This window comes from Cottoperca gobio, chromosome 1, assembly GCF_900634415.1.
Source record: "Cottoperca gobio chromosome 1, fCotGob3.1, whole genome shotgun sequence".
Classification (NCBI taxonomy): Eukaryota; Metazoa; Chordata; class Actinopteri; order Perciformes; family Bovichtidae; genus Cottoperca; species Cottoperca gobio.
This window is the reverse complement of record NC_041355.1, coordinates 22,204,159-22,274,244: the sequence shown is the minus strand read 5'-3', so window position 1 is coordinate 22,274,244 and position 70,086 is coordinate 22,204,159. Positions and strand designations below refer to the sequence as shown.

Below are 70,086 nucleotides of genomic sequence, written 5' to 3'. Positions count from 1 at the left end.
TCGTCATCACCTCCTTCTTTTCCTCCCGCCCTTTCTTTTCCCCCTCTGGTCTCTCTGCTTTCCTCTTTGCCGTAACCCTGCTTGACTCCCTCTTCTTCAAGCATGGAGCATCTTTCTCTCTCTCCATCTCTCTTCTCCTTTTCACCTCCTCCGACTCCTCCGACTCTCCAACACTCTTCTTCTCTAGATGTCCCGCAACCTCCATCTCCTCCTCACCAGCTCCGTCATCCTCATCGTCCCTAGCTTCCCCGCCGTCTCCTTCGTCACCACCATCCTCAGACTCGTCCGTGTAGCGCCCCTCTTTCTCAGCCATGCGTCTCCCGCCATCACCGACCTCGCCGCCTCTCTCCGCTCCAGCTCCCGCTCCGCCACCTTTCCCACCGACCACTCCTCCTCCGGCACCTCCACCCTCCACCTTAGCACCTGTAGCACCAGGATCCTCCGCATCTCTCCCACTGCTCTCCGCACCTCTGCTTTCTTCCTCCTCCTCCTCCTCTCCACCCTGTCCCCTCAGCATCCCCCTCTTCCATGTCACTGGCCTCACTCAGTACTATCACCTCCTCCCTCTTCTCTTCATTCCTGCTCTTTTCTTTTTTGTTTCCCTCCTCACCCTCTCTCCCCCCGGCTCCGCTCTCCCCCTCTCTGCGTGCTGCGCACTCCCTGGCATAATGTCCCTGTTCCCCACAACCATAGCACCTAAACTCCGGACACTCTCTGTATATGTGCCCGGGTTTAATACACAGCCTGCACACTGGCACTTGTCCGTCGTGGAGAACCCTGTAGTACTCTGATACCCCTTCAGATGTAAACTTTGTGGAGTACGGGAGAGAGCGGACCTCCTCCGTGAACCTCACACGCAGAAAGCGTGTCCCATCCACTATGTCCGTTCCCGGCCACACTCTTCTTTTTATCGCTGTCACCGGCTGTACGCCCCAGTCATCAAGTTTCTTCTTGATTGCCTCGTCCCTCGTACACACCGGGAGATTAAGGAACGAGACAGTCAGCTCTTTTAATTTACTGTCTCTCCCCTGTACTAGTACTCCATTCACCCGTAACCCCTCCATTAATCTCCCTTTCCCATTTTTGTCCGCCATTGTGACTTCATAAGTTTTTTTCCCCTCGTATTCTGCACCCCCTCACCACACCACAGTCCTTCCGTAACCCCTTCAATAAATCCATCACAGAAACTTTTTCTCTCCCCGCATCCACTGTCACCTCTACCGTTAGCTCGTTCGAGTACTTCTCTCCTTCCTCTTTTCTCAACTCTGCCTCTGATTTTTCCTTTCCACCACCTCCTGACTTGTCACTCTGCTTATTTATTTCTTTGTTTAGTCCGTTAGCTCTCTCATATTCATTATCCTTTCCTTTGTCATTACCTATTTGTCTGTCCCTCTCCTCACTCCGCTGTATTTTCTCAATGTCCGTGATCCGTGCCGTTGTCGGTCGTTCCATTCCTGATGTCGTTGCCGTGGAATCCATCAAAAACACAAAAACTCAGGAACAGGGGGGGACCCCCAGACAGCTGAGCTGTTAGGGGGGGGTGGGCTCGAACAAAAAACGATAGGATAAGACGGAACAAAACCGAACAAACAAAACCTGCTCAGCACTCCTGCTCCTCCATCTTCCAACGGTCAGCTCGTTAGGCACAACTCACAACACCTGTGTTCAGAGTGGTATGGCCGTAAGCAAAGACTGAGCCAGAACACAGGCTATTTATACATGGTCAAACACCTCTGGTGCTTTTCCACTCACTTGAATACGGCTGACATTGGTAAAAGGCTTTTTATTCATCAATCAAGTCTCGTGAAAACAACAAAAACTCAAATTCATTCGTCCTTCTAACTAATATTCTCCACAGAAGAGTGTTAGGGCCGATCATAAGGGGAGAGAATCGGAGGAGAAACATTCATTTTTCATTTCCAAAGTCAATAAGAAAGTCCAAATGTCCAGAATGAATTCCAAATGTTTAGGAAAAAGTCCACATTTCCAGAATAAAGTCCAAATCTTAAGAATAATGCCCTAATTCATGTTTTTTTCTCAAAAATATACATTTGAAATAAATGAAATCCTTAGAAATGTAGGCAAAAAAGGCATGTTTATTTCCTAACATTTCTTTCTCACTTTATCCATGTGTGCATGTGTTGAATGCATATAGAATTTGTAATGACTATGTATTTGCTTGTTTGGAGTTGAATTGATGGACTAAAAATGCATTAATTTACTTGTGGATAATCAAAAGCTTACAGCACCGGGTATTCCCAGGCGGTCTCCCATCCAAGTACTGACCCGGCCTGTCCCTGCTTAGGTTCCGAGATCGGACGAGATCGGGCGTGTTCAGAGTGGTATGGCAAGTCCAATTTTCCACAACAAAGTCCAATTGTCCGGAATAAAGTCCAATTGTCCAGAATAATGTCCAAATGTCCAGAATAAAGTCCAAATGTTTAGGAAAAAGTCCACATTTCCAGAATAAAGTTCACATTTTCAGAATAAAGTCCAAATTTCCAGAATAATTTCCAAAAAAAAAAAAATTTAGAATGGGGAGAAAAAAAGTGCAAATTTCCACAATGAAGTCCCAATGTGGGGGAAAAAAGTCCAGTAGCAGTTGTTTTTAAGGACAGCAAACTGTGTTCTGGTTTATACCGCATTTGAATTGTTTTGAAAAGCTATAATGTTAAAAGTATGCGGACATGTGAAGAAAGACGGACAGTGAGAGATTGGCTAAGCTCCAAGTTACAGCAAGAGTTTCAGATTGTCATCCATAAAAATGTATTTAGAAATAGTATTTTTGGTGGTGTATGAAATTAAAAACAACATTTGTTTCAAGGGAGATTGTCCTTATTCTCTCAGGTTTTAAAATACATGACTGCAGTTAATATAATATTTATTCACAAATAGATACTGAAGTAAATTCATTTCACTTCAATTACATATATTAAATTCAATAAGTACATCTGTTGCATCAATACAATTCAAATAAAGTCCATACAATTCAGTTCAGCTGAGTTCAATTCAAATAACTAGATCGGTGAGCTATTCAACATTTCTATTAAATTCAATAACTTCACGTGTCATATCCATTACTACATTGTACATCTATCATTGGCAACTGCATTACTAATACATAACTAGAATATTAATATAATACTTGAATATTCATTTGCATTAGATTGAAGAATTTACTTCACATTTTCTGTAGTCTGGGTTAAAATGAAAACAAAAAACCTTAAGACTAGCTAGACGTGTACCTGGAATTTTGCCTCTGTTTCTTCCAGTTCTTTTTTTGACACTTGGTGAACAATAGCCACGCCAATGCAGTCTCCCATGACATTGATAACAGTGTTGCAACTGACAGACATAAACATCAGACTGTGACATCTGCAGAGATATGCTGCTTTATACTAATTTTGTTTGTTTCTATTAACTCTTTGCACTCGTTGCTGACTGAACAAACAGACAAAAAGTACATTAGCTAGCTAATACATAACCATTTAGCATTAAACATAAAGGAGGTAATACATATCTGACTTGACTTGGGATCAAAATGCTGTCCAATAATGATTGAATATAAAATGACATTTCCCAAAATGTACACAAAATACTTCAAATTACCAAACGTTATGTTAATGTCAGATCGAATGACAAAATCAGTTACAGTAGATTAACATATTCTATCTCATAGTTTCTGTGGTCGAAATTCAGCAGTACACTAGTCAAAGAGTTGTCCTTCTGAGTCTTATTTCATCTTTTGCAAAAGAGGCACACAGCATACAGAGTACAAGGTCTCTACAGCAGAGTGCAAATTCTCCCACTAATTAGTCTGCTTTTATACAGTTTGAGTATGCATGCTCAGTCTCACACAGGTAGACCTACCTGAGTGGTCACGTGGTAACTTGTGACTGGTTATTCTTCAACCATTGTTCTGGTATGTAAGACTCTGTATGTAATCTCTTCATTACATTTGATTAAACTTACAGGAGCCAGCATAATTAAGGCTTCCTTCACAGGTAAGCCTGTAACATGGACACTATGTAACTTTTAAAAAAAAGAAGAAATTACAGAACACAAAGTTGAATTCCTCAGCACACAGGAAGAGCGCCAGGCTTTGAAGCACATGACATGTTCGTTCGTAGTGGCCTAACCATGGAATTACAACTTCCGTGTCAGTCACGTGATGCCATGTAGCCCAATACATGTGGTCACGTCTTTAAAGGGGAGGTAGAGACAGATGCACTTCCTCCTCCACACAAATAGCAACAAAAAAGAACACACTTCCAAATATTAACCCCTGAAAAGAAAATGCGAGCTCTTCTAGGTGAAGGGACAGCAGATTCTCTGGTAACTAAATACTGTATGTATCTGCCTGCCACAGCCTGAGGGACTCACAACAACTACAAGATCCCCCAAAGTAGGGATTTAGTAACTGTATTATATTGTACAATTAAATAGTAAACATTTAACGTGTCAAAGTCAATTTTATTGTCAATTGTCTATGTGTGATACAAACAGGAAGATCGAAATACCGTTTCTCACAGTCACAGAATTGTTTTTTTATGTATATATATTCTTCTGTAAACTGCTTTGGCAACATGTGTTTGTTAATGCCAATAAAGCTAATTGAATAGAGCGAGAGAGAGAGCGAGAGCGAGAGAGAGAGAGAGAGAGCGAGAGAGACCATCCTTTTATCTTTATCTAGTGAGTGAGTGTCGTCGTTGTCGTCGAGTTGGGCTGAGTTATCCTGAATTTACTATAAACCCGAGGACTCAAGGTAATGTGTGAGATTTCATTTAAATAGGCCTGTATTAAAACGTTTTTTCTTTCCGAGTTGCCTGATTGTTTGTTTGTTAAACATGTGAAACTTGTAGGCCCTACGTCGAATTCGGCTACGTGGTGAATGTTCTAACGTCGTCTTAGAATAGGCTACGTTTTACATTTTAACATTTCACACTGATACTTTGTATATGGCACTGTCAAAATACACCAAACTTGAGGAAACACGTCGACATTAATAATAAAATTGCCTGGGAAATGAATCGAAACTATTATCAGTAGGCTCAGAAAATGACGAGTTAAGTTTCGTTTCTCCCTCGCAGCCTCAGGTGACGTTTCATCATGGCGGAAATGGACCAGAGTCAAATGTCTCTGCTCAGTCTGGAGGATGATCTGAGCTGCAGCATCTGTCTGTGTCCCTTTGACTGTCCGGTGACCATCCCCTGCGGACACAACTTCTGCCAGGACTGCCTCCTCGCCACCTGGAAGGACTCCTACAGCTGTCCTCAGTGTCGGACATACTTCGCCACCAAACCGGAGCTGAAGAAAAACACCGTCCTCAGCGCCGTCGTGGAGACCTTTAACTTGAGGACGACCAAGCGCGAGGCCAGCCTGATGATAGAAGAGGAGAGCAAAGCGGAGAAAGAGGATGTCATACGTTGTGATACTTGTATGGAAGCAGAAGCGTCGCAGACCTGCCTCACGTGCATGGCCTCTTTCTGTGAGGAGCACCTGCGGCCTCACCGGGAAAACCCAACATATAGTGTCCACCAGCTGAGTGAGCCTGTCGGTGACCTGGCTGAGCGTATCTGCCCGGACCACCACAAGCTGATGGAGCTCTTCTGCAGCCAACATGGCCGTCCTATCTGCAGCCTTTGCCTCCAACAAGTCCACAAAGGCTGCTCCTTCACGTCCCCCGAGGAGCAGAGGAACCTGAAAGAGGTGTGTGTGTGTGTGTGTGTGCCTCTGTGTGTGTGTATTTTGTTGTGAGCACTTGTAAGGATTATTGTTCCAATAGAAAATAGTCAGTTTGTTTCTTTTGCCCATATGGTTCAAAATGCAGTATTTTGTTTTTGTGGGGTGGGCTTTTTGAAGGATTTTGCGATGTTTGATAACCTGAACATAATCGCCCAGTCCTTTTTTATTTGATTTAAGTGAACATCCCCCCTCCCCTTCTGAAACTGAAAAAAACAGATTAATTCAATTATCTGTTTTAATAAAATGGTGCTCTGTGCAAAATGGATCATGATTCTCTGTGAATTGTGTGTTTCTTTGTCTGAATTAACTGAATGTGTCATGATTCTTTATTTGTAGTCCGACCTGAGAGGCAAGTTGACTTTGCTGGATGGGAAGATTACGAAGAACGAGAGCGTTCTATCTCTAATGGGGGACATGCAGGACAAGCTGAAGGTAGCCCTTGACATTTACTGTATTATTCACATGAATGGAAAAAAGTTGTGCCTTGAAAGAAGTAGCTTGAATAAAGAAATACATTAACAAGTGCTTCTTGTTCATTTGTAAACCTTAACACTGAGATTTTGTATTTTAAGGTATATCTGTTATTTTTTTCTAATCCCTGTATTTACCTGTCTTGTTGTCTACTGAGCTCCTCTTAATGATCATCTTTTAGGACTCTGCGACCAACAGGAAGAAGGCTTTGGCAGCTGAATATCAGCAGATGCGGGACATGTTGGCCCGAGAGGAGCGTGATGCTCTGAATGCTGTGGACCGCGAGCTGGAGGGTGGTCAGACTAAACTTAAGGGTCTCGGGAAGAAGTTCAGTGAGAACGTTGTTAATATGAGCAAAGCTAAAGAAGACATCCACAGTCATCTGAGTCAGTCCCAAACTCAGGCCTTCCTACAGGTGAGACAAGCACAGTACTGAGCACAGTATCTGGAAACTGATTTGAAAATAAATGTAAGGAAGGCTAAAGCTGCCAAATATAAAGCAGAGTTTAACAAGTGTATGTCATTTGATGCTCTGCATAGGTGTGAAGTTATTGTCTATTCCTGAGATCCTTTTTGTTTTTTCTTCCTTTTAACATAGGATGAACCACACGCACACAGCAGTCAGTTGGTTAAATTGTTGTCCTTTAGTATGACATTCTCTATTGCTTGCAAGGAAACTGTAGTTTCAAAAATCCAGAAAGTAACTTGCTTGCAAATTCATTGCAATTCTGAGTAGTAAACGCATTCAAAGACATGTAGTGACTCTGCAACAAGCCTGCAAATAAATGGAATGAAAACCAAGCAAAGGGGTTCCGATGTATGAAAAAACGTGAACCTATCCTTTAAGCATCCTGCAGTTAACAAAGCATACTGTCAGTTTAATATAATATTACAATGTAATATATTTAATCTGCCAATGACAACTTTATTCTTACATCATTACAATGATATCTAAATCACAGTATTTACCTCATAATTGATCCACGATGGAAAATAGAATAGCCGGGTCTTCTTAAAAAGCCGGGTTGACTTAAAAATAAAATAAAAATCTTGTTCCATCAAGAAAACATCATTTTGTTCTTCTGTCCACAGGTTTCATTTAACCTGCCCCAGGCCATAAACTTCGAACCTTTCACCCCTCGAATTAACCTGGACTCAAAGAAGGTGATTGCAACACAAGCCTTTTCTGCTGCTTTGAAGGAGCATCTGACAGAAATGCTTAAACAGCCTGTTGAGTCCAGACTACTGAAACTTAAACAAGGTGAATGTGCAGGTACATTTTTAGTGGGAGATTTTACATTTCGAGATGTATTATGAACTGCATATTCATTTCATACCCGATATGATGCACTAAAGTTAGGCACAATATGAGGTGTGTGTGTCAAATTGTAAAGCATCCATTTACCATTCACAGATGAAAAAGCAGTTCAAGGCTCAGCACCTGGAAGTACTGAATCTCAGCCGGAATCTGGTATGTTCATCTCTATTTATAACCTATAATAAAATATCTGCCCATGTGATAATCACATATCTGCACAGCTTTGACATCACACAAAAAAAAGCTAAACACTTTTTGCTAGTGTAGTGTGCATACTGCAGTTTTGAGAAAAATACCTTCATACATTTCTGTCAGGCATATACTGTATGGGCTTTGCATTTTGTAACGCACAACTCTTTACAATGTAATAAAACCCTTATGGGTGCACAAAATGTCTTCTGACTCACATTGCCTGTTTCAGAAATAACCAAGCCTCCCAAGCAGAAAAGACCGCCCAGGTCCCACAGTCCAGGTTGTCCACCCATCCAGCCATTATTCCATCCAGCTCCTGGTCATATGGGGTCACATCCACACTTCAATGCACCCCCGTATCCACCAGGCCATTTTAGGGATCCTCGATTTATGGCAGGACAAAATACAAGTAAGAAAGGCATAAATGTACAATCCTACACACAATGGTCTAACAGCAACACATAGAGTGAAGATGGGTGTACCATCTTCACTCTATGTGTGATTGTATCACTTTTCTATTCAAACGTATGCCATCAGAATCATTTGAAAGATGCTAGTGCAGGTCCATTTCTATAAGTGGGGACACTTAACAGTTGAAGATGCATGGGTAAATGTATAGTGAAGCCAATCCTGTCCAATTTTGTTACAGATATTAACACTGGCATTTTAGGTGAGTTTATTTATGCTGGAAACAAATCTAAAAAAATGAAAACAATAGTGCTACTCTTCCTTGATTTCAAGGTATTCCTCAAATTGGTGCTTCGTGGTGTGGTACTGGGGTAACTGTTTAAATTCATGTTGATAAGTCATGTTTTAATAAAACATTGTAATGACACTATCTGACATGTTCTCAGGACCTTATGGGGGATTTAAACCTTTCAGCCCTGAAACTTACAAGGAATCTGGTATGTTCATCTGCCCAACACATACTGTAGTTACAGAAGCCCTGACAGGCATGAAAGTGAAAAAAAAGAAGCTCCGGTGATCCATTTTCTATGTCTGATCTGAGTGATCAAAAAGAAGAATCCTGGCAAAGCAGTTTTCTTCACTGGAAAAACGTTTTTCCCACCAACATTTTTTTTTTTAAAGAAACTTAGAAAGATTAACCTCGCAACCTTTTTCACCTGTTAAGTCAGTAACACAGGTGAAGAAACCATTTAGATTAAAGTTGGATCTTTTTTTCTTCTCACTTGCCTCTTAGGGCTTCTGCTTTATGATATGTGTAAAAAAAAAAAACTGACAAGCATTTTAAAACGGATGACAATAGATTTGGTTCAAGAATAAATTGCCTTTTCTTTTCACTATTCCTCTCAGAGCCACAAAGGACAGGTTCAGGTTATCAACCCAAAGAAGGCCCAAAGAAGAGATCTCATAGTAAGAAAATGTCTATTTTTGATCGGACTAATGTATAATACTCCAGGTTATCTAGCTGAAACTAATGCGTTCTAATACAACATATTCTACCTTTTTTATGAAGGTTATAATGTTCAGTTTTTGATTCAACTTAATGGTCATTTTGGAGGTTGTAGTTTTGGTGCTCTTGAACTCTTAATACATTATACTGAGACATGTTTTTAATATTTTATCCACATTTTAATCAATGAGGGAATAGTCTTGTGTAATGTGTTACTTCCTCTGCTTAGTCATCGTTTAGTATAAGGACTGATTTAATTATGCATGTTGATTGCAATTGCATAACACTTAATGGGATAGTATGGATGTTTTGAAGTGGTGTGGTGTGAGGTACTTATCCACAGTCAGTGTGTTACCTACAGTAAACGCCCCCAGTTTGGAGAAACAAACAGGAGAACATGGACATAAGCTGATCAATGTACTGCTGTGGTCGGGGGCAGCAGTACATTTAAACATACATTTAGACACCTAAAAGAAGATATTGATATTATTAAGGTGGCTAATTTTTTTTTTACTGCTACCGCTTTCCACAGCAGAACATTGCATTGCTTCTGTGCTGGTGTTCTTTTATGTTTCTCCACACTGGTGCGTGCTGACTGCCATCTACTGTACCTCTCACAAACCCCTCTTCAAAACATCCAAACTATGCCTTTAACAGCTCTTCAGAGTTATCACTGCAGTTACATAACAAACACACTATCTTTTTTATCTTCAGAAAAAAAACCTGCCCAAGCCACAAAAGACAATATGGAAAAAGATAATCAAGCCCGTTCAATGGAAAACCTGTTGGATATAAGTGGGAAAGACCAAACCAGATGCGGTACTCCTCCAGCTGATTCCAAAGAGAAACCAGGTAGACACCACCCATTAAAAGAGTTCTGATTTAGTAGGGCAACATTGTCTTAGAAAAAAACAGAGATATCGTCTTATTTATTCTAAACATTCTTCTTCCTTGTCAAAACCTGCCTCCTATATTACAAAATGACAAATTCTGAAAGGTGACAAGTTTGAATGCCTGTTTCATTATTATTTGTTAAATTTTGGCAGAAATAGCAGTATTTATATAGTTTCCATTTATCAAAGCAAATTCCCCTGTCTTGTGTGTACCAACATGCTTTCATTATCAATTAATATATATTTGAATATGCTTACTTTTCCTGAGGTCAAATATCTGTAAAAAAAAAACAAGAGAACCCTAAAGGCTGATAAGAATGTGCAGAAGACATAATTAATTTCACTTTGACTACGATATGGTCTTCAGAGGAAACCTCTGCTAAACGGGAATGAAAATACAAAGAACTGTCTGGGAGAAAAAAAGCTTTTATTGGTAACGATCATATAAACATTCCACCCACTCTGTGAAGCGTCTTTGAGTTACAAGAAAAGCGCTATATAAGTCTAATGTAGTATTATTATTATTATTATTATTATTATTAAACATAGCTGTTTGCAAAAATGGTAGGATTTGGTGAAATTGTCACCACAGGTGACACAAATGCATTTTGACTGAACTGAATGTAATGAAGCGATCTTTTGAATTTAAAGACATTCCCATAAATATTTTCATATATAAGCCACATGTCTCTGTGTTTTAATTAAGTTATATTATAAATTAATGCTGCTTTCGCAAGTGTATGCACTTTGTATGTTTTTGTTTTTGTTCCTTGAGCCAGAAGACAAATTTCTCTTTTGTCTTCTGTTGTAGAATCGTTGGACATTCCACCAAACATAACATCTGCTGAAAAAAGAACCGAACTTCTGAAATGTAAGTGTATGAGTACAGGACTGTCTCAGAAAATTAGAATATTGTGATAAAGTTCTTTATTTTCTGTAATGCAATTTAAAAAAACAAAAATGTCATGCATTCTGGATTCATTAAAAATCAACTGAAATATTGCAAGCCTTTTATTATTTTAATATTGCTGATTATGTCTTACAGCTTAAGAAAACTCAAAAATCCTATCTCAAAAAATTAGAATAGTTCCTCAGACCAAGTAAAAAAAAAAGGATTTATAACGGCAAAACAAAATCAAACATTTGAAAATGTCCATTAATGCACTCAGTACTTGGTTGGGAATCCTTTTGCACGGATTACTGCATCAATGCGGCGTGGCATGGAGGCAATCAGCCTGTGGCATTGCTGAGGTGTTATGGATGCCCAGGATGCTTCAATAGCGGCCTTTAGCTCATTGGCATTGTTGGGTCTGGTGTCTTTCAGCTTCTTCTTCACAATACCCCACATATTCTCTATGGGGTTCAGGTCAGGGGAATTGGCAGGCCAATCGAGGACAGTAATGCCATGGTCAGTACACCAGTTACTGGTGGTTTTGGCACTGTGGGCAGGTGCCAGATCATGCTGGAAAATGAATTCCTCATCGCCATAGAGCTTTTCAGCAGACGGAAGCATGTAGTGCTCTAAAATCTCTTGGTACACAGCTGCATTTACTCTGGGCTTGATGAAACACAGTGGACCAACATCAGCAGCTGACATGGCTCCCCAAACCATCGCTGACTGTGGGAACTTCACACTGGATTTCAAGCAACTTGGATTTTGCTCCTCTCCAGCCTTTCTCCAGACTCTGGCGCCTTGACTTCCAAATGAAATACAAAACAAAGCTTTCGTCTGAAAAGAGGACTTTGGACCACTCTGCAACTGTCCAGTGCTTCTTTTCCATAGCCCAAGTCAGACGCTTCTTCCGTTGTCTTGAGTTCAGAAGTGGCTTGACCATGGGAATACGGCTATTGTAGCCCATTTCCCGGACACGTCTGTGAACAGTGGCTTTTGATACCTGGACTCCAGCTTCAGTCCACTGTCTTTGAAGCTCCCCCAAATTCTGGAAGCGACTCTTCTTCACAATGCTGTTAAGGCTGCGGTCATCTCTCTTGGTTGTGCAGCGTTTCCTGCCACATTTCCCCCTTCCAACAGACTTTTTGTGGATGTGCTTTGAAACTGCACTCTGTGAACAGCTTGCTCTTTGAGACATTTCTTTTTGTGTCTTACCCTCCTGATGGAGGGTGTCAATGATGGTCCTCTGGACAGCAGTCAGATCAGCAGTCTTCCCCATACTTGTGATTTAGTTTACTGAACCAAGGCTCAGGAAACCCTTGCAGGTATTTCGAGTTTGCAGGTGAGACGATTCAAGTGATTCGTTGAACACCCTACTAGTATATCACATGTGAAAAGTGATGGTGATTGTTTTGGAGTGAACCTAACCCTAAAGGTTATAGGGCTGGGCTATGGGGAAGAAATGTGATCAAGATTTTTTTTTTTTCCCCATATCATTCTGATGATATCAAAACAATATTCAACCAACCCTGTTAAAATAGTTGTACACTTCTAGAAGATTGTAGGACGGTGTATTAGGTAGTCAAGAAAATAAAAATAAGGCCAAGTGTGCTGTCAGTCACCTTACGAGAAAGAGATTAAGTTGTAAATTTACAAGAAAAAGATTCTCTGAGATTATAAAGGCATACATTAGTGAGAGGTTTTCTTTTCCTCACAAATGTATACCTTTATATACACTCAGAATATTGAATTTTCTTTCTCGTAAATGGACGAATATTACCCCTCTCTCCCACCTTCGTATTTTAACCTTCAATGGTCCTGATACGCTGTCGTAAGATTACAATGTGATTGGCTAGATCAAATCAAAGTCAGCGATTTAATATCGTTTATTTTGAAATGTCCACCGGTGGTGTCACAAGTTTATTAACCGGTGGCAAATTTTCCTCACCGTGGCATCCTTACCCTATTGACGAGGTGAGACGATTCAAGTGATTCGTTGAACACCCTACTAGTATACTTTTTCATAATATTCTAATATTTAGAGATAGGATATTTGAGTTTTCTTAAGCTGTATGCCATAATCAGCAATATTAAAATAATAAAAGGCTTGCAATATTTCAGTTGATTTGTAATGAATCCAGAATGTATGACATTTTTGTTTTTTTAATTGCATTACAGAAAATAAAGAACTTTATCACAATATTCTAATTTTCTGAGACAGTCCTGTATAGTAGGCATCTTCCCCTCATATGGTAGTATCAACAGCGTTTGTTATTTGAATGTTCTTGTTTTTTTTCTGTGACTACCAGATGGTACCGTACTCACTTTGGATCCAAAGACGGCCCACAAACGCATCGCACTGAGTGAGGGCTTCACTAAGGCCTCTGTGTCAGATGAACACATAAACTATCCCGACTGCCCTGAACGCTTCACTGTCTGCTCCCAGGTGCTTACCGCCCAGAGTTTCTCTCGAGGCCGCCACTACTGGGAAGTCCGACTCAGCAGCAACAATTTCATTGGCGTAGGCTTGGCTTACAGAAGCATTGACCGCAAAGGTCCCACCAGTCGACTGGGCCGCAACGCCCAGTCCTGGTGTGTCGAGTGGTTTAACGTCAAGCTGTCCGCTTGGTATAACAGCAGCGAGACGGTGCTGGTTAATCCCAATCCAAAGCGCGTAGGTGTGCTCTTGGATTGTGAGGAGGGCACTGCTACGTTCTATAACGTGGCAGACAGGGCATATCCCTTCCATTCTTTTGTGTTCCCCTTTGGCCAAGCTGTGTGCCCAGCTTTCTGGATTTTCTCGAGTGGCTCCTCCATTACTTTGTCCAAGCTGCAGGCATGAGGAGATATGCACATATATGGCATGCAGGCACATACATAATACACACGGGTCAGGGCCTTTTGCTAAATACGCTTAATAATAATGGGAAAAACTCTTTGCTAGTTGTACTTGGATCAAGAGGCTTACCAGTTATTGCCCCCCAGCTAACATTTTTGTCAAGTGCTGTCTTTGTTAAAAAGTAGGAAATCAATGCTTCCTCTACAGTTGAAACTGAAAGGCATTTTGTGCTTTGGAATGGGTGAAACAATGATTATCCCCACGATTAGTGCTCACTGCTAAACGCCCTTCTGTTAGCTCTGCATTAAACCAAGAAAGTGAAGGAATAGATGAAGGTGGGTCTGGGAATATCGATCCACAGACAGCTTCACAACTGAAATAGATGTCCAAACTTAATGGCACGTCATAGCTCAAGTCCTTAGCTGTTGTTTGTTGTTGTTGTTGTTGTTGTTGTTGTCGTTGTTAGCTATACTAGCTGAGACTTACAGCAGCTGAATTTGTGGTTATGTGACCAAAGAAATTAAGATGGCTTTTCAAATCACAGCAACATAAGCAACACGCCTTGTGTGTTCCAGTCTATAAACTGCATCCCGAGTGATTTGGACACATTTAAGCGTCCCACTTACTGCATAAGAGGAATTTTAAAAATAACATAAAAATGTGTTTTTAAAGCCATATTATGTCTTGTGTGCAGAAGGAATATACACATCATGCTGTGTTTGATAGCAAAAGATGAGCAGGATGATGATTTCAATAAACTTAATTGAAACGAATACAAAGAGTATAAAGCAGGTAATCAACATTATAACAAAAAAGCCAAGTGTGCTGTCAGTCACCTTCAGCCAGTGCCTCGATAGGAGGAAGCTGGGAGAAGTGGGAGCTGGGTTTTCTTGTGTTGGTTTAAATTTTTGATTGACAAGATATGATCTGCTTCTCCTCTACTAGGATTATAACAGAACACACGCTGTGCACTTACCGTACAGCAGTTGTGTGTTCCTGTATTGTGAATGTGACTGGATAAAGAAGTGAATTATTACATCACTCTCCAGCATGTCAGTACAGTGTTTTCATACGTCTGTATGTGAAAAGTGATGGTGATTGTTTTGGAGTGAACCTAACCCTAAAGGTTATAGGGCTGGGCTATGGGGAAGAAATGTGATCAAGATTTTTTTTTTTTCCCCATATCATTCTGATGATATCAAAACAATATTCAACCAACCCTGTTAAAATAGTTGTACACTTCTAGAAGATTGTAGGACGGTGTATTAGGTAGTCAAGAAAATAAAAATAAGGCCAAGTGTGCTGTCAGTCACCTTACGAGAAAGAGATTAAGTTGTAAATTTACAAGAAAAAGATTCTCTGAGATTATAAAGGCATACATTAGTGAGAGGTTTTCTTTTCCTCACAAATGTATACCTTTATATACACTCAGAATATTGAATTTTCTTTCTCGTAAATGGACGAATATTAGCCCTCTCTCCCACCTTCGTATTTTAACCTTCAATGGTCCTGATACGCTGTCGTAAGATTACAATGTGATTGGCTAGATCAAATCAAAGTCAGCGATTTAATATCGTTTATTTTGAAATGTCCACCGGTGGTGTCACAAGTTTATTAACCGGTGGCAAATTTTCCTCACCGTGGCATCCTTACCCTATTGACGATGTATTGAATCTTTGTTTATCAAGATAAGTGCATATATCGTTCATATCATCCAACCCTATATGGTCACTTCCTCAACTCTTTGACTGATTCGGCTGATGGGAAGGCAAGTCATATAGACGGTTTTCATCAAATTCTGACAGTCTCTCTTTCCTTTTGATACATTTTTGGGGAATTTTACCTTTTTTTTTTCTTGGTGAAGCTTGAGCCAGGAAATAATGGGGAAGTGAGAGAAAGATGACATGCAGCAATGATGCTGGGCAACATTTTAACCCAGGGTGTCGCACTTGCATGATGTACAACATAGAAATAAAATACTATACAATTTTACATCTATGGTAGGCACATTCAACCAACGAGCTATCGGAGTGCTCTGTTGGTAAGGTGGTAGGGTGGTAAGATATATAGATTCACAGGGGTTAATTATTTGTTGTGTGATACAAAGTTTACCCCGGCTTGTAAGATGACGATGTACCACGTTCATGCTCATCTTGCAGGTGCTGAAAACGTGAAACGACAAACTGTATGGGTGTCAACAAGCAGTAGAGATCTGTCTACGCAACATGCTATACGTACCGTTAACAGTGAAGTTAGCTGTCCAAACATGGTTCTCTTTGTTCTACTAACCGCACTGCTTTCAAGTGGTTCAGAAATCACTTTTGTCCTTGGTGACTTAGCTGATAAACTGGCAAAGGTTTGCACATGATGACTGCTGTTGTGAATTCATCACTTAACTGTTGGTTAAGTTCAAATATCTCTGAGCATTTCAGACAATGCACTTCAGGTACACACCATGTTATCTTGAGGCTACATGCCAATATCTGAAGGAACAGTACATCATTGCATGTAAAGTCTGAACCTGTATAGTGAAATCTGCTGTTTTCACTCTTAATCACCACAATGGAGAATTGTGGTTTGGGACAGACAGCACTGCAGACTCCAGTGGCTTGCAGATCATTTTGTTTGGTTGCTGATCCTTAACTGAACTTTTGCAAATTTTTCGTTGTATCTTATTTTGTCGATGGTACCAGTACATCAAACCAAACTAATCTTTGTAAAATGCTTCATGTGTAGTGGTGGTTTTCTGTATACATATTTATGCGATTTGTCTTAAAATTCCAAAGATTATTTGTTATTAGTTTAATCAAAATCATTTTGTAATGTAAATTAACCAATGCCTGCTATTAATAAAGGATGTTTTCCTCTCTGACATGATTCTTTTTTGAAGAAGAAGAAGAAGTTCAAAGGTGTGTGATTTTTATTTTTTCAATCAATTCAGAATTTGGTTTATTGCCAATTAAATTTGCACATACAAGAACTTTGCCTCGCTCTTATTTTTCAAATCTTAGATTTAACAATTTAGCAGAGCCTATAAAACAAACACCCCCCAAAAACACAAATGCCCCCCTTTCAAATATATTGCTTCCAACGCCCCCTGGGGGTGCTACCGCCCCCGTTGAGAACCCCTGGCCTAGACGTTTAATAGACGCTGTTTAAATGTCCATATCAATTTAAAAAGTATTTAACATTAACAAAACATTTACTAACTAACTAGCTTTTACCTGACATACCTTGACCAGGATCTTCGTCACAAAACACTTCTTGAATATCTTTCACAGAATGTTCTGAGAAATATATCAACACAGATGTAATAGTACTTTGCTGTCTTACTGGATCTCGTAAACAAGTTACAGTGGAACATTAATATCAAGCTTTTCCAGTGTTTACTACTGCGCAGAAAAAAACATTGTTTTACAGGCTGCCATGTTGGCAGAAAGAACTACAAACGTTCCAAGCATTGCCTTAGCCAAGAGACGGTACACTTGTAAATGAAACAGTGGAATTGAACTTTTAACTATTCCTTTATAAAGGAAGTGGACTGGTACTTGGAGAGGTGCCAGTTCGTCACTATACGTATAATAGCTGCCCACTGCTCCCAATACTACGAAGGTTTAAATTTCACTGGTGTGCTGTGTACATGTGTGACAATAAAAAGAGGATTCAAAATCCCTTATTTCCATAAACTATAATGCATTCAAACACTTAATCACTGACATGATCAGGCAGTTTGGCACCTTGTATGGCAGCCCTGCCATCAGTGTATGAATATGTGTAAATGGGTAAAAGCGCTTTGATTGGTCTAAAGACTAGAAAGGTGCTATATAAATATAAATCCATTTACTTTTACCAGCTGCAACATTGAAGTGATGAACACATGCATTTCTCCAGTGTATAATGTTAAACCATAAAGGTAGATATAGTTTTAGCCCAAACATTACATATTTAATATTACCTAATCAACTATAAATGTCCAGAGATGAACAACATTGAAATATGAAATTAATGAATTGGTCTGAAAGTGGTCTATAGTACACCAGAGAGATTCTGGGCTAGATGAAAACTAGACAAAGACATAATCTGTCCGGTTAACCACCTGTCAACCCTCCCGTTGTTTTTTAACCTTTCAAAAATAAAAATAGGCCTAATTTTAAAAAGTGTACATGGTAAAGTGGCCTCCGGTAAAGCAGGTGGCAGTATTATGTAAATACTGTATACCTCCAGTAAACACACAGAAGAAGAAAACAGGAACAATAACACAGAAGAAGACGAAAACATATGGATGAGTCACAGTGAACGGCAGATAGATGGAGACGCAGCTGTACCTGCCAAACAAGTTAAAACTTTATGCAAGTACCAAATGGGAGGAGACTTTCACTTATTTAATAAAAGCAGAGTCGGGTAATTCAGATGCATTCAGATGTTAGCGTCGCACACGGTGGAATAAGCGTTGTTCGCCAGCATGAACAATCGTCCAAGCACAAGCACGCCAACAAAACATACACTGTCAATGACTTCATGTGGGACAAGAACTGTGTCAGAGGGAAACCAAGTGACCAAAGCTGAGGGAAAGATGTGCCAAAAATAATGTAGCCTTCAGCTTCTGCGATGATTTCAGTCGCAGTGTAGCGGACATGTTTCCCGAAAACAAAAGCTCATCAGAGGAAAGAAATAACAATCAGTCGCTTCCAAATGAGTAAAACCATCTAATTGAATCTTAATTCTCTATGTTGTATCCTTAACTGGAGACATAAAATACATCAATCTTATAAACATGTCTGTACAAGTAATACATACTTTAAATAAACATGTATTTCCTGAATGTATATACCCGTCCCTTATGTGTTTACATTTACAAGACATGGGTGGCTGAATTCCAATGTTGACAGGTATGCTTTAGACCAGGGGTGTCAAACATACAGTTCTCGGGCCAAAACCGGCCCACCAGAGGGTCCAATCCAGCCCGCGGGATGACTTTGCAAAGTGTAAAAATTACAGAGAAGACATTAATTGCAATTTTTCAATAAAAGTAACTGCTATTTCAAATTGTTCCACTAGAGGTTTTGTGCCATTGTAGATACAATGTGATCTCTAACTGAGGCATAATATTGTAGAAATTGCACTTATTTTTCTTGAGAAATTTTAGCTTGTTCATACATAATGTTTTGAAAAAAGATAGTTCATTAAATGTGAACAATTTCAGAATGTACTTTTGCACTAAAACAAAAGGACCACTTGAGATCAAATTGGGCTGTATGTGGCCCCTGAACTCAGATGAGTTTGACACCTCTGCTTTAGACCAATCAATTAAATTATGCAGTTTTTCATATTTTTGTATTGTCATCTTTAAAAACAATATAAGCAGCTATATAGCCTACATGATTTTTGTCCCAAATTGCACAAGCCGTCCCCAATTAACTTGTCTTTAGTCTGAAATTAGTCCCCGAATGAAGCCTAAGTAACGAACACACACACACACACACACACCACACACACACAGAGAGAGAGAGAGAGAGAGAGAGAGAGAGAGAGAGGAGAGAGAGAGAGAGAGAGAGAGAGAGAGAGAGAGATTTACTATGTCAGAAGTCATGTTTTTTCGAGATAACAGACACTCTATTGCCTGAAGTTTTGCCAGTGAGCTTGAGTTAGCCGCACCTGCAGAAAAGGTATGTACACGGACATAGCGTTTAGATAGTATGTGTGCTGTGGCTTATACATTTATTGTTATTCAAAAGATATCGTGAGAACATCGATTGTAAATTAAACTGTGACTCAGAAAAATTATGTGGCCTTGTAATGCGGGTTATTTACAACTTTAAAGTTATTTATTTAGTGGTATTAAGTTATTCAAGTTTTTAATGTTATTTATATTTAGAAAATTCTACTAAACCATTCGTTTTTCTGTTTTCCTTGAGTTGACAAGTTAAGTTTCGTTTCTCCCTCGCAGCCTCATCATGGCGGAAATGGACCAGAGTCAAATGTCTCTGCTCAGTCTGGAGGATGATCTGAGCTGCAGCATCTGTCTGTGTCCCTTTGACTGTCCGGTGACCATCCCCTGCGGACACAACTTCTGCCAGGACTGCCTCCTCGCCACCTGGAAGGACTCCTACAGCTGTCCTCAGTGTCGGACATACTTCGCCACCAAACCGGAGCTGAAGAAAAACACCGTCCTCAGCGCCGTCGTGGAGACCTTTAACTTGAGGACGACCAAGCGCGAGGCCAGCCTGATGATAGAAGAGGAGAGCAAAGCGGAGAAAGAGGATGTCATACGTTGTGATACTTGTATGGAAGCAGAAGCGTCGCAGACCTGCCTCACGTGCATGGCCTCTTTCTGTGAGGAGCACCTGCGGCCTCACCGGGAAAACCCAACATATAGTGTCCACCAGCTGAGTGAGCCTGTCGGTGACCTGGCTGAGCGTATCTGCCCGGACCACCACAAGCTGATGGAGCTCTTCTGCAGCCAACATGGCCGTCCTATCTGCAGCTTTTGCCTCCAACAAGTCCACAAAGGCTGCTCCTTCACGTCCCCCGAGGAGCAGAGGAACCTGAAAGAGGTGTGTGTGTGTGTGTGTGTGTGTGTGTGTGTCTGTCTGTGTGTGCGTGTGTCTCTGTGTGTGTCTGGCAGTAGGCTATTCCTCTGGCAGTATTCATCTGACAGGAGCTTAATTGGTTTTATGAAAGGAATTATTTAACAGTTTGAGAGATATGCCTGTTTGCTTATTTTTTTAGTTTTAGAGTTAGACAAGTAGATACCTCTCTCCATAACTGCAAGGTTACAGTGAATATGTGGGAGCCAGCAGCCAGTTAGCTTAGCATAAAGACCAGAGGACCAGTAGGATAAGTTAAGCCTTTATTGATCTCCAGAGGGGAAATTCAGCTGTTGCAACAGCACAAAGACATAAATAAGTACAGATGCATTAGGAAGTAAAATTAATAAAATAAGAATAAATAAAATAAGAGGTACAACTAGTAAAAGAGTATAAACTTTACAACAATGAACTATACAAGAGCAAATAACGCTACGAGGTAAGTGAAGAGTTAATGAGACATGTTACAAGGTAAAGGTAAAAGGAACAAGATATATTTTATATATGGATATAACCTGTTAATAAGTGAGTGTTTTGCTGCTGATAGGCAGAGTTGGTTACCTTTGGACAGAGCCAGGCTAGCTTTTCTTCCCTTTTTCCTGGTAACACTATGCAATATAAAAAAACAATGTATGCATAATATAATTATCTGCGTACTGAAGCTACTGTATGTTCCACATCTTTCTTTGTAGTCTGACCTCAGAGAAAAGTTGGGTTTGCTGAATGAGAAGATTGAGAAGACTGAGACTTTTATGTTTCAAATGAATGACACGCAGAGCAAGCTGAAGGTAATTTTTATCTTGTACATTTGAAGTTTTTCACATGAATAGGAAGCAAATTTAAGTAGTGATTCATTTACAAAGGAAAACATCATGTCAATTACATCACATCAGTTTGTCTATCTATTTACTTGTTCCTGTATGTATCTCTGGCTCCTCTCACGGCCCTTGCCTAGGAAGCAGCAACCACAAGGAAGACAGCATTGGCAGCGGTGTATCAGCAGATGCGGGATATGTTGTTCCAAGAAGAACACGAGTCCCAACATGAGGTGGACCGCGAGCTGGAGATTGGTCAGACGAAACTTCAGGACCACATGAAGAGGTTGAATGAGAACACTAAGAAGATGACAAAAGCCAGAGAATCTATCAACAATCTGCTGAGTCAATCCCAAACCCTGGCCTTTCTACAGGTGGGATTAACGTTGTCACTGGAAGATGCAACAGTTTGTTGATTACTACATCAACAGAAAATGAATCGGCAACAATTTTGATCGTTGATTAATAATTTAAGTAATTCTTTAAAGCAAAAACACTAAACATTTGATTGTTAAAGCTTCTCAAATGTGAGGATTTTATGCTTTTCTCTGATATATATTAGTGAATAAAATGTCTTAAGGTTTTGAACTGTTTTAAACATAATAATAATAATAATAAATGTTATTTAGAGGTGCCTTTCAGGACACCCAAGGTCGCCTTACAGCGCATTTAAAAGTTAAAACAGCTAAAACAAAGACAAAACAAATGAGTCAAACCGACATAGATAAAACAGGCAAGACAGAGTGTGGAGTGACGGAGTGAAAGGAGGATCTGTGATAACAAGTTGGTTGTGTGTTAGAGTGAGTAGGCCAGTTTAAACAGGTGGGTTTTGAGGTGGGATTTGAAAGTCGTAATGGAGTCAGACTGTTTGATGTGTGGAGGCAGAGAATTCCAGAGCCTGGGCGGGGTGCAGCTAAAAGCCCTGGCTCCCATGGTGCTGAGGCGGGAGGTGGGGACAGGAGTCCGGCTGAGGATGAGCGCAGGGAGCGGGAGGGGGTGTATTCCTGGAGGAGGTTTGAGAGATAGGTGGGGGCGAGGTTGTTGAGGGCTTTGTATGTGAGCAGAAGGTTTTGTAATCAATCTGGTGCTGAACAGGTTAGAACAGGAGCCAGTGAAGTTGGATGAGGATGGGGGTGATGTGGTCAGACGATTTGGTGCGGGTGATGATCCGGGAAGCCGAGTTCTGAATGATTTGGAGTCTGTTGAGTAGTTTTGTGGGTAGGCCAGAGAACATGCAGTTTGAATACCTCAGCTTGCCGTCAGTCAATTATTGACAAAATTATATTTAACAAAAATGTAAGGAGTCTGTGTATATCTTAACGGTTCATCCGATCGACTTCACCCTTGGTGGGTGTATTGCTGAGGACGCAGATTTACAGGACTTATTTATTAGTAGTGTGTTACTGTATGTACACACTGTGTAATGTACTAAGATGGGACACCCAGTAACTGTTACCCCGTCGAACCACATGCTGGATACAGCTCGCTCTCCTTTGCTCGCTGAACGGGATGCAGGGTACCTCCCTCTCAGTCAATGTTCGGCTGCGAAAGGAGGTTCCTAGCTGAGTGAAATGACCGAAAAGTATTTAGTGCCAGTCATGATAATAGCTGGTTACATTTTCTAAATGCTAAGGAAATGTGCTTTAATGCTTTTTTTCTTATCTCATTTACCATAGGTAAGTCTGGACCGCCCTTTTTCAAAGATAAGAAGATAATCCTTGCGGCAACATTTAAAGCAACGCACTATTCGGCCGTCAATAACATCCGCCGTTTCTGTTTAATTTTACACTATGGATAAATTGAAAACATCCTTCTTTGGAAGTTTGATTGTTTTCTTTTTACACGAATCCTTAATTGAATTGTACATAATTTAGTTCGTAGCTGTACAATTCTATGTCTACGAGGAATGGAATACATTTATATAGTATTTTTCCAATCTTTGCAACCAGTCAAAGCATGTCAGCATTCACCCATATTCATACACATACAAGATGCCACATGCTCATAAGTACTAGTGATAAACATTCCCACACATTCGCTCAGTATCTTGCCCAAGGACACTTTGACATGTGTCCTTCAACATGTTGACCACAGGGGATCGAACCACAGTTATGCTTTTTCATTGATACACCTAAAGCCATGTTTTGCACATCCCATTAATTTGTATTTATTCCCCTTGTTCCTCACAGGCTTCATTTAACTTGCCTAAGGCAATAAAGTTTGATCCTGACATGCCTCAAATTAAGCTGGACTCTAAGAAGGTGACAGAAACACAGGCCTTTTCTGCTGCCCTGAAGCAGCACCTGACAGAGATCCTTAAACAGCCTGTTGAGGCCAGACTACTGAAACTTAAACCTGGTGAATGTGCAGGTACATTTTACATTTGGTAATAATAATGAAGTCAATTTTGTTGAAGAACAAATGCTGACGTGATTGTTGCTCTGTTTAGTTTTGGTGCGCCAACTGTTTAACATTCTGACAAACAAATATGTCCCTTGTGTAATCATATTATCTGGCATGTTTTATTTGCAGTCCATTTACCATTCACAGATGAAAAATCAGTTCCTGTCTCAGGATCTGCAAGTACTGGAAGTACTGGATCTCTGCCAGAAGCAGGTGTGTTCATCTCTATGAAGATATTATCTAAAAAGAATAAAACACGTACCTATAATAAAATATCTGCCCATGTGTGTCCTGAACATACACACAAACACACACATCTTCACAAGTCGTAGCTTTGAGTTTACAGAAGAAAAGCTACATTTGTGGAGTCAATATGTGTGTATTGTGCATACTGAAAAAAAACAACAAGACAAGCATTTTGTAACTCATGACTGTGGATGCATAACATGTTTTTCTCACTCACCTTCTCTGTTTCAGTAGTAACCAAGAGTCCAAAGCAGAGAAGACCGCCCAGGTCCCACAGTCCACGTCGTCCACCCGTCCAGCCAATATTCCAGACAGTTCCTAATCCTCTGCATTCTTTTATGGGCTCACAAGCAGTCTGGAATCTACCCCCGTATGTGCACGGTCAGCCATCTGGCTTTTACAGGGGGCCTCCATTTATGGCAGGACAACAGACAAGTACGTAAGATATAAACAGACATACACACAATATCAAATTGTGATCTTAACAGTATGATAAAAAAATTGAGAAAACTAAGATCAGTGGACCTCAGAGTCTCTCGGGGTGTCCAGGTCCAGGCTCCCCTCTAAATAAAAATGTATACATCTTAAGGTTAAATGCATCAATCTGGTGCACTTTGAGAGTACAATTAAGATGTTGGATCTATGAAGAATGTTATGCTCTTGTAAACAATTTTCTTCCCCCCATCCTAACCCACCTCACACAAAGTCCTGGCCACCTGTAGGTTTGTGACCTCTCTGGTTTTCAAACAAGCGTGTCATGTAAGCTGGTCAGTGGCAAATACTTATCAATGTGCTGCATACCAATCTTTGGAATCACTGAAGTTCACAAGCCACCGGCAGGACTTATACTTTCATAAACTTTGATTTGGGTGTGGCTTTCTTTACTCATGCCATTAGTCAACAGTACTGTATGAAGGTGGTGGCAGTCTATTATTCTTGGATGTTTTCCATGTAACAGGAAAAGCCTGAACACTGTAGTGCTGGTACCAAACATACATGTTCTACAATCCTGTTGGTTTGTCCCGAGAGTGTGCAAGGCTAGTTTGAGGTGCAGTTGTTTTACTGGAAAGGTTTGATGTTCCTCAGATGTACATGTCACATCGTTTAGCTTGCCCAGTAATTACCATGTGTCACAGGTGTCACAACCTGGCTCGAGAGGAGGTGACAAGGAGGGAGACCACACAATCAAATAACTTTTCTATATGGTTTAATTTAAGTAAATTATACAACAAACACAATACAAATAGCAGGCAGCAGGCCAGAGGGAAGAGACAGAGAAGATCTTGCAGGTCTCTTTATAGCCTGAGCCCAGCCTGCTCAGGTGTGCTGAATCAGTGATGAGGAGATGACGAGGTCTCAGCTCCACCAATCAACCTCCTGAAACACAGGTTAAGCACACAACATGGGAAGGACAGGACAAGGCCACCTCTGAGACCGTCACACAGGTGTGGCACCTGCACGTCTGCAGCCTTCCCCAGTTAGCAGTGGGAAGGGCTGAAGTACACAGGAAACCTTCCTATTAAAACAATTTACAGCCCTTCTCTTTGACCTGAATTACCGGTGTGCCATGATGTTGGTAATCTCTTGCATGTGTAATTGTGGCTTCAAAAGCAACTTCAGAAAACATTATTTTAGTAATAACTACAAATTCTGTTGTACTTGAGCTCGACAGAATTCAGTTCAATGTCAGCGTATATGATTTCAGAAATGTTCCATCAGTTTGACAAGTGGCACATCTCTCACACTATGGGCTAACCACTCAAGAAACCTTTTTTGTATTTTCCTAAAGACCAAGACCATAGGCTGCCCCGCAATGCTCCAGGAAGATATAAGCCAAGTGCGAAAGGAAACCACGAAGAAAGACATTTCCAGAAGCCATCTTTCTTCTGAGAAATCAACTAGAAACCACCCACAGCCTAATAGAAGTAACTTGTAGAAATTATGAAGTGATCATTTATCACTTCACGTGACAGGGAAGGGCACTATTGTGTTGCTTAAATAAACAGCATACACACATACACAGAGCCAGCCTTTGGTGCTCATATGCATTACTTTATAAATGGTCATTATGGATATGTAATGTATGATTTTTTGCATGACCAAACTTTATATGTGTAAATGATTGAGTTTGCAATTGGTTTGTAATGAACACCACATTTCCAAGCAACTTGAGCTCAGCATTAGTTAAATTGGTAAATGATTACCGCATCCTAATATAACGAAGTCAGCGTGAGCATATGGCTGCTGTGATCTCCGACGAGGGATCATAGCAGCAGTAATTTATAATATAACTTAATTAAAACACAGAGACATGTGGCTTATATATGAAAATATTTATGGGAATGTCTTTAAATTCAAAAGATCGCTTCATTACATTCAGTTCAGTCAAAATGCATTCGTGTCACCTGTGGTGACAATTTCACCAAATCCTACCATTTTTGCAAACAGCTATGTTTAATAATAATAATAATAATAATAATAATACTACATTAGACTTATATAGCGCTTTTCTTGTAACTCAAAGACGCTTCACAGAGTGGGTGGAATGTTTATATGATCATTACCAATAAAAGCTTTTTTTCTCCCAGACAGTTCTTTGTATTTTCATTCCCGTTTAGCAGAGGTTTCCTCTGAAGACCATATCGTAGTCAAAGTGAAATTAATTATGTCTTCTGCACATTCTTATCAGCCTTTAGGGTTCTCTTGTTTTTTTTTTTTACAGATATTTGACCTCAGGAAAAGTAAGCATATTCAAATATATATTAATTGATAATGAAAGCATTTTGGTACACACAAGACAGGGGAATTTGCTTTGATAAATGGAGACTATATAAATACTGCTATTTCTGCCAAAATTTAACAAATAATAATGAAACTCACTGGAATTGTGAACATACAAAACAACCATCAGTCATGTCCCTCCACCTCTAACATTAAAACAAGTAAAGGTCTTTAGCCACGCCAGCAACCTTGTGAGGTGTAATAGTCATTATATGCCAGGAAACACATTTGTTAGATGGTTTACAAATGGAAAGACCACTTTGCTGCTGTTAATCCTTACTGCTATACTGCTAGTGGGGCAGAATCTCATGGTGGCACCAGAAAAAATGCCACGCCATTATGTAACTCTAAAGGGTTATTCTCTACTCATCTTATCAGGCTTGTACATTGCCAACTTTCATCAGATGAAAGCTGCAGAATCAGATTTTTGCTTTGGCCACTTGAAGGCATAATACAACACGTTTGATATATTATGGCTTAATCAAGTTTCTATGCAAAATATAATTAGCAAACAAAAGCCTACTTACACACCTTAATCAACATCAATTTGAAGTCACGTTTTTGGCGACCTGGCAACTGTAAGTGCAATAGTCACTCTCTTTGTGGCTCTGTTTTAACCTATAGCATCTTCTGTGGAAAAAGTATTTTCGCCATTAAGCTAGCACACTAACTAGCCACTTGCCAGTCGCTGCATTGTCTGTGTGCCATTTGTGCTGTGCACGAGACATACATTTTTTACAAGGCTCATGAGAATAATGAGATTCAACCAAAACTATGAACTGAAAGATGCTAAATTGGAGGGCAGGAATTGATCTCAGTGGGTCATAATTTTCTCTGGTTTCGCCACTACCAGTGACCCATTTCACTCTGCAAAACAGCATAAAGCTTTGTTAACTATGGATACAAATGACAGAGTCAACATCTGTATTAAGGTCCACCTCTGATTTGAATGAAAAGCTAGTGCCATCATGCTTACGTTATTATGCTACTATTTAGCATGTTATCTAGCCTAGTCTCAAAAAACAGATTTTGACCTGATGATGGCTTTAATTAAATACTCAGGATCAACTAAATGATTAGGATTTATTCTTAGGGTACCATCAATATCTGTACAAAATTGCATCCAACAGTTATCGAGGTATTTCATTCTCAACAGTGTATTAAACTACAGGCCATGCTGCTAGTGTGGCTAAAAAACCTGCTAATAAACATTTAAGCTAATTCAGTGCAACACAACACACAAAACTCTGGTAAACATGGAAAATAAGGTTAAAAGGTCATACAGGTGTCCTTGAGCAAGAGGACATTCACCAAACAAACAGAGAGTGACGAAACCACGAGGCTTGGTTACCTGCCAAGGAGGTGCATATTCCAAAAGCATAGGCATCACGCGGCTAAAAACTGATCCCTGTTCAGCCTTATGTGCAGCAAGTTGGCTCCAGGTTTATAAGAAAGCATAAACTAACATTCTACAGGCTTTTCAGATGTGGTTGTAAGCAACATGCAACCATTCTGCAATAAACAGGACCACCTCAAATGGTGAAATTAATTTTAGAGCTGCAACAATTAGTAGACTAATCGATTAGTCGATGGACAGAGAAGTTTCATAATCGATTAATTGATAAGGTCATTTTTTATGCACAAATGGCAGAAAATGCAGTTTTCAGCCTCTCAAATATGGAGATTTCCTGCTTTTCTCTGTTTTGTATCATAATAAAGTGAATATCTTTTTTGGACATTTAAATACATCACCTTGGACCTATAGACCCAATGGGCAGATAATCGCTAATGAAAATAATTGTTAGTTGCAGCCCTAATTAATTTCCCTACATGTAGACTATTGGACAGACAGAAACACAAATGAACACTACACAGATAAGTACATGCTAGTAACTCTGATGGTATTAATAGTAAACTGTAGAGGTTTAAGGTTTAGAAGACCAACTCTACTGGACCTGTCTACAGAAAATACTGTCTGTAGCCTGCCATCTTGTGGTGACCATTTGGTAAACCACAAATGATGCAGTAGGATTACTTGAATAAAGTAAAATAACAACATAGGACAGCTTAATCTCATCAACAGTTATTACTATCGGCAGCCACATCAAAGGTCAGCATCATGTATATAACATACATCCTAAGCAGTGTAAGGTATTTATCAGTGTAAGTGCCAAAACAGTGCAACACAAAATGTGTAAACAGGAGGAAAACAATGTAGGCAAAAAAGCAATCCTCTGACAAGGTACTTGGCAGTACTTTCAAAATAAAAAGGCCAGGCTGTTTCCTGTAGCTCCTGTAACTTAGTACAATCTAGCAGTTTTGGGAGCTACTTGAGACAGGGCACCATGAAGTAAACGAAACAACATCAATGTCCAGTGATTGACAGCACACTGCAGTTGTAACAGAGCCCTTGCTCCATCAAGATTCTGAGACACTTCAAAACAATGTAATGAGCACTAAAAAGGGAATTTAATTTATATTCTGTGCATTTTAACGTTTGTGCTTTTTCTGGAGTAAAAAAAATGTCCTTGAAGCTTTGGATGTACCTTCAGCCAAACCTCCACTTCACAAACGTTGCGACAGTACTGATCTCTCGTAGATTAATGCGTCATCACCTGCTGTTGATTTAGACATGGCTTTGTGGTGGTTCGGTCAATTGAACCTGGGCAACTTGTTAAAGATGGCTGACTGATACCTGCTGGGCTACACTGGGCATTACATTGTAAGTACAGTATAATAAATATAGTATAGTTGACTATAGATGTCTATGGCACAAGGGATCAGTGCAAATAAACAGCAATCTTTTTTCAAAACATTCACATCCTCCCGACTGTCCCACATGTGGAGGGGGAACTGCCTGAGCTCTCGGTTACAACATATGGGGAGCTTGGAGATAATAGACGGAAAAACTAAATCATACCAGCCCATTTCTATATAACCTTTAAACCCCTGTGAGCTCTCTTAAAACATATGAAATGATTACGCAGGAAACACCTATTCTCATCAACGGATTTGAGGATAAAGTGTGTTCAAAGATCTTAGAGGAATACAATATTGCAAATAAGGGATTAATAGAAATTGGGCTGCAGAAAAAAAAAGTAAGAAACTTAAGAAAAGAGGAACTTCAGATCACATGATGGTTGGGCTGGGTCATGCACGAGCAGAGGCCGGCCCCAGGGGCCTGGGTGAGTCGTGAGGGACGGGGCTCTCCGACTCGGAGCCACTGGATTCGTCGTCGTCATCGTCCGTCTGCTCGGTGCTGTGGTACAACATGAGGGCCTGGGTCTTATGGGTGATGGTGATGATGCAGGGACCCTGGGCCCACGGCTCCCCGTCCACCTGCATGGGCATCTTGGAGCTCTTGAGAACCAGCTGGAGAGGGAAGGATAACACCCGACACTTCTATGTGAGATATACAATTCTGTATCTTGCCAATAATGAGGTAATGGCAGTTACCACCACATCTGATGCTCACTGTTGTTTCTGTTCTATATTTTAATTTGGCGACAGATCGTGTAAACTCTACGATGATGTATTAGGGCCATTTTAGGTTAAAAAAAACTACAGAGCTGGAGGAGGGGGGTTATATTCGGAGAAAATGTATGAGAAAAAAACCTGGATATGTTCTGAGATTGGAGTCACAAATTTACATGAAAACAAACTTGGACATTTTATTTTATTTCCCCCCAAGGAACCACATGGCTTCACTTTTCAAGGTTGGATCAATCTCATCGCACCACAGATGCAGGCGCTTGCTGTATATCATACCTGCAGTAGATGACCTAATTTTGTGAGTTTCTTATCTTAAATTTACAACTTTAATCCCGGAAATTCTGTGTTTATGTCTCGGAATATAATCCCCCTCCCCCGGGTTCATAGCTGCAGATACTTCTCGGTACAAACCCCCCCCCCAAACAACGCACAATCCTATTATTATTATTATTATTATTATTATTATTATTATTATTATTATTATTATTATTATTATTACTTCTACTCCACTACAATTCAGAGGGAAACATTGTACATTTTACTTCACCACATTTATTTGATAACTTATTTTTCTTAGCAAATCCAGATTAATAATACAAAATATAAAAACAAATAATTGATCATGCACTATTATAGGTTAAGATCAACTTTATTGATCCCTTGGTGAAATTCACAAGCTACCTGGCAGTATATTTAGTAAACAACTAAAAATGAATAAGAGCTCCTGATTTACCAGCCGCAACATTAAAGTGATGAAAACATAAATGCATCAATATAATTCAATAATATAATATTATTCTGAAATGGGCTGTAGTGCAGAATAAGTACTTTTACTTAAATAACATTTTAAGACTTTTACTTGTAAAAGAGTATTTCTACACTGTGGGATTACAACTTAAGTAAAAGATCTGCGTATTTCGTCCACCTCTGGTACACACTTAAACTGATTAGGATTGTTTTAGGTGGACCTAAAGAAATCCAATATAAAACATCTGAACTATCCCTTTAAGATGACCATATAAGGAGCAGAAGGAGGTGGTGTGGAAACAAGCAAAGGATAGCACATGCCGGAGCAGAATGGTGCATGCTTAATCAGATTACTTTTTCTCAAGTGCTGTGACGAGGTTAAATTAGTGAAAACTAATCTGACTCACTCATTGTGTTTGTTCATACATTGAGGTCGCACTGTGGCAAAACCTTGTATGTGTACATGTGTGTATGCGTGTGTGTATTATTGCCTCACCCTCACAGTGTGGGCCTGTCCCAGCCGTACAGGATTGGCCATCTTGACCTGGATCTGAGCACAGTGAAAGGAGCCAAACACACCCACCACCTCCAGCAGACCATCATCCAGCCTGCAGGAGAGACAGGAGACATAGGAACACTTGATACAAACACTTTAGTAAGAATACCATTGCATAAACAATAAGTATGAATCTTGCTTACTTCTGATGGGCATTTGACATTTCAGTGATGTATTCATGAGGAAAATATGCAACAACGTTGTTCAATATCACAAAAACAATATTACTTGCGATAAATAAACAGATATTAAAGTGTACTAAACTCTGCCTCTCTGCTGCTTTCCGCATACTGCTAAAATACAACAAATTGCTTGTTGAGTTAAAGTATTCTGTTATTGAACAAATTAACATTGAACTAAACACAAAAGGCACCAATAAAAGAATGATAGTTACATTTTGTAAAGTGCAGTTTTCTACTGATACTCTCTTTTAAATAACTCCCCGAGCTCAATATTGAAGTCTTCTGCGATTTCCATTGCACAAGTTGACGTCCCAATAATGACAGAAAAAGTAACAATTTATATTCTGAACCTTTTCTCATTTCTATAGCATGCGTTGAGTGAGTAGTATAAGTATATGTAGGTATGTTCATAAATTGTCACATATAATCTGTTAAATATCGACAGAAAAAGGCAAAACAGTTGCGTCTCACCTAATAAGCTGTTGAAATGTTACAAATGGTGCTATAAACTATGTGTAGGACTATACAAATAAGGTGCTACAAAACCTATATATTGTGCAGCCTTAGCTCACAGTAATAATCATCTCGACCTGTCTATCTGTATGCCAGTGCAGGTCTTACCGTGTGGGGGGGCAGGGTTCATCCCCCATACCCTCCCAGAGTCTGCAGCCTCCACCCCAGTAGCCAATGTTACAAACTATGATGCCCTCCAGACTGGGCAGCGCCACCCTTTCTCCATCCAGCTCTAACTGCAGTAGGTACACACACAAACAAACACACAGTATTGACAAAGAGTCAACTTGATAAATATGTTCCTACACTGCCATGACAATATTCTCAAAATAATTACACATATCTTACACAAAGTTTAGCATAGCATAAAGACTGGAAGAGAGGAAATAGTGCTGCAGGAATGAGTACCACAGGGGCGCATTGTTGATCTCATGCTTTCAAAATATGGCTCTGATAGTTTAAAACATTTACAAGAATGGTGTGATGAATGTGGTTTCCCGGCAGGACGGTCGTTAAGTACGGCACAGATACGGAAACTAGGCACAATGCTCCAATGTTATTTTATTTTAATTCTGCTATTTTTATACAAATTTTAATTCTGCTATATTATATTATTTTAATTCTGCAATTTTATCTGCTATTTTATACTATTTTAATTCTGCTATTTTTATAATGGTACTTCAGACTCATTTACATCAACACTGTGATTATTGTACTGTAAATGCTCTTACTCTGTCCTTGTACTAATTGTTATGTTTTTGCTGTGAAGCACTTTGGGCTGCAATTCTGGTATGAAAGGTGCTATACAAATAAAGCTTATTATTATTATTATTATTATTATTATTATTATTATTATTATTATTATTATTATTATTATTACTACTAAAACCTGGAAATGAGTCAACATTTTTGCTTTTCCGGTTCCCTCATCTCAAAGTTGATTGGTTTGGTTTTAAGTCAGCAGGAATGTTTTGTTTTACTTTTTTAATATTATTTTTATGGATCTTTTGCCTTTAATGGTCAGATGAAGGTAGAGGCAGACTGGAAACGGGGAGAGAGAGATAGAGGGAGGGGTATGAAGTGCAACAAAGATTCCACGGTTGGAATCAAACCGGGGACGTGGCATGGCAAGTGTAGTAACCGTTCGGCTACCAAAAGCACTCAAGGAGATTTTCACATTTTGTTCAACAACATAAAATAAGTCAGTAAATAACCCACTTGTGAATTTTGAAGCTTTTACGCGTTTTTAAAAAGGCGTTTGCTTACAAGAGGATACATGAGAGTACGGAGGCTGGTGATTGCATTTGCGCTTCAATAATCATAAAAGCGATGTTCATTTGTGACGATTATGTTGCTCAACAAAACATTTAAGGATAATAAACGCTTGTTTGCCACAGAGATTTTATTTTTTTATAATCCCAAATCCAATGGAGAAATCCCATTGGCTTCTTGTGGAGGGAACTAGAACAATGCCAACTCCCGGATTGTCCTACAAAAAAACGTGCGCATCTCTATAGCCGTCTCCGAACAAAATTAAAAAATACTTATACCATCACTTTCAAAGCTCAACAATTAATATGCCACTTGTGTAATCCTTACACAAACAGAAACATGTGAAAACAACTGTGGTTTAATGGAGAGTGGAAGATGTAGTTTTGATCTTTAGCGAGAGCTAGGCTTACTGCCCCCCCCCTGCTATTTTTATCACTGTCGTATATTTTAGCCATGTTAAAGCAAGCAAGTCAAAAGGTAAAGAAAGTAATTTCTAGTGACAGCTTGGTAGGAGGCAGAGAGCCTTCTGATGAAGAATTCAGGCCATAAATCAGTGATTCTCAGCCAAGAATATCACAAAAAGTGAAAACATTGTCTGATTTAGTCAGAATTAACATGAAGCTCCATCACATGTACAAGGCTACTGTACCTCAATCCTCTTATCCAGATCCTTACATTCCTGCACTAAACAATCTTTGGTGCCATACAGGAAATATACAGTCTGGGGAAGAACAAACAAACAGAAAGGTAGGCATTAATAGAAAGCAATGCGTTTCTCTGACTGCATACTCAGAGGCACATGATTGATGTATTCAAATGAAGCATTTCAAACTCTCAAACCTTGTTGATGATGCGGCTGGAGAAGAAGGAGGGTGTTTTCTCACGGTGTGTGTGGAAGTTGAGCGCCATCAGAGCATCGGGCCCCACAGAGAAGTAGTTGTTCATGGACAGAACCTGAGGAGTATATGTTTTATATGTACTGTGGCTGAGTGTGTCAGTGGGCCTGAAACACACAACATATCTACAGGTGAAGATAAGACTGCAAATTAATAATAGGAATTCAAAACAAGTGGTCAAACTCACCTTTGGTTTACGAAAATAGAGGCCTTTTGAAGCCACCTGCACTTTCCACCTGAAAAGGACCATGAGGAAATTAGCAGGAACAAAAGAAATACAAACAGGGCGTTAGCTAGGCTTTTAGAAATGCTAAAAATGCTGGAACCAGCTTTGCCAACAAAGTGTAAATTGTTGAACTTGCCACTAGTCTAAAAAACTCACAGAAGGAAATATAGAGAATATGACCTCAGTGTCCTAAATGAACACAAATAAGATGAACAAACGCAAATAAAAGTTCTTTCAACTTCAAGTCAAGACTTTTTGAGACGTGCCGGAAGTGCCTACATGTACCAGGATGCATTGTGCGCGAGCTCTTAACGCCCAGATTCCTTGCCAGCAATATCCTCCTGCACGGATACTTGTATCTCATAAGACTAATAAAACCAAACAATTTATACGCTGATTAATTGATATCATAGTGTGGAACACTTGACTGTCCCACCTGTCCATTTTGACCACCTCGGCATCAAGGATGTTACGGAGAACCTGTTCCACGGGGATCTCTCCAGCATACCCGGCACCCCAGCCTAAAGTGTTGGAAAGGTCATTTCCTGTCCCCAGGGGAAGGATGGTCACCCTGGGCATAAACTGATCTTGGCCCTGACACAGGAGAATATAAGAGCAACAGGTATGCTGTTAACAGAGAAGTGGTGGTAGGCAGGTGGATAAACAAATGCAATACTGCAGCACTTAAAATAATCCTTCTCATAGCTCAGAGACACTTCACACCTTCAGCTTCATAGTATCGATGGCATCCAGCACCCAGCCCACAGTGCCGTCGCCCCCACACACCAGCACCCGGACACTGCCGGGGGGCAGCAGGGTGCACAGCTGCAGGGCTTTGGAGGGAGTCAGCTCCGACAGGTCAAACACCTGGAGGAGAGAAGAGAGAGGAGACCGGTTTAAGTCTTGTTTTGAGCAGAAATTCTAATCTAGAATCCTCCCCAGGCTTTAAAAAAAAAAGGATGACAACTGAAGGGAGAGTTAAAGAAACACTTCACACCCAAAGTGACCATTTGTTTATCAATCACCCTGTGTTACCTTGAAGAAAACCTTTCTTGTATGCCTCCACGGTAAACGAAGAACGGAGAGAATTCTTGATAAGTAAAAGTAAATGACAATTCTCTGAATTCTTACTATTTAAAACACTTCGGACTTGCATGAATGAGTAGCGCCTGAAGTGTTTTAAATAGTAAGGTTTTAGTAAAAATGTGTTTGTGAAGTATTGAGCATACGACTGGATACATGAGACTTGGATTATACTGCACACGTTTCTAAACTATGTTTTAATAAACATTTGTTTTTTTAAATGCAGCCAGCGAGGTCCAAACTTTTTGGATTTTTCATTCATCATAGAGGCATGCAAGAAAAAGAACGTTTTCTACAGGAATTCAAGGTAACACGGGGTGAGTAATTGATATACAAATGGTCATTTTGTGTTCCTTTAAAAGGATGATTTGGTCTAACTGAGACAAGCCTGACCTGCACAGGATTCAGAACGGTGCGAAATTCTCCCAGCAAAGCCTCCCCCATGTTGTTCCCGCTACGTGTGTTAGCCAAGACCAACACTGGAGTCCAGCCACTGCCACAGGAAGATGCCAGCTACAGAAAAAACACACACACACAGAGCTTAAAACAGCTGTGGGACACCACATTAACACACAATATGAGCACAGTGTATCTGCAGCACCTTGCTGTACTCCTCAGGGTTCCTGCGGCGGAGCTTGTTGACGTGGTACAGGTAGTGAGGTGGGATAATGAGGTTATGGAACTCGCCCAGTTCACATTGGTCTGCGTCCGTCAGGCTGTCCATGCAGTCATCGTGCACTGTGTTCTGACACCACACACACCTGAAGGTAGGAGGGACACAACTCTATCAGAAAGGCAAGAAAATACCCAAAAGCAATTTCATGCTGAAGGAAGCAAGACCCTGAAAGATTAGCAGCTGCATCAGTGCTGGTCGGTCACTGACACTGACCTCTGAGGGTGTCATTAGGATTAAAGTCATTTATATGACAATATGAGATTATGACCGTTTGTGCCCTGCTATCCCAGAGAGCAGCAGAAGTCCATTAGAGGAAATTAAAGACACATTAAAATGAAATGGTGATGCACCCCCATTAGAGTATGACAGCCTTCGAAGGTCTAAGTGTAAAGCAGCCTTTCTTTACTATTTTGCGATGAGAGTTAAAAAAAACACAAGTATTTTACGCACACGCACAGCTGCAGATTTACACTAAAGCAGGCCTCGTACACATGACTTTAGCACCACCTACGCTACCTGAAGTCGCAGAGCTTCGGCTGGGTCCCACACTGCTGTTTGCACATTGCACAGTAGCTGGCGAGGGGGACGTTTCCGCGCACCCAGCGGTGCTCCATGGCTCTGCCGGGGCTACATGGAGCCATGATCTCCTTGCAAAGCAGGCTGCGGTCGGCCCGACGCAGGCACTGCTCGTCGGCGCACACGCCGCAGCAGTCACAGAAAGCCCCCTGGAGGATGTGCTGGGAGCAGACGCAGCAGTAGGTGGGCTTGTTGAACAGGTCTGTGTAGTGCCAGCCGTGCTTGCTCTTGCGAAAGAAATCCTTCATGTGCGTTTTCCGCTTGGAGCGCTGGGCGCTGCACCACAGCGTGATGATGACCGGGACGATGACGGCCAGCGAGGTCCAGAACAGCAGCGTCCACTCCTCCCGGGAGCCGCAGTCGTCCTGCAGCTCGTCCCCCTCCTTGTACATCGCTGCTGGACGGTGGCGACGGGTGATGATAATAAGCGGAAATCAGTCTATGTACACAACAGTGAGTGTAGACGGGACGAACGCGACCTTCTCCCCGCAACACGCATGCTCACGGACACAAACAGCACCCTGGCACTAATATCAGCTTCAATTTAAACATGTTGATGTAGAACTAGATATCAACAAGAAGACAGCGATGTGACGTTGAGCCAATGAGCTACCTCGCTACCTTAGCTTCAGAGAGTGTTTACATGTCAAGATTATTCAGTTCACCAACAGAGAAAACGCGCATGCGTACAACTGTGTGCCATAGTGCGGACAGTAAGCTACATTACAGCATACACCAGTTATGGAAAACGTATTCAATTCTAATCCTTTTACTCAAGGAAAAAGGATTAGCAATACTAAATCCTAAACATACTCCATTACAGGTTCAAGTCCTGCATTAAATTATTACCAACCAAATTCAGTACTCAAAGTATCAAACGTATGTTCTCCCCCTGGAGAACGGGGCTGGTCGTCACACCTTTTATTTTTATTTGAATCTCTCAAAAACTGTATACTCACATTTTAAATGGTAATAACTGTTTTATTATAAACCCATTGTGTAAAAGCCTTAAGAAGAAACACAGAAGAGCTGGATATTTACATTTTGACACTAAACACTCTTAGACCTCTCACCTAAATGTCAAGTTTCCTACTCATGAAATGATACTGTAGGTGTGAGGTGACCCCAATTCTGAAAATGTCAGAACCAAAATGTTTTAACAGTGCACTCCATGGAGAGAGATCAAGTGAATATTACAACTAACCCCGTTCTCCCCTACTCAGATCCTTTACTTAAAAGTAACATTACAGCAATGTAAATATAGTAAAGTCAAGTAAAAGTCCTGCATTCAAAATCCGACTTTAGTTAGAGTTTAAAAGTTTTATACTGGTTCTGCAGAAATCTTAATTGGAATTGGAAAAGAAGCTAAAGCTTATTAATGATCAAGCTGATAAATGTAGGGGAGTAAAATGTAAAATCTCAATGTCGCTATTTAATTTCTACTTAAATTTCAATAGGACTCAACCGGATGTGAGATATCTCCGCTATTTCCCGTTTACCTGCTGCGATTTAGACGAACACGGAAAATAACGCAGGTTACATTTCGACTTTTATATTATCTTTGATTCTGACATCCTGACGTGCATCCTGCTGCTCCACAGCACGCATGCGCTTTGCGCTGCATCGTGAGCTCATGGCGTGAGAGATAATCACACTGAGGGAACAAAAGCTTTCCATTTATGCCCCCAGGAACTAATCAAAGCAACGTTATCATTAACGTGCGCACTCTGCGCGAGACACATGCGCGATACACAGAAAGGCAGCAAGAAGCAGAAACAATGACGTCTCCCCTCAGACGTAACTGACAGTGCTCGGATCTAGCATAATAAATAAATAATTATCAAGACATTTACTGGGTTTACTTAGGCAGGTAAGTGATTAAAAACAGTTGCAAGTAAATTAATTAAAAATAAATGTTTTTAAATATTATAAAAACCTTTATGATCCTTGTTCAGAAATGTGGTCTCTATAACAGAAAACAATAACACAAAGAAATAACAACCATGATGTGTAGAGAATAAGGTAAAGAAAGCAAAGTGATGGAGTGATACATGCTAGGATGATGTGAATTGTTGCCTCCAAGTTCCCATAAACCCCAGTGCAACCAGTACTCCTATTTAAAGCCATTTATTTCATCAAACAATAAAAATACTAATTTTGCAAATAAATCATTATGTTAATGTTGGGTAGTTTCTTACATTTAGTTTAATACAGTTCGCCTTTTTAGGCATAGATGTTGTATATTAGTGGTGCAAATCCCCCCAGAAATGTAATGTAATTACCAAAACCATCTGCCATGCTCTAAAAGTAGAACACATTAACAGTTCCCTGCTGAAACAGGTAAATCACTCTGAAACATATAGTATGGTATAGTAATAACAGACCATTTCACAAAGGGCTCATCACTCATCACAAAACAGCCTCGAGCGTCTCGTGTCTCTACATGACTGTGTTTGCATCGCCATCTAGTGGACAGCCTCCCACTTGCCTCAGTAGACCTCATACTGTGCAGTAGGTGCTTTTCATTGTTCCTCCACGGTCATGTTGCAAGTCTAGGTGAGATACTACAGGCAAACACATCGTTTTTTCAAGCACTGGTCAGTTTTGAGAGTGTAGTTTATTTTGTTATTTCTTCTTTCAAACTAGTGGAAAGAAATGATCAAAAGTAAACATTTAGGTGTTAATTTTACTTTTCTATTTGTGTCTGTAGATTTCTCCTAAATGTGTCAAAATGTAGCTTTAGAATTTGAATGTTTGAACATTTCAGAAAACTTGTAGTACAAAGAATAATTGTCTTATTGTAAGTAATCAACTGGGGAAGTTTCATGGTGACATCTGTTAGTTAACAATGTTCTACCCTCTTCACCTGTAGTGTCTCCCCTTTAGAGCTGTATGAGGAGATAAGTAAACGTGACATCGCTAATGGTGATTGTTTTTTAAATATCTCCTCAGTAACATGAGCAGGTCTGTACAGTTTGTATGTGACGTGCAGTAGGAGGAGGAAGAAAATGTCCCCCTTCACCCCCTCTTGACTCTAGTCGGGACCTCAGAGCAGAGGACGCTCAGAAGAAGAAGAAGAAGAAGAAGAAGAAGATGAAGAAGCTGGTGGTGTTTTTGCTCTGCATGGTCCTGCTGACCATCTACACAGGTAGGAAACTCTCAGGGATTTACCTGAGGGGAGCAGTAGCCTGTCACGATGAATTATCGGTGAAATTTGAATCAGAAGAATACAATTTTCTCCTGCAGAGTGAATTTACAGCAGTGAAGAAGTCAGTGGATTTCGGTACCTAATTCCTGTAATATTAGCCTCAAACGATGTCAATCCAAGACATACCCAGAGTAAATAGAAATCTGTTCTTGAAGCATTTGGAGTACTTGCATGGTCTTACTTGCAGTAATCTCTGTAATTGCTACTGGCATTGAGTAATAGAAGTTTGAACAAACTGAAGTGGAATATTTTCTTGGAAATAGACGTCCGCAGATGACTTTAGCTGGGTGTTATTTGCTGGGGAGAAAACTGGAGAATGTGTGTGAGTGTTCTGCCACGTCACAGTGAGGGCCCGGGCAGCAGCAGCAGCAGCAGCAGCAGCAGCAGCAGCTCTGGCCTTGTGTTGACAGAGCTGGGTTCATTCACAGCAGCTCCCTCTGGCAGGAGAGGAAGAGAGCCAGCCTGAATGCCTGCTGGGGTCACATGGCCCAGCTCCCCGGGGAGTGAGGAGGATGAATGGGCACTTTGTTACCTTCCACCAATACAGGCCTGAGTTAGAGAGAGGGAGACAGAGAGCCCTCGGTCAGAGGCCAGTGTTTGCCTGTGTGTGTGTGTGTGTGTGTGTGTCTGTGTGTGTGTGTCAGTGTGTGTCTGTGTGTGTGTGTGTGTGTGTGTGTGTGTGTGTGTGTGTGTGTGTGTGTGTGTGTGTGTGTGTTTGAGCAGCTCCTTTGGGGCTTGCGTTGGGGAATAAACAGCCTCACATGGACTAGCTAAACAGATCAGGTCAGCCACAGCTCAGCAGCAGCAGATAGTGGAGAGAGGTTTATTCATGGCTCTGAACACAGCTTTCAGTCAGAGGAATGTTAGACTGATTAGTTAATACCCAGCAAACAGCTGTTATGTTCATGGAAAAGACAAAATAACTCAGACAGTCTTAGTTCACACACTCACATCTACAGAACTTGAACAACTTTACAATCTTATTATTTTTAGCGCTGCAACAATAAAAATAATAAATAATTATTTTCATTATCGATTAATCTGCCGTTTATTTTTAAGATTAGTCGATAAATTGTTAATTAGTTGTTTGTTTGGAAATATCCAATATATCATCACATCAAGGGGACGTCTTTAAATGTCACTCCAGAAACCAAAGATATTCACTTAATATCATATAAAACAGTAAAAAGCAGCACATCTCCATATTTGAGAGTATGAAAACAGCGTTTTCTGCTATTTTCCTTGAAAAATGACTTTAACAATTAATCGACATCAGAGTATACACTTGATCACTATCTCTCTCCCTCAGATGCTAACCCCATCATCAAGGAGAGCTTTGCTAAGCAGCTGCTCCGCAGCAAGAGGCAGGAGCGACCGATGAAGGCCGGCCACCCCGATGAGCCGATGAGGGTAAGGGTCATTCACAGCGAAGAGCACAGAGACATTAAACCAGGAAGAGATCCACATCATTATTGACATCCATACAACTTTTTTTTAACCTTCCTATTATAAGCACTATATAAACACGATATACATTCGAACACACTGTAATGTAGCTGTAAGAAATGATAAAGACATTTAAAGTGTTTATTGATGTTTTTGTCAACAATAAGAATTCCTCACACGAAGCATCCATTACTGCTGTATTAACAGTTAATGAATGCTTGATTCCAATACACACGTTAAAAATCATAAACGTGTGTTATATAGTTTTAAATTGTATTCCAAACGCATAAGACCATATCATATCATATCACATCACATCATATGGTTGCAACTGCATTGTATCAGTTATGTCCTTCAGCATTCATTACCTGTTAATTAGGGACACTTCATACAGGGAGTGATAGTTTACAACCAATGTATAAACACTTAAAAACTCCTTAGATCTGCTAACAACTACATCACAGTGTATTATAAAGCACTTATTAAGGGCTTATATTATGTGTATAAATGCTAAATGGGGGATTAAAATAAAGCGTTGCTGCATGTGAGTGTTCTGTTTGAACATGGTTTACACTCTACAGTATACAACAAATCATTGTTTGCTTTTGAACTTGCTTTTGAACTTGGTTGGTAACCTTTAAAGCAGAATCTATAACACACGTCAAGTACTATACTTGAGTACACATTTGAGATACTTGTACATTACTTCAGTCTTTTCTTTTCGTGTCACTTTGTACTTCTACCCCACTACATCTCAGATGGAAATATTTTACTTTTTACTCCACTACATTTTTACATTACACCTGACAGCTTTAGATACTATTTACTTTGCACATTAAGATTGTTGCACACAAAACATATGAAGAGTTGATGAGAATGAATCGATTGACGGAACTATTTTGATCCTTTTAGACATTTTTCACGTAAGAAATTAAATTCATGTTTCCAGCTTCTGAGGTGTGAGGATTTTTCTGCATCGAGTACTTTTACTTTCAATACTTTAAGTACATTTTCCTGGATATAATTACATAGTTTTACTTAAGTAACATTTTCAATACAGGACTTTATCTTGTAACAGTATTTTACCGTGTGTTATATAGGATCTGAATACTTTCTTCCACCATGATCTATAAAGTAATCTCTCTCTCTCTACGCGTTGCATTGTAATGTCATCCATTCATCATTGTACACGTCCAAGCATGTTTAGCTCCACTCATCTCTGTCATTTCACTCTGTCTGTCATGTGCTGTTTTGAGTAAAGCAATAATGAAAGCAGAGGAATAAAAGGTTCTGAGGCAGCACGGGTTCCCCCTTGAACATTCGGTTTCATTTGTGCAAATGTACAGATCTACAATCTTTCCTGTTTTTCATCTGCGGGTACCTCCACCCTAACCACCATGTTGCTCCCCCCCAGGAGCATCTGCTCCACATGCAGGCTCTGGATCAGAGGGCCCAGGAGACCAACCTGGAGCATTGGCTCAACCCTCACTGCTACCCTCGCTGTGACAGGAACTACGGACACCCCGTCTGATCCTGGTGATGATGGCAGAGGTCTGCACTGCACATGAATGCAACTCTGTGTTGCAGCGCAACATAGTATTTATTTTATCCAGATTTGACTAAGACACCAACATAGGGTGTAATTGTTTTTCCACACTTACACAAATATTTGTAATGACAGATGTCTTATCAATTCAGAACTAATGTGACCTTTTCACATTTCAGAAGCTTCAAGGCCGGAGTAAAGTTGTCTCATTCATCGACAACTCAATCTCTTTATTGCCTTTTTCTCTTCTGCATAAATTGAATCACTTATTTCTCACTGTGCTCATCCTGTTTTTTTCTGATTTTATCACACAGCAGGAAACCTCAGAAACATGAGTTTCCGAGTCAGTATTATGTAATCCTTCAAACACAGTCAGTTATCTTGTTTGAATCATTTAAAACTCAAACTGGTTTCAAATAAACTGTATGTCAACAGATGTTTACAGTTAATTAAAACTTTGCGATGGTTTGGAATAGACCACACAATCAACACTTATTTCACATTACTAAGCTTTCTGTTTACATAGAAAAGAAAAGAGTTTAAATGCAGCGAAGTGATAACCTGTTTCAGAATTGAATTGTTTCAACCAATTCTGAGTGATTCAGAAATGTTTGAACTGTTCTTTATCTTTTCCTTTCACAGTAAAGGTCCAGAGGCCACAACACGGACATGGCAACAATGAAAACTTTTGAAAGATAAAAGGATGGACACTCTCTCTCTCTCTCTCTCTCTCTCTCTCTCTCTCTCTCTCTCTCTCTCTCTCTCTCTCTCTCTCTCTCTCTCTCTCTCTCTCTCTCTGTCTCTCTCTCTCTCTCCCTCTCTCTCTCTCCCTCTCTCTCGCTCCCTCTCTGTCTCTCCTGAATATGAATATGTAAAAAATAAATGGTCGTGCATATAATCCTATGTAGTTTACTGTTATCTTTAGTTATTACATGTATTTTTCTCAATTGTGTCATCATCAGTGTAAAATGTTTTAATAGTGAATACAATCACAAGTAAATCAAACGCATGCGCCTATAATGGGTAACAGTGGTTGTATTATTATTATTATTATTATTATTATTATTATTATTATAATGATTATTATTATTATTATTATTATTATTATTATTATTATTATTATTATTATTGATACTGTAGTGGTGAGGCTGAAGGTTACAGACTTTACCTTTCAGTCCACTCTTGTAATATATTTCCCTCGCGGACATGTAGCTCCAGGTATTAGTCAGTGACAGAATGGATTTACAGCGTCACATCCACATGAGGAGCGGATGACGGTATTACTTGGCAGCGAGACTTGTTTGTGCCTCTAACTTTGGTTCGGTGTTCCTTCTTGCTAAAGTGGACCCCTATGCTGTACCAGAGTTTATTATAGGCAGATCTAATGTTTCGTGGATAAACAGGGCAGTGTGCGCGTGAGGTATTCCAAAGTATACAGAAATAGGCCTTTTAGAAGAAAACAGCCTTTTGAAAAGTACTCTGAAATATGTATTTTAAAACCCATCTGCCAAATAGTTTAGGCTACAGATGCTGTGGTGTGTGGTATACTGTCCCTATAGAAATAAACATCAAACAAATAATTACATTTTTTATTATATTCTTATTCTGAAATGATAGAAATATAACAGAATATAGCAGTGGGGCCTATGAATAGCTGCATTTTTGTCAAATTATTTAAAAGTCTGAATTTAAAGTGACCCAAAGACAGACTTGAGATGCACGACATTTATTAAAATGAAATATTCACAGCAAGTCTATGGGTTTACAGCATGCTGTGTATAGATTTATTTGTCTGTTATCCTAACTGAGCAGAAATGAATTCAGTCTCGTATTAGCTTAATAGGGTCACGTGTTTTCGTCCAAGGCTGAGAGCTTTAACTTTTGCTGTAATCACAGCACAAGTGGGCCTTTATTAGGCTGGTAGGAATTAAAAATAACGCATTGTTTTCACAGATTTCACAATGACCTATAACATAAATTGAGGCTATTAAAATATAAGAAATAACCCCAACAATTTAGATGGTGCCCTAAGGTTAAAGTGCGGAACAGGTTTAGATCAAATTCATTATTAATATTATTTCATTTATGCGTTGCCTTCAAAGACGATTTAAAACAGGTCGAGGCCGCCGGCGCTGTAATAAAAACTTGACAGTAAAACACAACGAAATGAGAAAATTCAAAGGGTTTATTGTAAAGCGTCTAAAAAGCAAACTGACACCGAATCTGTTATTATCTTCTTACATTAAAGCTTTATGGACGTTTTCTATGAAAATGTAAAATATACCATGGTAGTGGAAAAATGTAGGTATACACCTTGGGAAAACTCGTAGAGTGTCCGTATTGAATTTCTTAATTAATCTTACAATTAGAAATGTTAGAGACAATACAAATTCCGACACAGACTCGGTCTTTGAATACAACACAAACGGAACAATTTCTTAATACTTTTGAATTCAAAGTGCTTGAGTACATTTTTAAATATAAACCCCATTGAATTGAACGGGCACTTTTCAGTCTAATCAATTCAAATTATAGATAAATCATCAATCCACAGAATGAATTTAATATCGTAGCCTCTCCTTACTTCTCATAATTTGGCAGCAGTAGCTCAGGTTGGAAGATATGAGAATGAAAAAAATACATTCTAGTTAGTTACAATTGTAAAATAGTGAGTCACAAGCTCTGTACAGAAAGTAGCCAGCTGCAAAGGAAACATGTTCATGTTAACCAGTGCAAGATGTGATGGACTACATTTAATTTTGTCAATACATAAAACAGATGTCCAACTTTATAATATATACACATATACCACATTATGTAATTAGCTTTTATACATTACATACAATAACTGCTTTGCTTAATAATCACACTCCTATGAGCTTCAGAATGATTGGGATGCTAAACAAAGCATGGCAGAAAGAAATCCATCATCTTTTGTCTTTGAAGAAGCCTTTTGAAGTGCTGCTCTCCTTGATGGTGACGGTCAGGAAGTTGGTGGTCACGTCTGTCACCAAGACCTTTTCCACGTTTCCCACGGAGGGCCTCCACGTCACTTCATCCAAGTCTACGTCGAGCCTGGTCGGGGACGGCCTGTCCAAGAAGTAAGGCTTTTCCATCTGTGGAAGCTCAGAGCTCAGGCTCTGGCTCATTCTGGACTGGTGCCTGAAGTGTACAGGAGCCAGGTAGCTGGAGCTGTCCTTAGTCCTGTGTGAGTCCATGTCTGTTCTGTGTGGATGCAGGCTTCGCTCTAAGTAAAGCTGATTGAAGGAGCTTCCCCCGGAGCTTCCCCGGTCGTGTGTGTGGTGATGATGGTGGTGGTGATGATGGCGTTTATGACCGTGGATTTCTGGATGTCTGTGGTTGATCAGCCTCATCTCTTCACCCCCCTGGAGCTTAGCCAGTGTGTGAGGGCCGTGGCTCCCCTGCTGCTCTGCTCTCCTCTTGAGGGGTTCAAAGACCGTAGTGCTGCAGTTGCCGTCCATGAAGCGGGGCTTAGGCTTCGGGCCTCTTTTTTTGGGTATGTGGATGAGTCCATCTGGACCAGTTTGCTGAAGGGAAGGCTGCTGATATTCGCGGGCGCTCAGCTCTGGCTGTCGGACACGTACACTTTCTCCACGGTTGACCGCGCTGGGTGGGAAGATTGTAGGAACAACTGCTCTCAGGCCCTCTCTGGCCCTGGGAGTGACGACTGGCTCTGGGGTTGGGTAGGTGATGTGCATCCCTCGGACTGCATCTCCCCTAAACTCATAGGATTTGGCTTTAATTTTAGCCTGAGCCTATTAGAAGGTAAGGAAAGGAGAGGAGACTTATTATTCAAAATATTTCACAATTCCATTTCATATTTCTTTTTCTTGGTCAACTTAACAGGCATTTTCCACAGCAGGTGTTTTTACATGCAACAGTAGGACAACCATGACCAGGAGATGCCAGGACCCTGAACCCTAAGCAGCTAAATGGAATTCAGCCATCATTCATTTTATTATTCACACCTGTGCTCTCCCCACTGTAACATGTCGAAATGTCTTCTCTGAACACGCCTGTTGATTGTTTCAATTACTGCCCGTGCGTGACACTGAGCACTGCTATTACACTCAATGTATCTAACATTTTAAAGCGTGAAAACAATTAGTTGTAGCAAACATTTACTAGTAGGCTACTCTACTAACAATTACACCAGCGAACAGTTCCTGCCAGGCAAATACCGCGACCTCATTTATAAAAAAACTCGGAGATAGATTCTGGTATTTAGTTAAAGATAAACTTTCGGTCATTAAGCAATTTTCACGGATCGTTGTCTTGAAAAGCTGGAACCTCTTGCTGACTGCATCCGGCTACATCCTACTCAACGATTTAATTCACGCATAGCTCAGTAACATTTATACATCTGAATGTAAAAACGGATACAACGCTAGCAATAAAAGACCTTAAGGAGAACGCTTCGGCGGCAGCTCGTAAACACTAATGGCTGTTCAGTGTGTCAACAGCTCAAACACAAGCTGAATATGTCAAATTAGCGTCATTTCGGAGACTTGTGCAATTGGGTGAAATACAATGAGGCCGAAACGAAACAACGCCGCTAAATGTACCTTGAGCAGAAAGGTCTTGGGTTTTGGTCCTCTCTTTTTTGGCCCATATAGCTCCCTTTCACGCTCCCTGTGGAAAATAAAGTGACAGACACCCATTTTGAGTGTCACGGGAGCAAAGTGCACCGAGGACACCATATATTTATTAGACAACATTCACTGGCTCTGTGCCCATAGAGGCCAGCACAGACATCTTAACGTTACCTCTCCTCAAAAGCGGCAAACAGGCGGAAGTCCAGAATATTCTCCTCTGGTTCCCAAGTACTGTATCTGTGAATTGAAACATGAGCGTTAAGATTAATTGAGGAAGCGAGCGCTGACACACACACACACACATACACACACACTGTGGAGATGGCCATAGCGTTAGCCTATGAGCTAAAAATCTCCATCGTGCTATAACGCTACACCTCAGTTTTAATCCGGGGCTGTCTCGCTAGCTTTGTCGAGCTAACGACAGCCACAGCTGAGACAGTAGATACAGTAGAGACAGCAGAGCCGCGGGTTGAAAACAAGGGACGCAATATAGTAGGACTTACTTTGGAGACCAGCCCTTCCATTTCACAAGGTATTCAATCCGACCCTGCATGCCATCAGAAACAAACAGAAATGAGTTCATTAGCTTGCAGGGCAACAGTAGAATTATAGTGCGGTGTAGGTGCATTATAGTCCACGCTGTGGGAGAAAAGGGCACGTTACATCTCACGCCTACCTTCCTTATCCTCCGTTTGATGATAGACTCGGCGGCGAACACCCTCTCCCCGACGGCAGACAGCTCCATGTTTACTCCAATGCTACCTACCGTTAGCTTGGTGGACGCTAACGTTAGCAGAGCCGATATTTTTCTCCAGTCCCAGCCACTCTGAATTCCCGACAGACCATAATACTCCCCAACAGAATGGACGTCAGCGCAATTTTTACTGCGTTGCTAAGGAACCACAGTCGGTGGAACCTCAAGAAGAACGCCCATTGGTCCAGCCGTTGCTACTTGCTCGAGTTGCTAAGTGAGGGGGAGGAGCGTGCGCCTGTGTGAATTCTTTCGGGGGGAAATGGAGGCTTTTTTCCCCGCGCGGCGACTGAATCATTTAGCGCAAGTTATGTGAGATATTCAAAAATTCACGTGGTTTCAAACATAGTGTAATTATATGCACACAACAGAGCCGTCAAGGATATAGAGAAACCAGGAAATAAACATGCCGTTTAATTTATACGCGAGAAACAGAGACATCGACATCCCTCATTTTCGTTAAATCTATCCAGCAATGCATTTATCAGCTTGGCATACGTTATTATAGGCCTATGATTCCATAAACACTGTGAAAGTCTGTGTTCACGCGTTACAAGTGTGTCGCCTGCCCGCATTCATTTCGTTTGTCCTCGCTGTCTCAGAGGCCAATGCACAGTTCCTGTCAGGCAACATTATAGGCTGTTTGTACTCATATTATTTAATCTAAATACCCCTTGTAGGTTAAATTTGAAGGCATATGCATCACACGTGTTGCATATACTTATGGCGCTTTGTAGTTTAAAATATCTCCGTGCTGGCCATTCAGCTACATTGATATCAAAGACCCGTCATCAACGTTAAACAGAGAGGTGGCTTAATTTAGTGGTCGATTGAAAAATAAATCTTAAATCGGATGAAATGTCAGTCAGTGGGATTTTTATCACTGAATATTATGTAAGACGTTAAGTGACTTTGATCTATAACATGTTAGGAAAACGAAGCTGATGTCATGACCCCAAATTAAGCAAGAAAAGATCAGCTGTTGCATGTGAATACCCGGCCAGCCTTTCATATTTCTCTGCATTATGGCAAAGATCCGACCACTGTTACCTGCCAACGCCCTCTCTGTCGTCACTTTCTGTCTTTTCAATAAAAACAGGTTGCCGTCTGCATCTGCTGTTCTTATAAACCATTAACAGCTTTTATGTCGGGTTGCTTTTTTCTCTCCTGCTGATGAGATTAGTCAACAAAAATGATTAGAAAATGCATAAATAATCTGTAAAGGCTTCCATTAGGCCTACTGTTTTTAATGCAGCAGCCAACGCAATACGAGACTCAGAAAAGAATAAGAATAGACAACAGAAAAGAGAAAATATAATATATAATGGACTGATTAAAATAACAAACAGAATCAGATCGCTTTTTTGCCCAGTGTACAATACACAGGCCGACAGGTAACCTACATTTTAAGATAAGAAATAAAAAAGGAAAAACATTTTTAAAGAGTCATTGGCTTAACACAGGTAGATATAGGCAACAATAAATAAGATACTTTATTATAATTATTACGAATAAAGCCTTATAATAAAGGTTAACAACAATAATAGTAAAGGCTACCCATAATAATAAAAATAATCATTTGAATAGCTATAGGCAACATAACTATCAGTTTTATAAAATAGGAAAGTTAGGGTCATTAGAATATGTTAAATAAAACGGCCATGAAATCAATTAGGCCTAATTAAAGAATAATTCACAATACTAGATATCACCCTAAAATTGTCTGACCTGAATGTATATCTTTGTCAACCCCTAAAATATGTGTTATTCATTCCTTAACTAAACCGGTAAACTAAACAGAGAACAACTGAGGGCGAACATGCATGAACAAATAACCACGGCTTAATGCAGCCCGAGTCGATCAGCCGATAAGTGATTTTGAACATCAGATAATTCAGTCATCTGGAATCAGATTGTTTCCAGCCTCATTACTCGGAAGGACTACTATGCTAACAAACGATTTAGATAATAAATCATATTTACATAGAATTCTACTACTTGAATTTAGCGACTCTACCATTACTATAAAGACCAAAGCGAAATTCAGAATAGGTTGAAAATTGTATGGACGCTCATGTCTAATGTCTATTAAGATAGAAAATAACAAATACACTGCAAAGCAAAGTAAACACATGTAAGGCAAAATATTCTTGCAAAGCCTAATCAGTTTATCGTTGCTTTAATGCATAGACAATGTAATAAAAAAATTAAAAGTGCAATAATTGAAACCTGTATGTATAAACATGTATTCGCCCTCTCTCTGCTGTGTGTGGAAGAATATTGAATGATTGTTAGACACTGCAGCACTATTGTTAGACAGTCACCCACTTAAGATCAAAGTAGCCAAACAGTAAAGCTTCTAAATTTAAACAGCTTAATATTTTTAGATTAATAAATATAACATGATTTTCTAGAGAACCAATGAAATTGAACGATAAAGTCTTCAGCCAGATGAAAGTAGAGATCGCATTAAACGACTGTTACGTGATTTCAATACCATAACAAAAATATGAGACGAGATTATATATAAAAATATAGATACAAATATAAAATTGCATGAATAAATTGCTCAATTGTATGTTCATACAATACATTGTATATTCATACAATTGAGGACAGAGTTCAAGACAACATGCTCTGGCCTATTTAAAGACAAATAACACTGCAGGATAAACAAGGGTCAATGATGACACTGACCACTAACATCTTGTCTCATTCACTTGTCATCGGAATATGTATCGTTATACGTTCGTTAGGTGCGAATGAGAAATTATTTGCGTTGTCTGCAAACTGCACAAATGTGCCACGGTGAATTACATCTTCTCAATAGTCTTCATTTAGACGCGAATATACACTGATGCCGAATGTATTATTGAAAGTGCTTTTCTTCTCAAGGTGGATCGCTTGAGACTGAAGTCATGCGGGCTGTTATGACACAAGACATGCACAACAACGCGACGGCCGAGCACAGATAAATCCTAAACACTCCGTGTCTCAGATCATCACATTCTTTGCTAATTTGTTTCATGCTTGCGCGCTATATGTCCATCAATCAAAGCTGAAGCCTTGATGGAAAGGTCCCAGACATGTGCAACAATTTACAAATGTATCTTCTTTGTACTGTTTGTATTGTCTGTAATGTATTACTGTGTCTTGGGTTAAGTATTGTTATAAGTTGATTGTAGCTGTGTAGCCCAAGAAAATGTTCCCATTTGAGTCAATAAAGTATCTCTTATCTTATATCAATCCATCTAAAGCCATTTTACCAAACATTTAATTTGATAAAACATCCACATTATATAAAGAGTGACCGTGAAATTGTAACCTGGTAGTAAATGCTTGATCAGAATCTTAAAAGGGAAACAGAGCCCATGAATTTGGAAGCTTACACTATTTTTTAGTGAAGGACGACGTCTGATATGATTTTAGGATTTACTTTATGATTATACTCCTTCTTCTGTCTTCCCATCGTCGTATTTTTCCACGCACAAACAAACACTCAGCAGACAGAAAGGGGAGATGGGCGCAGCTCAGACTCATGATGCGATTGGTTTCGGCGCGCCTGCAGTGCAGCAGTGCTGCCGCCGTTAAAACACCATTGGTTGGCTTGTATCCGGGCAAGACGCTGCTGCTGGTTCCTCGTGTGCGCACAAACAGGAGAGCCACAGCACACAGGCAATATGGATCATGCAGGCATATGGAAAGAGAAAGACAGAGAAAGGTTTGAGCACGTGAGAGGTGGGGTGATTACCCAACTGCTCAGGTGCGGCGATCATGATATAAGACAACCCCCCCAAAAAAAATATTCCTCTTTCTCTTGCAACCTTCCCTGCCTCTTTAAGGTTCCATTTACTATACGTATTTATAGGTTATACGCAACTAATGGACAGGTGATGCAGGGCAGTTTTACCAGCCAGCGTCTCATGTCATACATGCAGGTAATCATGCACTCAAGCTTTATTTGCAGATGTTTTTTAATCTCCCTTTGCCATAAAGAGAGATGTGTATGTAGGCTACATGGAAATCTGCTCTAAAAGCACCAGAAACATAGGCTGTAAAGGGCAAGTGTTAACAAACATGAAGGAATGAACACACAATGCACACTCCGGCGCACGCAGAGAATCTATTTCGTCCGCGTGCCACGCACAAATCTCCAATCATTGGAAAACAGGGATATCACTGGATAATAAAACACGCACAGGCCTGTAAACCACTGGTGTCTTTGCTCTAGTTGAATTGTGGACTGAAGTCAACGTCGGATGATTCGGGGTTTATTCACTTGTGTGTCACTAAACTGGATCCAGCAGATCCCAGCAGGTTAGTCATTGTAAATGAAACATTATGAGCGCATGCACGTGTGCTTATTACCGAGGTACAGGACAATACAGAGGGAAATACAGGAGTTTGCAAAGAGCTGTGAAATTGTACATAGTTCATGAAATTGAAATGAATTATTTTACAAAATGAATTAATTTACACAAGATGAAGGAGTTGCTCACGGGTTAAACAATTTAGGCTATTTCTGTCACCTGTAGGCCTACGTAAGCAGGGGAGGCCTACAGGCTGCTTTGTGTGCTGACAGTTTAAAACGACTGCATTGGAGAAATACTCATAATTAAATAAAGGATGTAGAACATATTGTGTTTGTTTCAAATGTTCTATTCAAGCGTATTCAACTTCTGTGACTGTTTTTATAAATGTCTCAAATCTGCATTGCGTGCACTTTATATATCCGTGTGTCTGGATGTGCAGGCCTACTGGAGGACTCTGTGGAATATCCTACCTGTTCTGTGCAGCATTTACATCATGTCCCTGTCAAAAGCGACAGTCCTCTATAAAAAATCCCCTGAATGTATCTGAGGAACTTGGAAATGAACAGCACATACAATAACTTTAAGAGAGCATTTCCAGGCCTCACTCAGTCATGCATGCACACATTGAAGCATGAGCAGGCAGATAAGAGGAAGAGGAAAAAGAGGGTGGATCCCCAACAGGACGTGTTATTACACCATTTTATACACTTCTTGTTTTATTTATCGGAACATATTACCAACTTGTTTGGCATTTAGCATTTTTTGTGTCTACATATAAGCAAACCCGCCGTGCGATAGGCTACTTAGAGGAAATGACATCGTGTTAAATCCTGCGAGGAATTTTACCGCTTTGGAACATTGTTGCGGTTATCAGTCCGCTGCAGCGGCTGCGAGGCGTTTCAGAGAGACACGATAGAGAAGAAAGTGGATGCAGCAGAGAGAGAGGACAGCCATTTTCTCTGTCGTTGCTCACATCCACGCGCACAGAAAGCCGTTTTATTGGCGGGCTGCAGCGCAGGAAATGGTCGAGAGCCGCCGTCTGTAGCATTTCGCTCGACAGGCCATGTGTTTACAGCGTTTACAGTATCAGTCAGTACCCCTGTAACAGACAACAAGCAGATGTTGCGTTCAAATGCTAGTCTTTCGGGAGGTTTGTGAACTAGCAGAGGCAGCTCCTCACATCTTTCCTTTAAAGCGCTCTCCAGTTATTGAGAGAGACAGCAACTGTCTGACTCGTTAAATGAATGGCTGACATGTGAAACCGTGCAGGGAACATGGAAATAATATCCTACGTTATGTCATTTAAGCTGAACCTGTAGGTCAAGCAAAGAAATCAGCCGCCCCCTGTTGTGTTTCTCAGCACGTCAGGAGGAATTATTTAAATTACATCAGACATGAACAGCTGTTCAGGTCACAATTATGAGCTTTAAACGACCAAAGTCCTCTTCAAGTGCAATGAAGTGTTGGTTAAAACCAAGAAGCAATTCCCAGCTCACTGGATAAATCTTTGTCGGTGTCTGGTTTAATGAACCACAATTAATTAACGATTGTTATCCAATCATCTTGAGATCTTTCAGTTTTTCTCGGTCAGAGGCTTATTCAGAAGTATTCAGATCCTTTACTTAAGTAAAAGCACTAATACCACTTTGAAAATATTGTACAAGTGAACGTTTGAAAACTGATTTCTTTTACATGAAAAATGATTGAAACGAAAATAGTTATGTCAATTGACTAATTGATTAATCGGCTAATAATTTGAGCTGTAGGCTACTTGTAGGCCTATATATTGTTGGGTAGTTTAATTTAAAACAAGCCATATTTTATAACCTTCATATGTTTTGTGTGCAAAAATCTCTCTTATTTTGAAAGTGACAAGTAACTAAAGTAGGAGTAGAAGTAAAAAGTGGCATGAAAAGAAAATACTCAAGTAAAGTACCTCAAACTTGTACTTTGGCACAGTACTTGAGTACTTAGTTAATTCACACATTTATATAACAGACCTGTAATGTTCCTTTTACCACACTATCAGTTGCATTTATATGCCACAATTAAACATTTCAGCTGCTTTAAATTGAATATGTTGCATTTTAAAAGAATGAAAAGGCATCGCTTTCCATGTGTCGCAGTAAACCTGGCCTGACCTGTCGCTACAGTATGCACACAAGGCAAATAGCTGGTCGGGGCAGCCCATCTGAAAATAAACTCACTGCAGGCTCTGTAATAATCCTCACGCCCGCAGCACACACACATGCGCACACACACTCACACACACAGCCACATATAGAGCCATGTACAGATTTAGCAACTTCTGAGGCAAGGATGGCCATTTAAGAGCATTACAGCAGCCGCCCTTTCTGGTTAAAATCTTCAATTCTTGGTGGGAAGACAGTCACATGTGATGTAGGATACCAGCCATGAGCCTGGTCTAGGATTATGTACATATACAAAGAAATACAAGTCCATATAACACTTGCAAACTATTTTATTATTGCAAAATGTACCATAGGAAGCCTTCATTTTTTAATCTGCACACAAAACATCATCAAGTGCATCTGATCATCATTCTCACAGAGCTGATCAATGCACCTCAGATCACATAGTGCTAGAAGGGATTTTGAAAAGAAAGAAAAAAGGAGAGGGGGCATGTATGATACGGGGAACAGATCTGATTATGACAAGAATGTGTGCTTTTACATACTTTTAATTACCTGCAATGTTGCAAAACTTACTCAAAACATGACACCAAATCAAATCCATTCAATCCCATATGTAACTGTGTAGCCTCAGAACATGTGAGGGAGGCAGAGAAACATGAGAAAGTGAATCATAGAGCACCCAGCTGGTGGTATAATCTATTGGATTACACAGCTCAACTGGCAGGGGTAACACAGATTTGTGATTGATATCATTCAAGTGAAGAAAAGCCATTTTTTGTCACTGCATTGCTAGAAAACATAAAATAAATAGTCACAGGGCTGAAAAAGACATGTGTTCAGTATCAGATCTCGAGATGCATGACTCAAAAACACTTTGAACAGAGATCAAATAAAAGGAGCATATATCAAACATTAACCATTAATAATCTTTCATTAAAAAAAAAGTCCCTTTCAACAATGCAAATCACATTTATTGACAGAAAGGCGCTTCATTTTTCTGATCTGCTTGTCAAAGCATGCCTAATAGCATAATCTGTCCAAGCAGCATGCATCCATGTCTCAATCGTCCATCTGTTTGCACACACACACACACACACACACACACACACACACACACACACACACACACACACACACAGTGTAATTTACCATGTTTCAATATCATTTATCTCCCTTACAAAACTCTACATAAAGCCTACATCTGTTTAGCATTATCTGAGATGCAGACAGTTTGAGTGTATAATCAAATTACATCCATAGAAAAGTGAAGAGTATTTATAAGAGATAAGTGCATCTTCAATCAAAGTTCCAACCTTTATTTGACCTAATTTGGCTTTTTAAACTAAGTTTGAAATGAGATAATGCATGTGATAAAAAAATCTCCCGAAGTAACAACAGAGAGCTTATAAGAAGAAAATATGCAAATAACTTTATCTGTACTATACAAAATGAAGAAAACATCAAGAGTCCGTTTGTACATTCAAGCATCCGAAAATACAAATATATCTAATGTACATTTATACAGTTACACAGGTCCGTTACACTGTTATGTATTCCTTAAAGGTGACCGTGAGGCAGTTTGTAGTGATGTCTGTGATCACTATATTCCCAAGGAAAGGCTGGAAAGAGGGAAACGTCTCCTCTTTTCTCGTTTCATGTTTACAAACAGACGATGAATTGTCTTTCTCCTCCTCTGTACTTTTATGTGTTTCGGTCTGGGGCTGAGTTTCTGTCTGTACGTCCGTTTGTGTTTGTGTGTCTGTTTCGCCCTGTGTGTGTGTTTCAGCTTGTGTTACAGTCTCAGCTTGTGTGTGTGTCTCAGGCTGCGTAGCTTTAGGCCTAGACTTGACAACGCTCAAGTCAATAGGTTCCTCTTGGTCTGCATACCCACAGTCCTGCAGTACAATGTGACTGTGGTGTCCGTTTTGGTCGATGCTGATGCTTTGGGTGGGTGGAGTTGCCGCGTTAGGAGCACTGATACTCCTGGAGCTCAGAAACCTCTTACTGCTCCCATGCTCCTCGCTGTCAGAGAGGTGTCGCTTTAGTGCTTGCAAACCACCATGGCTTCCTCTTTTGTCCAGCGGGGAGGGAACTCCCCTATCCAAAGGCAGGGAGAGCAGATTAGGCTTGGTTGTCAATTGTAAAGGCTGATCCGCTGAAAGCTGCCCCTGACCCCTGACCTCGACATGTTTATCCTGTTCCGTCACAGTCGGCTCCGTTTTGAGGGACTGTTCCTTTTCTTTAGGGCACAGCCCGTTAAATCCAGAACTGGTAACAGTTGGTTTGTCTTTGGTTTTTTTTGCAAATCCGTTCATTAGACCGAGCTTCCTGACGAGTTTCATCTTCTCGAGGTGGTTCTCTGCGCTGCTGTCGGTTCCTTGCGGCGGCTTTCCAGCGGTTTCAGAATCACCATTTTTAATCTTAGCCGCTTGCATTCCGTTTTCCATGTACTTGCTCATGACAATAACAATCCGCCCGTTCTTGTTTTTGTTCTTCACGATCTTTAGCTTGCCGTTGCTGACACCATTAGACTGCGGTAAAGCATCCTCTTTAGGTTTGACCTTCTCCGGCTCTTTGTGGCCGTTCAGGTCTGCTGGGAGCTTCTTCAGCTCCATGGCGATATCCTTGACCTTGGTCAGGCAGCCTGAGTCCTTGTCCCGGACACACTTCTGCTGCAGCACTGGGGGAAGGTTGTATCCCTTGTTAACCAGCTCTGGAGCTTTTACTTCTCTGGGTTTAGCAAACATGGGCTCGTGGCCCTTGAGGTCCGGCTGGTAGTGGTGGTGCTTCTTGCTGTTGAGCTGATAATAGAACTTCTTGCCGTTGGTCTGCTGCTCTGCCTCACGCTCCCTGCACAGCGGCTGGTATGGGTGGTGCTTCTTGCTGTTGAGCTGGTACTGCTGGCCCTGGGGACGGAGCATCTGGATTGGGCTGGGCTTCTGACAGCTGTCCTCGTCCAGGGACGCCCCATGAAGGTCAGCCAGAATACTGGATCTCCGGGCAAAAGAAGGAACCTGTGAAACCAGACAGTAATTTGTGTTATTAAAAAAGCAGAATAACATGTAACTCAATATTATATGGAGAACGTCTGGAGTTCTTACAAAAGTCTTTTAAAGTAATGGGGCATTTGATTAACGGTTCAACTGTCACAGTATCTACACATGTGTCTGTGTCGGACTACAACAAAAAGCCATGGTTCATTGGGGCCCATGAGTTGCACTAAAGAAACAGTGCCTGGAATGTGTGAGGGGCTCTTCTGAGGCACACACTTTATTTCAGGGGCCTTGGTCCATGTTCACACAGCCCTCACACAGCTCCTGTGTTGCTCTTTCAGCCACCAGCCTGGCACATCACAGTGACATTTCAAAGTGACTCCTGTGGCTGTGACCTCAGCTCGTAGGAATGTCTCTGGCTGCTTTGTGTCCTGTCATTGACTTTATCCCATGTGTTACCACCAACACCCTCCTGAGAGGAACAAAAACCCTCCTCTGAGGGGTTCCCCTGGCCTTTTGGACCGCTGATTGATGCACTAAATGTACGATTCACAGGCATTTAGCTACAACTGTTAGATCGCTTAAAAATAAGATGTTTATTGTTTGTAATAAATATTCTAATTTTCAAAGTGCAAGCACACCAACCATCTATTCATTCAACCATTTTAACTCAGTAATACATTTAGGAAGAGAGCTCATTTACAATATAGTCGAGTAAAGAACAATAATAAAAAGAAAAAACCCTAGGCTCTCAGAATCACCATTAAGAAAATTATTTAAAAAAGTTAAATGAATTGTCATCCAGCTCATCTTCTCAGCCTGTGTATAAAGGTCTTGTGAAAAATAACCTGGATGATGTCAACAGCTATACATTCATATTAGCAAGCCTGCAGTACAGACTGGATGTGTTGAGGTTGACGGGTCTAAAAATAATGCTTTTGAGAATCCAGCATTTCCACAGCTTAACCCAGCTGACTTCAATATATATTCAATAATATTAAATCCCCGGAGGTCACCTTTAAATCTGCCTTATATCTGAAATAAAAAAATGTTCTCCTATATTGCTTCCTGGTATTTGAGAGGGACTTATGATTGAAAATGGATCTGGAGCGTAGTTGTAATTATTGAGAAGGGTTAAGTATCATTATTTTCTCACCTGAACCAGGAGGTGCTTGGGCTTGGGTCCTCTCTTGCGATATCCCATCAGCTGCTCTTGGCGTTCCCTGTGGGAAGGAAAACAGCAGCCAATCAGTGAAACCATCGAGCAGAGACGAGTCGCCGTTGCATGGCAACACAACGTCACGGGTGTCCTCCTCAGGCTCAATTAGAAAACGCTGAGCCTGTGTTACAGGTTGGAGTTACACTTCCTGAAAGGAAATGAATTCAACACGGATTCATTTTGTTGTTATGTCTTAACCCTTTCACAGTATCCTTACCTTTCTTTATGTTTCATACCTCATTACACTTGTCATTGACTGATACAAAACACTTAACAGAGGCTTCTATTGATGCTCCTTCCACTCTAAATAACACCATGTGATGTCTGCATCCACAGCTGAAGATAAAGGCCAGCCCTGACTTTCCTTACTTTCCCTCTGTCTCCATGCATCTCTCTAAGGCAGTAACTCAATACCGCAGACAGGAGTGATGTCAGTCCCCTCCCCCACCTCCTCCCTCACATCTAATTACAATGACGACTCAGTGTATTTTCATAGCCTGGCATTCAGACGATTTGGCTCCCCGGAGAGACACGCAATTAGTTTCAATAAAATCTCTCCTCTTTAGAGAGAGGTAATTGCAAAAACAGACACAGAGTGACGTTGGTGTTTCGCTTTAACGTATGACCTGCGCCTGAAAGGTTGCTGCAGGCAAAAGGTGAGGGGGGCTCAGAGAAAAGCCAGGGACAGTTTAACACGCCATGCATTGAAGAAATTCAATTACACACTGTCCTTCAGTCACTCAACAGACTATTTAGCAATTAGCCAAGCAGCTAATTTCACCATGGCAGCCCACTTTGAACACACTTTTTCCTTTACTAATAGAGAACATGAGGAAGTTCCTCTGGTTGGACAGTGAGACGCTGCACGCACCTCTGATTTATAACAATGACTAAGCTACTATTTAGTTCCCTGCTGCTCACTTCAATCTTCATTTCCTCTTGGCTTTCCACCACATCATGAGCAGATTAGGAAAAGATTTAAAGTCCCGCTCCACTCAAAATTGTGTTTTGCTTATAGTTACTTCACTTGTTGGGCCTTCACTGTGTAGACTGTGAAGATATTAGAAGGCTGTTTCCCCTGCTGGTGCTCTGTGCTCACCTTAAATAAAGTTTTATACGTGTACATACAAGCAGAGTTTGTGATATCACTAGGGCACATCACTAATTTAATGCTTTTTTCATGCTGAATGACTTATTTGTAAGAAACCAATGAGCACATCTCAGGTAAACACAAGATTTCAAATGGTGCTTTTGCAAGATTCTTTGTGGAGAAACTCAGTTTTAGAGATCTGTCAAATAAGTCAACTAATCGATAATCGAGTGTTAGTCGACTAAGGACTTCTGTAGTTGAGGACAGCTTCAGACATCACAACTGGTTTAGAAGCCAATAATACAACTTACGATGTGTGATGTGGAAACCTGAAACCTTCAGCACACAACGAGAATAGACTTTTCAGTGGAGTAGAAGACACATTGTGTCTAAACTTTTGAAATGAACAATGTTCATATATTCTTCATGCAGTTTCTGGATCTTTTCAATGAGGGAGAAAAGGTATATAAAACTTAATTCTTTTTACCTGAAGTTACAGTAGCTACTTACATAATGGTGTACATCAGTACAGTCTAACAAAATTAGCAAATTAGCAATTAGCCAAACAGCGCTTTTGTTTTGGAGAGTTATCATCTTGCATAATCAGTGATAATTGCTTTATAGGGGAATGTAATTGGTTGCTATGTCCTGTGGAAGATGACACAGGTGCATCTGGTGAGTGGATGGTGAGACAGCAGGTAGCACTTTAGCAGGATAACCTGATGCTGCTGACACTCGGATTACTCTCAGGTGACAGAAAGTAGATGCAACAACGTGTCACAGTTTGCTCTAGTAACCCTGACCTGAGTTTAACCCTAGCCTGACCCTCTGATGACACTAGTGTTAATCCTAATCCAAACCCCCAGGCGCTGAATTTCTGCACACTAACACATATGTAGCTATAGGGCTGCAACTAATGATTGCTTTCATTGTGGATTAATCTAAAGACCATTTTTTAGATTAATCTATTGATCCATAAAATGTCAGAAAATAGTGAAAAATGTCCATCCCAGTTTCTCAAAGTCCAAGATGATGTCTTTAAATGTCTTGTTTTTCAGTCCAACACCAAAAGATATTCACTTTAATATGATATGAAAATGAGAAAAATAGGACATTTCTACATTTGAGTGACACTTGTCACTTGTTACATGAAACAATCACTTCAATAACTACTCGATTATCAAAATAGTTGGTGATTTTTTTGATGATCAACATGGGATTATCCAGATAGAGTGACCAGCAAAGTTCCTACTAAACAGGTGGATGAGGAAAATATATTGAATGTATTGTGAGTAGAAGTGAAAATGTATGACAGTGTTTGCCTTTAAACCTGTTTTTGTTCAATTGTGAACCTCATCACTTGTGTTGCTGCTTTATCCAACTCTAAACGTACCTGTCTTGGAAAGCATCAAGCAGTCTTGGGTCCAGGATGTTTTCTTCTGGTTCCCACGTGTTGTATCTATTCAGAGAGCAGACAGTGAGGACATGCTGGCCTTTCCCACATTGGCACACATGAACAGGCGCTATGGCTGAGGATAGAAGCTTATTTTTGCACCAAAACGACCCGAACGACTCTTGACTTATATATCTTCCCATAGCTCATATTTGTAGGCATGTACATGTGTAAACAACACGCCGAGACACTTACACTCCCTGTGGATGCACGTGTAATAAATCATGAGTAACTTTTACGCGCGGCAGTAGGGGGGGCGGGGGGGATACAATGGCCCACTCAACTGTAGATATATAGGCATTTTTTAAACATAGGGTTCAATTATAGACATGTCTTCCTTTAATTGGCACACTGGGGATTGCATACATTGTAAAGCAACATCCATCATCGAGGCCAACCCGTCGAGCGCCCAAAGCAAGAACGCGCAGCCGTCCATATGCGCGCCCACGCTGGCACGGATGCACACATGTATCCACACACTTGTGTTTTGAATGTTGTGTTATCATTACAAGTATTGTTGTTATTTAAAAGGGGACTTACTTTGGAGACCATCCTCGCCACTTGACCAGGTACTCAAACCTCCCCTGTGAATGGAGACAAACAGATAATCAGCGCAACGTTACTTTACGCAGCAAAATGCACTCTGCATTGCACCGTCACCTTAGAAATTAGCTCATGCAAAAAACACGTAGTCCGCATGAAAATGAAGGAGAAGCAACTATAATAATCATCCTTTCCATGTGCATGTGTATAAAAATGTCCTTCAGCTCTCGTGACAAACCTTTCTGCTGCGCTTCTTCTCGATGCTCTCCACCGCAAAGACGTGCTCTCCCGCGGCGGGTAGCTCCATTTTCCGACACAAGAGTAGCGGCTCTTCTGTGTTTTCCCTCTGCTTTTGCTATCCGACACCTTATCCTCGCTCTCGGGCCGTTTTTTCCTGCTGCTCCTCTGATGTGAAACACAAGAAAACCCCCCTCCTCCTCCTTATTTTCACTGCGCCTCTTCCCTCGCTTTCCCCTCGGAGAGACTCGTTCTGCAGGCGAGTTGAAGCTGCAGCTAGAAAACACCTCATGCAAATAGCCGTTTGGCGTGACGTCAGACGAGGGGGGCGGTATTAGGGGCGGGGCTGTCCCCGTGCTGCTTTCAAATGCTGTTGGGAAAAGTGTAATCACGATTTCGACGGTATATGAACAATATGTAAATAGTTATAATTTTCTATAAAAACACTAAGATGAGGAGCATGGAAACCATGGCAACAAGTGGTTGCAAGAGGCTTATATTAACAAGAGTGCATTATATTATTGTAGATTATTTTAAATGGTTGTTTGACCTTCTTTGTAGACTAGTAAATTAAACCTTTCTTTGTATTTCAACGCCTTGTTTATCCTTTAGTCAGTATTTGCATTAATACAACATTTATTGTTTATACATAGCGTATTACGGCATACATTAAAACACAATCTGCACACTTATTCTTTGCTATGCTGTTGTAGCTCAAAACCATAAGAAAACACTATTGTTACCGCCAATGTTTCGTCTAAGACAGGGTGTCCAGACTTGTACCACGGAAGTATTTGAACTTTTTAGCTCCAGCTGATTTCACCGGGTCTTCTCTGTCTGGCTGAGAAGGTCTGCCAGTGTGCAAAGTCAGATAATGATGTGTTTGGTTTGAAAGTAAACCGTGTATATATGTGTGTATATACTTCCACGGCACATGAATCCGCACAGATATAATAACCCTATATCGTTTATTTTACAATGTTCGACCAAAGGCAAGCACATTTGAAAAAAACTGAATGACGTAGAGATGAACGAGCGGAGATGAGACACTTGAACGCAACATGTCTGCCTCTCGTGTCGCTGGATGTGAAGCGAGATCTAACTGCAAGAGGGTGCAATGAAAGAAGAGAGCGTTTTATCCTCAACCGTGCTGGCCTCAATGTGCTGCTCGCCAACTCAATGTTGCAGCTTCTTAAGGCCTTTTGCTTTTTATATTTTCAGTCACTACACACCAGGATGGCCTCGTTTGGGATAGTTATCTATTTGTGAGTCCAAAGTATAGCTAACCAAAATGCAGGCCTATTTATGAGCAGGGAACATGATACCTTTGGGTTCACGTAATTATAAGACAATCAATATCACAAAACGAATTATTCCACCTGAAAAATCACGATAGGCCCAACCAAAGTCAAGGCCAGAGCCTGGCTGTTCCACACTGATTTATCACCGCCGCCATAACAAGGCCTCGTCTATTATGGGAAGTCCTGGTGACATAGGGAAACACACATTCCCATCTGATGCTGCTATAGTGACAGAGTGACTGACCCGCCTCTGGTGGATGATAACGCACCGTGAATCATTGCCCGTGTAAAGTTAAATTGCGGGCAGAGCCCGACCGCTGTTATGGCATTACAATGAATAGATTTTCCATATCCTCTCTGAGTCAAGGTCACACAAAGAGATGACATTTCAGATGGAACCGTGTCGAGGGGATTTTCTGGTGGATTTTCGCGGTGTTAAAAGATAGTCCCTGGTTGTGTGGCAGGCAGCCGATGTAGGTCAGCATCCCCTGCCCGCCGGCTTTAAATCCAGCGGGGTTATTTGTGACTGTGGAGCCCCGACAGGACAGGCACCAGCCGGTTCCGTTATCACTTGGCACGAAGAGCGTTTCAGACGTGACTCGCGGTTTAGGCCTGACGTTGAAGGGACACACAGACCTCTGGCAACATAGTTTCACTTTGAAATGGCAGTGTAAGGTTGTACCTAAGTGAAGATTCAAATGTGTTGATATAGTTGGACAAAGATAGGGTAAAATAACATATCCAGTTGCTTACTGCTATTGGCTCCTATATCTAGTGATGTATTGTTATCCATGAGACTTATATGTAAAGCACGGATACATTTTCGATTCATTGCTTTCTTAATAAAAACGGGAAATTGTCTATGAAGCCCTCGTTGTATTGTTTCATAGGCTAAGAGCAAATAAAATTCAGCAGTGAAAGGGTTAAAGTGCAGGGTTCCCGCAGGCTGCAGCGCTCGGCCTATTGCAGAAAGGCACGACTGTCTTTCCTTATAAGGCAATGAGTTCACATCGGCGGTGAAATATCGCATGAAATGAACAAGCATAACACATTCACACTATTTGCTTCAAGTAGCCTTTCATAAGCACGTCCATTCTTCTTCTTCACTGGTTCCACTCTGCGGCACGGCGGGGCTTGAGCGAAGCAGCTTCGGCGTGCGCACAAGGGCGCACCGCCGTGCACAGAGTCTGCTTATTCAGTGTCATTCCTAAATTAAGACGAGCAAAAGAAACAAGGTGGTCAATTAGAAGCTAAGGGGGTTGTTGGATGGTATCGCTCTTTTATCAGACTCCACCTGTCTGCTGCTCAGCCGCCACACAGCACGATGGTGTCACAAATAGATAACAGTATTGATCAGATATTATATCTAAGCATTGGAACAATGATGCCAAAGGTTGATAAACACAGCGCTCACACGCCCGTTTTGTCTAAATTTAAGAGATTTGGAACATGGCACGATCTCCAGGGAAGGATGGAATGTGATGCAGCACATGCGTGTGTCATTAATGGTACCGCGCGCACAGAAACTTCACCTGGGCAGCACCGCAGAGTCCCACTCACTGTCCACATTACAATTCTAAGAAGGAGATAAGCGAGAATCAGCACAGACAAACACGTCCAGCTCCGAAGCGGCCAGTGTTTCTGCAGCTGTTTAAAGAACGATTCATTTAATGTTATTTCGATGTAAAAATGAAGCATCATTTAGAGAAATTATTATTTTTTAAAAACAGGCAAGCAGAAAAACAAAAAGCGTGACGCCAGAATGAACAAACAGGTGTGGTGTCTTAAACAATTCCGATGTCAAACCCCACACTATCTACATCTGATATGCTCCTCAGGCTTCTTCCAATAAAAATAGAAGTTCAGAATTGCAGTAAGATTGCTGCATATTTCTCAAGAAAAATATGTCTGACTATGTCTTCAAATGTATGTAAATGAAAATGATCTTTTACATGTAAGAGCTTGATGTGTAGGACTGGTGAAACCAAAGTAATTGCTGAAGATGATCACTGTCCTTCAGTGACTTGAAACCCCCACAGTAAAGGACAGAGAAAAGAGATGTTTCAAATGCAGGAAATGTACCTGTAACCCCTTTTACATTAGACTATATATCCTGGTAATAATACTCTATCAAACCTATTAAGACAAGTACGTTATCATAGGAAAATAAATCATTATGTTTTTCATCACTGTTATCACTATCAGCAGTAATTGTTTGCAGAGTCATCTGTTCAGTTTAAAACATGTAAACCTTACTCCACACCTGCACCTTTTACAAGTTACATAAGACAGTGAGTTTCTGCTATGACTAATCTAAAGCTTATGACTGCAAGTCTTTACATCATTAGAGAAGCGTACAAGATGGATGTGATTATTTTAAACAGGGTGGAAAGAAGTTGATGACATTACTATGAGGAGGATTTCTGCGTTCTTAAACATATCTAATGAACACTCCTCTGAGAGTGTTCAGTGTATCACATACAGACTAGACACAAAGAGGAACTGAACATCCTCATAAGTGTAAGTGAAGGGCTACAAAAGGGAATTTTTGCTGCGCATACAGGGAGGAGGAGCAGCAGGTGAACAGGAGAGCTGATGTTTATGGACAAATAAACAAACAGACTTGGATCCATGGAGCCCGATGACGCCACGGCTCAAAGTGAGGGCATCTGATTAAGATGACATTTCCACGTAGGAAAAAGTGACGCTCTGTCTGCGTCACAGTGCCGGACTACAGATCAAATGACAGCAGAGGAAAAACAGAAGGATGGAAGGGAGACAAGGTGTCATGAAACACAGTCCAGTGGAAAGAATGTGATTAATTACGGCACATATTTGCTCATAAGGACGGCAGAAATACAGACGTGCAGTTAAAAAACATTTCGTTTTTCAACCTCAGAAGAAAGAACTGGAGAGGAGACTCATTAAAAGTCCTCTGAGCGTTATGACTCAATATTGAACTACATGTAGTGAAGTGCCATTTAATAATCCTAACTGAAAAGATGACTGACTACCCTTTGTTAAAGAAAGGCTAATGGGCTGTAATTGAAATACATCCAGATGTTCAAATTCTCTGATTTTACCATCAGCAGAAAGACTGCATACTCCTTATGGAACATTTGACTTGCCATGTTTGTTTTAATGAAACCTTTTCAAATCCAAACTCAAAATGCCCAGTGTTGACAGTTTAAATTGATGTAGCATTGAGTGAAGCGAGGTTAGTGTTACTTTAAGAATTTTAACAGTGCAGAGGTTGCAGTTGTGGTTCGTCGATGGCCACAGCTGAACTGCCAACCCTCCATTTAACTGCTCGATTAGTTTTCAGATGGGAGTTTAGTTTCTTTTTTACAAAGACCAAACAAGAGAGTCACCGCTGCACCGCTGGCAGGTTTGAATGCACCTTTAACAACAGCTCAGCTGTAATTTATAGCTTTTGGCAGCTTATGACACATTAAAGAGACTTTCACCATTTGATGTGACATGTCATCTTGTAAAATGATTGACGGCACAAAACTTAATCATGTGACTGAAATTGTCATGATGTATTTCAAGCAGCGGTGGTTTGTTAAATGAACGCACGCCTCTAACGTCTCACTTCTTCATGGGTTTTGTCTTTGTAGCAGCCACAAAAGGAAAATGTAATCTCCAGAGCTGCCTCTAAAGAATATGATTTCCCACCGTGTGACAAATGTTTTTAACCTGCCGAGGAGACTGAGTCAATTCTTTGGGATTCATGAAGTCACACTCATTATCGGCTCCTTTGAGTATAATTCAAAAGGCTTTCGGGATGCACACAAAGCGAGAGCTACACATGAATCACCGGCATGCAATTAGGGATTCAAGACGCAATCCTGATATTGATAGTTATTTTTATCTGGAATGACGTAGAAGTTAATAGGTGCACGTGACTCGTGGGTGAAATGAGACTCATGGGTGGTTTCAGCTCAAGCTTTTCTAAAGAGTCCTCTTAACGCTTACGTCAACGGTGCTCCTGCTCACGACACAAGCTGTGTACATTCAGAGGGGAAGATGTGTCCTGGCGTGACAGTGACTCAGACTCCCATGTAGACGTGTAATTGATGAAGTTGTGTGTTTTGTGTGTGTGTGTGCGTGTGTGTGTGTGTGTCAACGTCAGAGGCAGGTAGCTGTCATGACTGTCGGAGCAGTGGCTGCTGTGCTCGGTGACTCACAGCATAAAAGTAGATAATGTATCTTGCGTTGATAGTGACGTGGGTTCAGCCTCCGTCATATATCGTGCACACACACACACACACACACTCACATTGAAACTATCATATCTATAAATTTTCCAACTGTTTGTGGTCAATCTGCAGTCAGCAGTGCCTCTCCTACTCTGCCTGACTCATAATTGAACCATCAACTGGCCTGTTATTATGCCACCAAATGACTCCTGGGAGATGTAGTTCTTTGCAGCAGCATCTGACCGCCTGGTTTTTTGTCCGATGCCAATAGTGACCAATGGATATAATTGCATGTTTGGCAGGGAGCGGTGTAGGCGACATGTGTGTAGTTGGTGGGGAGGCTGGAGGAGAGACACAGACAGCAGCTGAGGGGAGTCTGGTTTGAATTGGACACATGGTTTCATTTGATGGTCAGGTCAACAGGTCAGGAGGGAAGCTGTCGTGTACACGCATCATACAGACGCGCGTGTGCATAGTTAGCACAGTTGACAGGCAGAAATCCTCGGAAAATAAATGCACACGAGGAAGTCACAAAGAGAGGTGCCAAGCAAAACAGAGCGGTAACATGTCCTAACCAGGCGACCAATTGATTATAATGACGAACAGCCTTAAAATATGTGAATGTCATGTTGGAGGAGAGCCTATAAAAAAACTAAAGAGAAGTCTAACACACAATTTCCCACACGTCCTGGCCTTCTCCCATCATTGTAAGAACTCTTTGCCATAAACTTTTACAGCTGCTTTAAAATCAGCATTCAAATCCATATGTGCTTTAAATGTAAGTCCATTTTGCCACTGAAATGTGCCAAGGACTGGATTGATTTAGGGAATCATAAACAGGGGAAGGGTTGTGTCGTCTAGATGTTTCGGGACAGCTTTATATAGATTTATCCAATCCTGCCGACAATTTATTTTGCGAGTAAGTAAACTAAGAACTAAATAAATGTTACAGTCTAATAACATATTCTAGAGGCAACCTGAATTCAGACAGTGTCTACAAAGCTTTGGACTAAATATTAATAAATTAAAGAAAAGAAAATGTAATTATCCTGAAATAACATTCCTCCTCCAAATGCTGTGCATCTATTTTCTCTTACTGACCCATTAAAATGAAATGTGGCCGACACTTTTCGTTATCCATAATATGAATTGTTTATAATTTTAACAAGACCGTAGGAAATCCGTTTAGGACATGAGCATTGAATAACTGATGCTGAAAGATTTCCACCCTTCAGCTAAATCTAACCCTAACCCTCACAACGACCAAGGTATTTGGACGTACAATATTTGGATTGAAGAATTTGAAAAACTACAACAGTAGGTGGAAAGCCATAACTGGAAAAGATTTGAGAAGCCACAAAGCAGCAAGAAATGGAGGACAGGCTGCAGAAGGAGGTGAGCCACGTTGAGACGCAGCTAAAAGTGAAAGAGAAGGACCTCAAGAGGGTGGAAAACTGATATGAGCACACACAGCCCCAAATCAGGACCTGGCCCTTCTGAGCCAAAGGATGGAAGCTCTGAAAGAGGAGAAACTCAGGAGAGGAGCTTCCAGAAACAGTGGTGTATGGGCCTGCAGGCTTTCTGCAGCGGCTTGGTTTAGTTAAAAATGAAAGAATGATGTTCAGTTTTTCAGCTGTTTTTTTAACCGCAGCTTTAGCAATGCAGAGCAGGTAAACACATTTGCACTAATGCTGCCAAAATAAAAATAGAATTGTGTGACATGCAAAAGGCGCATTAAAGGGATAGTTTGAGTGTTTTGAAGAGGGGTCGTATGAGGTATATAGTCAGTGTGATACTACAGTACATGGCGGGCGGAACGCCCCCAGTTTTAAGAAACAACCGTACCAGTACGCGAAATAAAGCAATGTGCTGGTGTAGAGGGGGCTGCAGCGAAACATATTTTAGACACCTGATATCAGTTTAAGTGTACGTTATATTTAGAATATTTTCACTGTGTTACCTTACAGTCGGGTGGGGAAGGGACACCATTGTCTGTGCGCTCTCTTTAAAAGCCACCCGACTCCTTCGACAAAAACGGAAGTTGTTGATTTGTTTGTGTTATTGTGTGACTTTGGTGTTATGAAGGGTTAGTTTGTATTCACCAAGTCACTTCATACAAACCCACTTAGAAAAAATCTGAACTATCCCTTTAAAAATCAGAATTGTTACAATTGAAGCAGCAGAGGCCCGAGAT

At 40.6% G+C, this 70,086-nt stretch overlaps 6 protein-coding genes and 1 pseudogene across 14 annotated transcripts; 3 read left to right on the top strand and 4 right to left on the bottom strand.

Moving 5' to 3' along the window:
* Positions 1-2,237: 2,237 nt before the first annotated feature.
* LOC115016075 (uncharacterized) lies at positions 2,238-2,353 on the bottom strand (annotated as a pseudogene).
* Positions 2,354-4,230: 1,877 nt separating this feature from the next.
* Positions 4,231-16,636, top strand: trim25 (tripartite motif containing 25). Of its 4 annotated transcripts, none has more exons than XM_029439853.1 (13): positions 4,231-4,405; positions 5,091-5,709; positions 6,082-6,177; positions 6,398-6,631; positions 7,309-7,489; positions 7,631-7,687; positions 7,956-8,135; positions 8,376-8,396; positions 8,581-8,631; positions 9,041-9,100; positions 9,855-9,992; positions 10,845-10,904; positions 13,235-16,636. In XM_029439853.1, the coding sequence occupies exons 2-13, from the start codon at positions 5,110-5,112 to the stop codon at positions 13,765-13,767; spliced, it is 2,211 nt and encodes a 736-aa protein (XP_029295713.1). In that variant the 5' UTR covers positions 4,231-4,405; positions 5,091-5,109; the 3' UTR covers positions 13,768-16,636. The 4 variants fall into 4 exon arrangements, with proteins under 4 accessions (XP_029295713.1, XP_029295706.1, XP_029295722.1 ...); XM_029439846.1 differs by lacking the exon at positions 4,231-4,405 and adding an exon at positions 4,507-4,765; XM_029439862.1 differs by lacking the exon at positions 4,231-4,405 and adding an exon at positions 4,509-4,765 and having other exon boundaries at positions 7,309-7,477.
* A 2,670-nt stretch (positions 16,637-19,306) lies between these two features.
* LOC115013727 (E3 ubiquitin/ISG15 ligase TRIM25-like) lies at positions 19,307-26,404 on the top strand. Of its 5 annotated transcripts, none has more exons than XM_029440233.1 (8): positions 19,307-19,430; positions 19,712-20,318; positions 21,044-21,139; positions 21,307-21,540; positions 23,356-23,536; positions 23,717-23,782; positions 24,050-24,250; positions 25,605-26,404. In XM_029440233.1, exons 2-8 carry the CDS (start codon positions 19,719-19,721, stop codon positions 25,703-25,705), a joined length of 1,479 nt encoding a protein of 492 aa, XP_029296093.1. In that variant the 5' UTR covers positions 19,307-19,430; positions 19,712-19,718; the 3' UTR covers positions 25,706-26,404. The 5 variants fall into 5 exon arrangements, with proteins under 5 accessions (XP_029296093.1, XP_029296085.1, XP_029296078.1 ...); XM_029440225.1 differs by having other exon boundaries at positions 24,047-24,250; XM_029440218.1 differs by having other exon boundaries at positions 23,699-23,782.
* Positions 26,405-26,459: 55 nt separating this feature from the next.
* Positions 26,460-37,463, bottom strand: dgke (diacylglycerol kinase, epsilon). Its single transcript, XM_029440081.1, has 11 exons — positions 36,756-37,463; positions 36,165-36,324; positions 35,957-36,076; positions 35,204-35,347; positions 34,917-35,074; positions 34,442-34,490; positions 34,199-34,312; positions 34,008-34,079; positions 32,195-32,322; positions 31,332-31,443; positions 26,460-29,968 (listed from the first exon to the last, which is right to left on the bottom strand). The coding sequence occupies exons 1-11, from the start codon at positions 37,205-37,207 to the stop codon at positions 29,747-29,749; spliced, it is 1,731 nt and encodes a 576-aa protein (XP_029295941.1). The 5' UTR covers positions 37,208-37,463; the 3' UTR covers positions 26,460-29,746.
* A 1,203-nt stretch (positions 37,464-38,666) lies between these two features.
* Positions 38,667-43,847, top strand: c1h17orf67 (chromosome 1 C17orf67 homolog). 2 transcript variants are annotated; one of them, XM_029440525.1, is made up of 5 exons: positions 38,667-38,685; positions 39,854-39,963; positions 41,333-41,433; positions 42,884-43,020; positions 43,658-43,847. In XM_029440525.1, exons 2-4 carry the CDS (start codon positions 39,909-39,911, stop codon positions 42,998-43,000), a joined length of 273 nt encoding a protein of 90 aa, XP_029296385.1. In that variant the 5' UTR covers positions 38,667-38,685; positions 39,854-39,908; the 3' UTR covers positions 43,001-43,020; positions 43,658-43,847. The 2 variants fall into 2 exon arrangements, with proteins under 2 accessions (XP_029296385.1, XP_029296393.1); XM_029440533.1 differs by lacking the exon at positions 38,667-38,685 and having other exon boundaries at positions 38,703-39,963; positions 42,884-43,005.
* Positions 43,848-45,182: 1,335 nt separating this feature from the next.
* On the bottom strand, positions 45,183-48,529 carry cbx8b (chromobox homolog 8b). Its single transcript, XM_029440362.1, has 5 exons — positions 48,311-48,529; positions 48,138-48,181; positions 47,803-47,868; positions 47,602-47,668; positions 45,183-46,791 (listed from the first exon to the last, which is right to left on the bottom strand). The coding sequence occupies exons 1-5, from the start codon at positions 48,377-48,379 to the stop codon at positions 45,943-45,945; spliced, it is 1,095 nt and encodes a 364-aa protein (XP_029296222.1). The 5' UTR covers positions 48,380-48,529; the 3' UTR covers positions 45,183-45,942.
* Positions 48,530-56,218: 7,689 nt separating this feature from the next.
* Positions 56,219-62,722, bottom strand: LOC115013642 (E3 SUMO-protein ligase CBX4-like). Its single transcript, XM_029440091.1, has 5 exons — positions 62,391-62,722; positions 62,150-62,193; positions 61,550-61,615; positions 59,004-59,070; positions 56,219-57,868 (listed from the first exon to the last, which is right to left on the bottom strand). Exons 1-5 carry the CDS (start codon positions 62,457-62,459, stop codon positions 56,393-56,395), a joined length of 1,722 nt encoding a protein of 573 aa, XP_029295951.1. The 5' UTR covers positions 62,460-62,722; the 3' UTR covers positions 56,219-56,392.
* Between the last annotated feature and the right edge of the window lie 7,364 nt (positions 62,723-70,086).

Bases quoted from the DNA above. Each gene is read 5' to 3' on its own strand.
- trim25 (XM_029439853.1), top strand. From the start codon at position 5,110: ATGGCGGAAATGGACCAGAGTCAAATGTCTCTGCTCAGTCTGGAGGAT. The intron at 5,710-6,081 runs GTGTGTGTGTGT...CTTTATTTGTAG, and splicing joins AGCAGAGGAACCTGAAAGAG to TCCGACCTGAGAGGCAAGTT. The intron at 10,905-13,234 runs GTAAGTGTATGA...TGTGACTACCAG, and splicing joins AAGAACCGAACTTCTGAAAT to ATGGTACCGTACTCACTTTG.
- LOC115013727 (XM_029440205.1), top strand. From the start codon at position 19,719: ATGGCGGAAATGGACCAGAGTCAAATGTCTCTGCTCAGTCTGGAGGAT. The intron at 20,319-21,043 runs GTGTGTGTGTGT...CTTTCTTTGTAG, and splicing joins AGCAGAGGAACCTGAAAGAG to TCTGACCTCAGAGAAAAGTT. The intron at 21,140-21,306 runs GTAATTTTTATC...GCCCTTGCCTAG, and splicing joins ACACGCAGAGCAAGCTGAAG to GAAGCAGCAACCACAAGGAA.
- dgke (XM_029440081.1), bottom strand. From the start codon at position 37,207: ATGTACAAGGAGGGGGACGAGCTGCAGGACGACTGCGGCTCCCGGGAG. The intron at 35,075-35,203 runs GTGTGAAGTGTC...CTCCTGTGTCAG, and splicing joins TCGATACTATGAAGCTGAAG to GGCCAAGATCAGTTTATGCC. The intron at 34,080-34,198 runs GTTTGAGAGTTT...GTTCTTCCCCAG, and splicing joins CCAGCCGCATCATCAACAAG to ACTGTATATTTCCTGTATGG.
- c1h17orf67 (XM_029440525.1), top strand. From the start codon at position 39,909: ATGAAGAAGCTGGTGGTGTTTTTGCTCTGCATGGTCCTGCTGACCATC. The intron at 39,964-41,332 runs GTAGGAAACTCT...TCTCTCCCTCAG, and splicing joins CCTGCTGACCATCTACACAG to ATGCTAACCCCATCATCAAG. The intron at 41,434-42,883 runs GTAAGGGTCATT...GCTCCCCCCCAG, and splicing joins ACCCCGATGAGCCGATGAGG to GAGCATCTGCTCCACATGCA.
- cbx8b (XM_029440362.1), bottom strand. From the start codon at position 48,379: ATGGAGCTGTCTGCCGTCGGGGAGAGGGTGTTCGCCGCCGAGTCTATC. The intron at 48,182-48,310 runs GTAGGCGTGAGA...GATGGCATGCAG, and splicing joins TCAAACGGAGGATAAGGAAG to GGTCGGATTGAATACCTTGT. The intron at 47,869-48,137 runs GTAAGTCCTACT...TTCAATTCACAG, and splicing joins TGGAAGGGCTGGTCTCCAAA to ATACAGTACTTGGGAACCAG.
- LOC115013642 (XM_029440091.1), bottom strand. From the start codon at position 62,459: ATGGAGCTACCCGCCGCGGGAGAGCACGTCTTTGCGGTGGAGAGCATC. The intron at 62,194-62,390 runs GTTTGTCACGAG...CTCCATTCACAG, and splicing joins AGAAGAAGCGCAGCAGAAAG to GGGAGGTTTGAGTACCTGGT. The intron at 59,071-61,549 runs GTACGTTTAGAG...TCCTTCCCACAG, and splicing joins CTTGATGCTTTCCAAGACAG to GGAACGCCAAGAGCAGCTGA.